This window comes from Acinonyx jubatus, chromosome A1, assembly GCF_027475565.1.
Source record: "Acinonyx jubatus isolate Ajub_Pintada_27869175 chromosome A1, VMU_Ajub_asm_v1.0, whole genome shotgun sequence".
Taxonomy (NCBI): domain Eukaryota; kingdom Metazoa; phylum Chordata; class Mammalia; order Carnivora; family Felidae; genus Acinonyx; species Acinonyx jubatus.
The window spans coordinates 95,425,858-95,497,946 of record NC_069380.1 but is presented as its reverse complement, the minus strand read 5'-3'; the positions used below and the strand labels follow the sequence as shown (position 1 = coordinate 95,497,946).

The window sequence follows — 72,089 nt, the reverse complement described above, 5'->3', positions numbered from 1 at the left end:
ATTTTACAAAGTCATATCTCAGGTTTCTATTTCATTCATCTTATTTATTTGTTTGACTTGGGAGATCTGTCGGACCTTCCTCCTATTTTCACTGCTTCTTAACTCATGGTGATCACCTGAGTTCACGGCCATTGTTTTCTACCAGGAGAGAGATTTGGGGAGCCACCTTGGTGCACTTTGCACTGTTACTTACTTTACCCCCATAGATTATTTAGATTGACAGGGTCTCCTTCACTCTATTGCCAAAGGTCTAAAAATACCAATTACCAATACCAAAGATTTAAAAGTATCAATTTCTTCATTAGAACTGTAGAATGTCAGGTCTGGGAGAAAAAATGGAAAATTAATCAAGTCTATCTCCTTATGTTCTAAAGATGAAGAAATGGTGATTTACGCCCAGATGGAATTAGTAAGCCTCAAAAGTGAGTCCAAGTTTTGGGTCTCTGGATTGGGTCCTCTTTGTCCAATACCCTGCACCCCTGATGCAATTTTCCTGCAGTGTTTAGTGTCTGACTTATCTTCTCTCTTTCCAAGTGGAGTTGCCAACAGTACCCCCTTGGGGTATGATGCTTTCCTTGTGTGTCCACACTCATTCCTGGGCCTTACTGACCCTTTGTGGCTCCCGTCCGCTATTAGTGTGACAGCTCATTCCCTTCTGTGAGCCTCTGTGACATCTATTTTCCCAGCCATCATTTTCCTTCCTCTGTCTCTGTGCCTGGGAGTTTATCTGAAATCTGTTCTCAGGATAAACTAGTCAGGCTATAAATTCCCCTTATAGGAATTTTGGACAGGAACAGCCTGACTTATCTTAGAACTTTGTCACATCAGAGAATTAGAAAATGTGCTTCATCTTCTCACAGGAGGTATCCCTCAGCATTTTTAGCAGGAAAAATAAATAAGTTTTTAGTGTTTCTCAGGCACGTTTTCTGCTTTCCCTTTTAATGTTTTAGTAAGCAATCCACTTCCTGGATGACCATGAACATATGGCATTAGTAATAATAAGTCATCATGAGGATGAGGACTTGGAATGATAATACATCAGAGTTCCTGAATAGAATGAGGAGCCCAATTAGGACCCGGATCTAAAAGTGTCATAGTTATTGCTGGTAAAGATGGATTGGGTGATGCTCCTTGAAGCAGTTTCCATCTTGAATTGATCTTACTTTCTCAGCAACTTCCTGGCTGCAAGCAGGAGTGGGAAAGCAGAGAGGTGTCCTGTCTGTGATCCATGCAGTGAAGAGTAGGAGAGCAGACCCAAACACAAGGGAAGGTTCTCCTCCAGAAAGTTACCCTGCCCGAACCACAGCCATGCACTAATGTAAGTGGGGCTCCTTCTAGTTGTCCTGGTCAGACAAGTCCCTCGTCTCAGGAGGAATGAGTCCCGCCCAGGAAGCGATGTCAGAAGATTCATTTGGGGCATTCCAGAGAGGTAGAAAATAATGGTGTCAATGTGTAGAATCAGGAATATGGAAAGTAAATTTTTCTTAAAAGAATGCTTCTTTCTAAATACTAATTGGTCAAAACTGAAGTTGAGGAAAAGAGAAGTTTCCCTTTCAGTGGCATCTCTCATGTAAGAGCCAAAGTCTTTCTTTCTGAGAGGTTGTAAACGAGGGAAGCGTGAGTGGATGAAGCACATGGACAGAATCTCTTAGTGTGCAATTTCAACTTCAGACCACGTGCCACTTACCTAAATCCAGGAAATTACAGGTCATGTGTTTTTAAATTTTTTTTGGAATGTTTATTTGTTTTGGGGATACAGAGAGAGACAGAGCATGAGCAGGGGAGGGGCAGAGAGAGAGGGAGACACAGAATCCAGAGCTCGAACTCACAAGCTGCGAGATCATGACCTGAGTGGAAGTCGGATGCTTAAATAACTGAGCCACCCAGGTGCCCCAAGGGTCATGTCTTTTTTAAATTGTGAATCTATGCTTATGCTGGAAGAGTTGAAGTAAGAGCTTTTTTCCTTCTCTTCCCCCCAAAATCATTATTTATTTATTTTTTCTGGAAGAATGGACTTGGAAGAGCTGACCTATCCAACTGTGTCACTACATCAGTCTTGTGTCAGCACACTAAAACAGGCGGAAACCTTCTTTTAAACAATGCTTGTGTGGGCTCGCATTTGAGTTTGTCCTCCATGCTTATTTATCCGCTAATTTGAAGTGAGGTAGCCTGCATGCTTATCAAACATTAAAGTGCATACAAATAGCTGGGTGTCAACTATAGACAGTGTGAGATTTTTACCTTACTTCAGGCAAAGATGTTAGTTAGCCTCCCACAGTTTCGTTTCTGGGACAGAAGACATGAGATTCGTGGTCCAGAGACAAAAGAATTTATTACTCATGATATAGTGGGCAGCATGAGGTTTATGTTCACATGAGTTTCCCTTGCTCTTCAAGTCCCAAGTCCCATGGGGCAATGCAGAGTGGTCTAGGGGGTGGCTGTGCATGCTGTGAATTTGCCTCACCACTGAGTAACCTGGAATGTAAGAAATCTTAATCTTGGGAAGAGATGCAAACAAATCTGCTCTACCCTTGATCCAGAGGGAGACATTATCTTTGTTATTAACCTCAACAGCAAACATATTTACCTCTCTTCTGGAGAGAGATACTATCTCTCTCTTCTAAGACTATTTGCTATACAAATATTCTTGAAAACAAAAGCTCTCAACATTTTTTTTTTTTTGCCCAGAAGACTTGATAGTATGAGCTATTCATGGAGAAGATACCCCAACACTGGGAATTTGTCTGAATTAATATTTTGGTTCAGTTGGTCTGCGGTGGTATCTGAAATTCCTCATTGGTAACAAGCTCTTGGGTGATGCCAATAGCCATGAAGTAGTGATTACATTTATTCCCCTCTGTAGCCTATCATTCTGTCTTGACTTGAACATGTAGCAAAGCAAGGGGCACCTGGGAGGCTGCGTCGGTTAAGCGTCCCACTTCAGCTCAGGTCACGATCTCGCGGTTTGCGAGTTCGAGTCCCACATCGGGCTCTGTACTGTCAGCACGGAGCCTGCGTGGGATCCTCTGTCTCCCTCTGTCTCCTCCTGTCTCTCTGCTCCTCTCCCTCTTGTTCTGTCTCTCTCAAAACTACACACTAAAAAAAATGCGGTAAAAAAAAAAAGAAAGAAAACAAACATAAAAAAACACACATCTGTGACAAGCAGGCCTTGGAATAAAACTAACGGATAGCTCTCTGTTCCTAAAGGAAAATAACTTAGCTATTCCCACTCCTTCTTCTTCCCTTTGTCTAATCTCTGCCCTGTTCTCTCTATCTCATGCATACTGTGTAGATATAGAGAAATCCTAACCACACACACACACACACACACATAAATATATACATATACGTGAAATGACACAATTAGTGTGGTGAACTTACAACATTGTATAATGCCCACATGTTCCTGCCATCATAAGAACTCTTCGTTATTTGGGTTTTCAAAGAGAAAATTTTGTCCCGTGGTTAAAAGCAGAGTCTCTGGGGCCAAACTTCCAGGATTCAAATTTGGAAGTTACTGTTTACCACATCTGTGAACTTTGCCTGGTTACTAACCCTTGTTATAACTCAGGTTCCGCATTTGAAAAATGGAAATGGTATAATCAGGTGTCAGGTGTGTGGAAAAAAATATGACCCCTAATAATAGCTACATAACTGTTTGTTATTCATATCGCTAGTTCCACTAACACACTTTTCAGTTTGCTGTATTCCTTGAAAGCAAATTATGAAATGAATTGGCAAAAGAACTTGGTCTTCTGCAGAGCAATATTAAAATGGATGTTTATGATATTAAGAATTTGTCATCAAATAAATTACAGTTCTCACCAATATCACGTTATGTTATTGAAGACCCAGCAGCTATAAACTTCTGGTCATTATGAAAGTAGAATAATGCTCTAAATTACATAAATTTGGGATATATTTATTATATGAAATATCACAGACTAAATATGAAATTAATGTCCTTCATTACCTTAGTATAATGCTTTAAAGGCCCATAAATACACATACACACAATGCATATGACTGCTCTGTATCATAGCATTGATCTGAAGTTATACTATTGATTTAAGAAAACAGTTAATTAACATTTTTGCTGTCCGTTAATTGTCTGTACAATTCATTTCAACTTAGCAAATATAAATGAATGTGTGTTATTTGGAACTTGCATTACTAGGCACTAAGGATATAAAAACAACTAAGATCTAGCCTTTAATGACCTCACCCCCTCATGGAGGAAAGATTGTGCATTATAACATGATTATTTAATATATCTATAATATAATAACTCTCAGAACACTGGGCAAGCGTCAGGAACTTTTGGCTTCCTGAGACATGAAGTACATCGGAGTTTGAGATAACCATGGCTCTTTTCCCTCATAAGAACATTTCCTAAAGAAGTTTCCTTTTTGCTGTTTGCCCTCTGCAGTGTGTAAATGCAGGGCATTCATTCGTTGATTCACAGTAACATATGAAGTTTTCTGCTGTGTGCCAGGTATCTAGAGGAGGTACCCCCAAAATAAAAAACATAAAAATAAATAATGGTTTACAGCCTCCAAGAAGCGCAGTGTGTATAGAAAAGGCAGACAAATAAACGGTAGGTTGGCAATGATGTCTGAAGCCTCAGTGACGGGGATAATTAATGCACAGGTGTCAAGGAAGGTCTATGCCTTTTAGAACACAGTGAAGCTGGCTCTGTTGTTCTTTTCTTTCATTTTACTTTTGAGGTATGAGAGTGATGGAACACCTGTCTGCCTTTATTACCCATTCTTACTTTATTGTCAGTAACTGTTGACTTCTGACGATTGCTCCCTTTAGTTTCTTCTGCATTGTTCATCTTTTGTAACCGATTTCCAAGGTTTTTATCTTGATGGTACTGTACCGTCATTGAAGGACTTAATAAAAGAGATTGGGATAGCGTTTTATGGGTGGACATGACTTTCTGGTAATTTATCATTCTTTTATCATGTTTTCGTATGCTCCAAATGAATGCCTGTCTCAAAAAACATTAAAATAAGCAATACAGGGGTATACAGCAGGAAACAAAGTCCGCTCCTGTGTGACCCCATGCAGTCCTACTTTCCAGATTTAAGCACTCTTGCATTTGTGTGTGTGTGTGTGTGTGTGTGTGTGTGTTTGTTTCAGCAATTTTTATAAACATAATCAAGAATATAGAGAGAAAGATGTAAGTATGTAAAGCGGAATACTAACTTTGTAGTACCAATAGATTGCATTTCTGTTTAATGAAATGTCTTAGGTTTCCTGTATCACCTTACATAAATTTGGCTCACTCGTTCCATTTTTTTCTTTAATGTATAGTACTTACAATCATCGATGATTTGTACATAAAACATGGCACGTGTTTGTCTGTATTTTAAAGGGTGCATTTTTGGAAGTGATATTGGTGGATCAAAGGATATGTACTTTTAAATTTTTATTAGGTTCCACCAAAATATCTTCCTAAAAGATAGTTTCAGTTTATACTGCCAATAAAAAAAATGTATGAAAGTTTCCCTTTCCACTCAAGCTCACAGCATTGCCCACATTAAACTTTCTAACTTTGACTAAACTAAAAGATAAAAATTGATACCACAGTTGTTGATGTGCAAAGATTTGTGTGTGTGGATGTGTGTTGGTGGGGGGTGGGGATATGTCGCCTAATCACATTCTTAACACATTTTTTCAAGTTGGATTATTTGTCTTTTTAAAAATTGTATAGTTACCTCACATTCATGATCATCCATTTCAAAAACCAGCCTGTGGTCCTTCAAAAAACAATAGCTTGGATCATGATCCCAGGGTCCTGGGATCAAGCTCTGCATCATCTCTGCGCTGAGCATGGAGATTCTCTGTCTCTGTCTGTCTGTCTGTCTCTCTCTCTCAAAATCTCCCTCTTTCCCTCCCCTGCTCATTCACTCTTTCTCTGAAAAAAAAATTCCATAGATGCTTTAGGGGATGGAAGGAAGTTTGTGAGCAATGTTTTTCAGATCAGGAGATTTAGAGTAGAGAACTCTGGTAAGAAATAGAGGTGAGGCCACAAAAGTTAACCGCTACAGGCAGTGGAAACATTCTTTCACTTTTGCCAGGCAGTTAATGCCCCGCTCATTCAGTCAAGAACACCTTTTTAAGAAAAGTAATAAAGTTGAAGGTCATTTTCCTTTTAAAGCTTGATGGGATACTCTATTTCACCTTTTGAGTACTTTATACTTAGGTATTTAGACTTCTTTCTTCTATCCTTATGTGTAGCCTCCCTGCTGTAATATACAAAATCAGAAAAAACACATTGAAGATATTTAAAGATATTGCCCAGGCTTGTGACCTGGGGACATACGAATAGATCATTTTTATGTAGCCTGGTTTTGGATAATTCTCTCTTCTAAACTAATGTTCTGCAATTTCAGATTTGTTAAAGTAGTTAATTCAAGGCTATTATCAAGTTTCAGCAAAAATATTATTCTTGTTTATATTTGTTCATTAGACATATTTCCTCTGGAATATATTGAACAGTGTAAACTGTCTTTGAGACAATGAAATAATGATGTAAACATAAAAATTACATACAGTGATTATCATATAAAGACCGATATAAATAGATACATTAGAGCTCTGGATACTTTTATTCCAGAGTATTTGGCAGAGATGAATTGAAACTGAGAATTTTAGTGTACATTAACTAATTAGAAAATAACCTCTATAGCATAGGTTTAGAAGTTAATTGTTATCTTTTAAGAAATTTAGTTTGACTTAGTATTTTGCATAGCAGCTATTTTAGACATAGCCTTCATTGATTGATATCCTCCTCACTTTAAAGGCATCAAATAAGCATACTGATTTTAAGTTCTCAGAAGAGATTTAATAAAATCTAGTATATGAATCTCCTTGCCTATACAGATATTTCTGGTCTACCACTGGTAAGCTTAGCTTTACTTGCTACTCAGAAAATTGTTGTTAGTTTAAAATGTAAGCCCCTTAGAACACCTGGGTGGTTCAGTCGGTTGAGCATCTGACTCTTGATTTTGGTTTAGGTCATGATCCCTGGGTCATGGGATCAAGCCGCTCATCAGATTCTGTGCTGAGCATGCAGTCTGCTTAAGATTCTCTCTCTCTTTCCCCCTCTGTCCCTCTCCTCTGCTCGCACTCTCTCTCTCTAAAATAAAGGAAAAAAATAGAGAAATAAAATGTAAGCCCCTTGAGGACAAAGACTGTGTCTATTTTCTTTTATTTCCCCAGCACCTATACCTGGCATTTCAGAGCTCAATAAATCTGTTGGATGGAAAGAGAGAGAGAGAGAGAGAGAGAGAGAGAGAGAGAGAGAGAGAGAAGATGATGATGATCATAGGTTTAAAGAAACAGAATCACATGATTACAATATTCTTTTAAGGAAATAAACCACCAGATTTTTGCACAGACACCAGTATTTTTAAAGAAATGAGATCATATTCTAAATATAGTTTTTACTAGTTGTTTAATAGCAACAGACTTGATGTGTACATTTTATTTTCAATGTTTCTTTGAAAACAGACAGAAATGATTTTTTAATGCAAATGCAGAAAAGTGACAGGAAAACCTTTTTTCCCCCTTATTCCTGGTTTAAAATGCATTCTATCTTCTGAAAAACAATATGTGTCTTCTTTGAGCTGATTGATACTGAAAATATTATGGTTTATATCAATAAATGGAGAGAATTCATTGGAATCTCAATTTTTAATTTGTGTAACAGAGGATAGCTAGAATCAAAACTGAGAAATACCACTCTGTCACTGAGTAGAGTCAGAAAATTTCTTTCATCATCATTTTTCTTCATTAGTTAATGTAGTACAAAAGAGTTATCTTGAGTTCTGAAAAACATGTGACTTCAAGGTAACTATAAAACAGCAAATATTATTTCTGATGCATCTTCTTTAACTGTTACTTAGAAGGCAGTGTAGCATTGAGATGCAGGGTGACAGAGTACGGTGCTTTAGAAGACTACTTCTCAAACTTTAATATATTTATAAATCACACCTAGGAGTAGGTTTCGAGCAGCAGAGCTGAAATTCTTTAATTCGGACAAGTTTCCAGGAGATGCTGAGATGGTCAGGTTGTGAACTATACTTTGAAAAGCCAACTTTGGAGCACTTTTTAAGCTGGAGCCCAAGTGTATTCTAACACTTGCCCAAATGGGAACCTGGATAAATTAGATGGTGCCATGCCTCTCTTTCTGATCTGTAAAATGGAATAAAGGATGAATTTCCCTCGTAGGGTTATTGTAAGGATTGTATGAATGAATACACACACAAAAATCTTGTAAGAGTCCCTGACAGGGTGTTTAAAAACAAAATACAGCCAATTAAATTTGAAGATCTAATTAGTTTATTAAGCAATTTGTGAATTGGGCAACATCACATCTAGCAAGTAGAAGGGAGCTGGGAAGAATTGTACAAAATGGAAGATTTTTATAGGAAGGAAGGTGTGGCAAGAAGTTTCTAGCAAAATAAAAGAAAGGATTGTTTCAGGCAAGATCACCTTCCGGTAGGGGGGAGGACAGGAAGTCCTATTAGGTGAGTTGCCTCATCTTCCTTTGAGGGGTGGGGAGGGCCCATGTGACACATTACCTCATTGGGGATGACCAGAAAATTCTAGATTGATGGTTTAAAATTCCACTCCTGGAGAGGTTGGAACTGCAATTAAATCTTGGTTTGCTGTCCTGGGGGTAAAGTCTCCACCTTGGCCCTGTGACTTTCTTTTTAATGCAGGTAGTAGAAATTCTTGACGCTATCATTTTAACTTTTGTTTATTCATAAGTAAGCAAAAATATGTTATCAAATACAGAAATCATCATCAGAGACTTCAGACATGACATACGGAAACTTTCACAGAGTAAGCATTCATATTGGTCCCATAACAGAGGAAACAGCATTTATGTTTCCCAGTATGCATGCTGGTGCTTTTTGCCACCATGCCTTTGTGCCCTATAATTCATCTTTTGACTTTACAAGTGTCTCAACGTTTTTGAGAAATGCACAAAGTCAAGATGTATAAAAACACACATTTAAAAAAAAAAGTCAAATAATACTTTGTCAGCTTGAAGCCCCTAATTTCCTTCAGAATGACATCATGGCAATTTGCTATCATGCTATTATTTGCTACAATAGCGATGCATCACTACCCTTAAAAGAATAAGCAACATCTGTTCCAATGAATTTTCTTTGCATAAGATGGAGAAATGGAAAAAAAAGAAAAAAAAAGGAGAAGAAAGAAAGAAAGGAAAGGAAAGGAAAGGAAAGGAAAGGAAAGAAAAGAAAAGAAAAGAAAAGAAAAGGAAGGAATGGGATTCAACTTCAACCTCCCGTAGCCCATGCACTGATGGTCTTTGCTGGCAGGAATGCTGTTGAACGTGAATGAAGCATGCATGGGAAGATAGAAAAATTGGCTTAGGAAAAGCATAACTTCTTTGCAGCCAGATGTTACCCTTGCTCAGGTATCTATCGTGTCACTGTTGGAAAAAGCATTTATGTTCAAGTGCCTGACTAAATCTAAAGACAAGAATAAAAGCTGCTTAAAAAAAAAAAAAAAAAAAAAAAAAAAACCCTTGTAATAGCAACTGGTGTTTGCTTTCCAGGCAAGAATATTTTAGCTGTTCCCATTGTAGGGATTTTTTTTTTTTTTTTGGCATGGATAATGATTTAACAGTTATGAAACAATTACCATGAGTGAGGTACTATGTTTGGCATTGAGGGAGCTGCGCATGTAGAAAAACCAAGTTCAGCTTGCCAGGAACTCACGATCTATGGCTGATCACATACAGCCAAATCCAAGGGATCTACAGTGAGATCTGTATTACAAATGACACATCACTGGTATTCTGGGAAGGGAGACATTCCTGTCAGTGGATTTTCTTTGAAGGAAATGAGACTTAAACTCTGCCCAGAAGATTAGAAAGGATTTTAATAAACAAGCAGAGGCGGGACCTTATCCGATAGGAGTGGAAAAAGAGCAGCAAATCCTGGGGAAGCTTTGGTCACTCACTCACATTGGACCTAAGTGTAAGTTGCATAATTGCTAATGATGGAAGAAGAGGGACTTTTAGGGCCAGGTCATAAGAGACTCAACTTACTGTGCTAAAGAATTTTGACTGTTTGGGGCACCTGAGTGACTCAGTTGGTTAAGCTTCTGACTTTAGCTCAGGTCATGATCTCACACCTTGTGAGTTCCAGCCCTGCATCCGGCTCTGCACTGACAGCTCAGAGCCTGGAGCTTGCTTCAGATTTTGTGTCTCCCTCTGTCTCTGCCCCTCCCCCGTTTGCACTCTGTCTCTCTTTCAAAAAGAAACATTAAAAAAAAAAGATTTAGGACTGTTTTTCCTCTTGAGGAAATGGGGAGACCCTAAAGGTTTTTACACAGAAAAGTGACCTATCAGAATTGTGCTTCCTGGACATGCCATGATGAACAGGTGGATGTGGGACAAAGATAAGTGAAAATACAAGAGAGAAAAGCAGGGTAATCTGTGGCTAGAGGCCTCTTCCTGTTTGATGATGTGTCAGAAGACTGAGATAGAATGACCCCCAGTTACTACATAAATCTACTCTCCATGTAACCCAGGTGCCGTATCTATTCACCTCTATGATTAAAATCTCTTTTCCCCACTTGTCAGCACCATAGAGTAAATACGTAGCCATGAAAGCTCTGGTGTGAGAAATGGTGCTGCTGCATTCTCAATGCAGACAGAAGCTTGACTCTGGGCCAAATCTAAAGAATGAAGAATGTGGACTTCGACACAACACATTGTGTTTCTAATGATAACAACTGGAAGGGAAATTATTTCAACTGACCAAAATTGGTGGAAACCAGAGGGGAGATTGAAAACCAATAAAACAGTGAACAGATAAGAAAATTTCAGGAAAACTTAGGACATTAAAATCCTATTTTTTGTGTGTACCGTGATCCTCATATTAACCTAGAGCATAGAGATATTTGTTTATGTTCTACAACAACAACAAAGATGGTTTGAAAGTTGGGATCAGAGAAACTATCAATGAAATATTTATGATTCCCCAAATCCACTCAGAGATGTCTTCCCTGTCTCTTAGTTAGTCCTCCAAACAGTTCTATTTCATAGTTGTAATGGTCTTCCTATTTACAGATGAGGAAACAGTCCCAGAGATAGAAAATTATTTTTCCATGTTCCTGCCATTAGAAAACAGCAGAGCCAAAGCTAGAACCAAGATCTATGGGACCTTTGGGATCCTTAGATTCTTCCTTCATGTTGCTTCAAGTCCCATTAGCCTCTTTTACAAAAGAGTAACAAAGCAGGGTTCTTTCACCGACTTTGAACTCAGAATACCCAAGTTTATGTTTAGTATCTGCTCCTGAACTAACTTGGTATGAGCATCTACGAACTGTGGATTATTTTTGGAATTGGTTGTAAGAGCACATTATTTGTGGGTGCCTGGATGGCTTAGTTGGGTAAGCATCTGACTCTTGGTATCAGCTCAGGTCGTGATTTCATGGTTCATGGGTTTGAGCCCCATATCGAGCTCTGTGCTGACAGAGCCTGCTTGGGTTTCATTCTCTCTCTACCCCTCCCTGTCTCTCTTTCTCTCCCATCAATCAATCAATCAATCAATCAATCCCCCCAAAACCCGCATTATTTATTAACTGCCTTGTGGCTGTTGTTAGAGTAACAGAAAATCTCAATGTGATGTAAACTCACCTGGCAGTCTCGAAACAATGTGTAAGGTAAGCTTAATATTACAGTAATTAATTAAACAGTTTTTAATAATTTATTAAACATTAATGATGATGGTAATAATATTTGTTGGGCTTTGCAAAGCTTATGTTTTGCTCTTAGTGTGTTCCTCTTAATTCTGGCGTTTAAATGAACATGATTATTTTCATCTGTCCAGTGTCAATTTTGAAGTAGAAGGCCAACTGTAAATGAAAAGGTAAATGCTGGGGCACCTGGGTGACTCAGTCGGTTAAGCGTCTGACTCTTGGTTTCGGCTCAGGTCGTGATCTCACAGTTCATGAGTTCAAGCCCCATGTCGGGCTCTCTGCTGACAGCTCAGAGTCTCAAGCCTGCTTTGGATTCTGTGTCTCCATCTCTCTCTCTCTCTCTGCCCCTCCCCTGCTCTCACACTCTCTCTCTCTCTCAAAAATAAATAAAAATTAAAAAAAATAAAAAAAATAATGGGGTGCCTGGATGTCAGTTAAGCCTCCAACTTCACCTTGGGTCGTGATCTCATGGTTTGTGGGTTTGAGCCCCACATCGGGCTCTGTGCTGACAGCTCAGAGCCTGGACCCTGCTTCGGGTTCTGTGTCTCCCTCTCTCTCTGCCCTCGCCTGTCACACTCTGTCTCTCTCTTAAAAATAAATAAACATTAAAAAAATTAAAATAAAATAAAATAAAATAAAATTTTAAAAAGGAAATTTAAATGGTACCTAAGAAGAAGTTTAGAATAATGGCAGATGTTTGAGGTTTTAAGTCCCACAGACCTGGCATGATTTTTTTAGCCCAGAAACCCCTCCAGGTGTATATTTTGGTATAAATTACTTAACTTGAAATATTTCTATATTTACAAAATGAGGATATTAAAAAAATTTATTTAACACTATTATGAGGATCTGAGATCCTGCACTTAGAGCCCCTGGCAAATAGTGAGTGCCCAGGGAAAGACAGATTCTCTTATGGTTACTAAAGTCATTTTCCATTTGATTCCTTCATGTAGATAGAAATGTCCCAGTCACATGAGAAAGGAGATAGTTTTGGCCAAGAATATTTTCTTTTCCTTCTGAAAATTCAGTCACAACAAGAAAGTTGATCACCAGGGCCAAACAAACCCCAAAGTCCACACTCTCGGGTCATTTTCCTCACTCTTCTGTGAGTGCTGGGGGAACGTGAAATGATATCCTTTACAAAATGGGCAGTGAGCTCATGGGATTGAAGTCCTTTACACCAATATTCAGGCACACAAGATGATGCCTTTGCTCTTTATTCACATGTACATAGAAAGTTTGTGTAATTAGTTACTTTGCAATCTATAATAGGATTCATACCCATTCCAAAATCATGTGAAAGGCAGCCATTAATAAGAAAACTATACCGAAAGATAATCTTCTGATACAGGGTCTCAGAACACTAAACTGAATAGTATGAGGTCAGACTGCTTAGTTTTATTCTGGCTTTTTCTGTGCTAGCTGTGGGAGGTAGGCTCATTTGACTTCAAACTCCAGCTCCTTCATCTGGGTAAAAAAAAAAATCACAAAAATTGCTAACAGCTGCCTCTTAAGTTTGTAAAGCGCATAGAACAATGGTCAGCACATAGTAAGCACCTCACAGGACCACTTGTGCCTACTGTGATCAGGGAGATCATCCATCACTGGGGGGGTCTGTTGTCCTACACAAGACCCTGAGCCCTGGCTGACCCTGCCCTGACTTGCATATTCCTTCGTGTACAACTCACAGCTTCACTTCGTTACAATCTTTCTTTCCAAAATAGACTAGAATTCATTCTGGCTATTTGAAATTTCTGGTCCTTTGACTACAAAGTGATGTTAGTTTTCTCCTTCTGCCTGGAAATGCCTCGGCCTGTTTTCAGTAACAGATTTAGTGTATTTAATCAAGTGAAATCAGTTTACGAATGCAAAATCAACTTTGCGTTTGAGATGGACCTGTAATTTTTCACCTCTGGTTTCTCTGCATGCCAGACTGCACACTTCTACGGGCAAATCTCATTTCCCTTTGAAAATCTGAAGGCATAAATTTGCAAGCCACTTTCAAAATTTTGCTTCATTACACTTAATCCTTTTTGGCATCATAATAAACTTATTGGCTTTAATAATTTCCTCTGGGACCTAGTTCCATAGGCTAACTCAGCTTTATGCAGAGAAGTATTTCTTTATATCTATTCTTTATTTGTTGTTTTTTAACGCTATTGTATCTTCCTAAAATGGAGCATCTAATTTATGTTCTGTTTATGTTATGTTCTCATCTCATTCATCTTATAATGAAACCTGGGTGTGGCAGAAGGGACATATGCATGCAGTGATATCTGCATTACTTTTTAATATTGATACCCTATCAAAATATTAAGAAAACATGTGAAAATAATATATTCTACAATTTATTCACAAATTGGACACCAAAGATGCATTTGTAAGTTTGTTACTTGAAATATGCAATGGAATTTCCATAATAATGATGTAAGAAATAGTTACTAAATATAGTTTAGTTCAATTAAATACATATTTATGGAGCACATACCATGTTTGGATCATGCGATGTGTCCTGCTCGCTATCAAGGACATAATCTCTGACCTCGTAAACTGTACAGTATACCTGTTAATCATAATGCAAATAATCATAATGGCTACCATTGACTGAGAACTTATATTAAATACTCTTTGAAATGTTATATGTAAATTACCTCATTTATCCTTCATGAGCGCCCAGTGAGGTAGATAAAATTGTTATACTTACTTTACAAAGAAACACCCAAGGTTTACAGATATTTTGAGTCTTGCCTGAGCTCAGAAAGCCAGAACGTGGCAGAGTCCTTATTTGAAACCAGGCCCGCCATATGTTCCCATGCATAAATAACATTATTGGCTAGATGGATATATGTTGGCTAAGCTAAGCAGCTACTTACCATGGCAGTATTGCTTTCTTCAACTGTGTCCTTCAGAACGTTGATAACATATCTGCTCTGCATCCTAGAAGTCAGCAAGTGCTCCTTCTAACCTCAAACCTAAAAGTAAGCCTGCTGGCCTCAGTAACAACAGTGATGGCGAGAACAGACATGCCAGTTTAAGACAGTGAGAAGGTAGGCACCTTGGCTCTGAAAGAAGGCTTGCCCTCTGGATACAAATAGATGAAAGAAGTCGGGGCCCCCAGAGGTGGATTGGCTCACCATTTTACTCTATATTGAGATTAAGTTGAAATTTTAGGAAGGAGATTATAAACGGGAAAGATTTTTTTGATGATTTTTTTTTTTTAGTTTTCTAAATTTATTTTGAGACAGAACACAAGTGGGGGAGGGTCAGAGAGAGTGGGATAGAGACAGAATCTCAAGCAGGCTCCGCACTGTCAGCACAGAGCCCGATGCAGGGCTCAAACTCACAAACCATGAGATTATGACCTGAGCCAAAGTCAGAGGCCCAACTGACTAAGCCACCCAGGTGCCCCAATGGGAAAGGATTTTAAAGAAAAAAAAAAGGTAACCAAAGAAAGATTACATCGGATAGAAATTATGAAACTATAATAGGGATTTCTGAAAAGAACAGTGAATGTTAAAGCAAAACAAAACACTTTCCCAAAAATATTGTCCAGTCAAATGGATTTATGTTTTTTTTTTTTTTTTTTTATTGAGAAGACATTGATTGCCACAGCAAGTGAAAATCTTGTGGCTTTCTGATTTGGATTCTGATTCAGTGTGCTTAAAGACAAGAGGACAGGCATGATGGGACAGAGTCTCAGAGATTAAGTTATTCTTCACATACATAAGGTTGCATGATGAATAGATTTTTGAGGCTGAGGAGGGCTTTACACCTCTGTTCGGGAAGCTTCATGAGTTGCACAGGGTGGAAGCATTTTTTAAGCAAATCTTGATAACTGCATACATTTCATTTATTTATTTGAGTTTATTTGTTTTGAGAGACACGCGCGCGCGCGCGCGCGCACACACACACACACACACACACACACACACACGAGCGGGGGAGGGGCATTCAGACGGGGAGAGAGACAATCCCAAGCAGGCAGAGCTCCGTGTGGGGCTTCAACTGACAAACGGTGATATCATGACCTGAGCTGAAATCAAGAGGCAGGTGCTTAACTGACTGAGACACCCAGGAGCCCCATAACTGCGTAAATTTTAAAGCAGCAACACAAATTTGGATATTTTCCTGATGAGGGTGTGAATCGGCTAATCTGTGGAACCTTTTATTTATGTCTACATTATACAAACCTATGATTCTGTCATTAGAAATTGTCTCCATAATTACTAAAACATAAAAGCTGCATCATGATTAAAACATGAAATATAGAGGATGTTTATCAGAAAATTATCCAGGTCTCTTTGAACTTATAATTCCACAAGAATAGATTTCTTCTGAGATTACCTCCTGGGGAAAGCGTGACTGTCTAATCATAATAAAAGTCTGCCTTCCTGTGTTTACAAAATTGACTGATGCGGTTTTTAGAAAATCAGACAATTCACAAGCTGTGAAAAGACAAAAACAAATGGTAAGTTTGTAATGTGTCCTAAGCTATTTTAACTTCACTATTTTTTTTAAAGACCACGGTCTGAATTTGAAGTAGTTATAAGTAGTTATACACATTCTTTTTTTTCTTTTCTTTTTTTTTTTTTTTTACAATGCTTTGTGTTAATCTAACATGAGTAAACTTGATGAAAGAAAAGACAATAATAACATTTTTTAATGAATGAGCCATTTGGTGAAAGTATTTAAACATTAAAAACCCTGAGTCCTGGCTAGTTAGTTAGCTGTGTCTCTGAGAAATTGTTTCAGATAATTGAAGTCTCACGGGATTACAAAACTGGAAAATCTTGGAGAGTATTCTAAAATGCTTATTTCTCCAAATAAGAAAACTGAAAGGAGAAATTAGGATTTATTTACCCCAGTGATAAAAATGGACCAAACTGTTACTAGAAGCTGGTGTTTACAAACTCAGTTTAGGGTTCTCCTTTCTTTGTAGAGAATATGATATAATCGTCCTTCAAATGAAGAAAAAAAAATCCTGCCATTTCTCATGGTTCACAGGAGATACTAAATAGCCAATCTATAGAGCAAATGCTTTTTAAAAAAGTATTTATTTATAAGGTGATGATATAGAGTTTTGACTTTTCATTGTGTTTGAGGGCATCTGGTTTTACTAAATAAGGAAAGTGACTAGCTTTTCATGGTCCATATATTCTATGTACATTCTCTTCTCTGTGCAGCGGTGATAACAAAGATAATCAGGTCGAATTATGATGTTTCCAGAAACTCTTTGGTGGGTACCTGGTTGCCGGAGCTACCTCCTCAAAGCCAGCAAGTTTAACCTATGAACTTGTAATAAAGGAAAACGTTCATGGTGATGCTCATTCAACAGAAAAATTGAAAGAGAGACTAGGTTATCTAAATGGGGATAAAAGACGTTGGTCCTCGTTGCTCTGCAGATGTGTCTAAGGCAAGCGCGTTTCAGAGCCAGCCAGTTTGATGCAAGTCTCTCTGGGACTCACTGTATATGAGTTGGACCTGAATAAAACTGGAAACACAAATGTAACTACCTCTGAAAAATACCTTTTCTTTAGGCGTGGGTCTGGGAACCACAGTCTGGCAAACACCAGGCTGTTCTAAGCAGTACAGTTGAGTTGACAATGATGGTCCAAGGTAAAATAATGAAATGGAAATTGTCTTCTTAGAAAAGAAATCAAAGTGAAGTTAAGCACCCTCAAGATGAACGTGTCACTCTTTGCAGATGGAGGACTTGACTGGACTCTTTGGACTAAAGCAGTCACACAAGTTAACTGATAGTCCAGGCCTAATTATGATTTAAGATTGTTTAGGATGTGCCTCTTAAAAAAAAAAAAAATCCTGTACCCGTTGTTGCCCTTGAAAACTTCATCCCAGAGGGCCTTAATCCCCCTCTATTGGATTAGGGTTTTCTCAGCTCTCTAGCACTAAATTCATGTGAATATTGACTAGGTCTCAAAGTCTTGGTTGTTCCCTTATGAGTTCAAAGTATGATTTGTGTCTAATGTTCTATCATTGCATTCTGAGCATTGCGTTGATACATTAAAAAAAATTTTTTTTGAATGTTTATTCATTTTTGAGAGACAGAGAGAGAGAGAGAGCATGAGCGGGGAAGGGGCAGAAAGAGAGGGAGACACAGAATCCGAAGCAGGCTCCAGGCTCTGAGCTGTCAGCACAGAGCCTCACGCGGGGCTGGAACTCATGAAGAACTGAGAGATCCTGACCTGAGCCAAAGTCGGACGCTCAACCGACTGAGCCACCCAGGCGCCCCGATACATTTTTTTAATGTATCACCCACACCTTTATCCTTGTGTGTCTTTAATTATTGAACAATTAGGTAATTAATGTCTTGAATGTTGAATTCTCAGTGAGTTATTATGAAAGTGTCTAGGATGCTTAAGTGGTATTTGGAGAAAATTGGTTGGGATTTTGGAATAGGCTGGGAATGTGTTATTTTTCACATTTAAAATAATAGAACAAAGGCTACCCTGTTATTAAACAACATGATATTCTACCCGTTTAAAAACTCAATCTCAGTGATTATTGAACACATATAAATTAAAGTAAAAAATAGATATATTTTAACCCATCAGATTGGCAATTATTTAAAGATTTTGATGGTAATTCAGTTTTGGCATATTTATGGTGAAACAGGGATTCTTATATTTCACAGAAGAAGCCAAGATATATGTGTAGTATATACTTTACAACATTATTTTTGACAGCAAAAAGCTAGAATATACTAAATGTCCATTAGTTGGAAAGTGCTTAAAAATTATAAATGTACACTTCAGCTGTTAAATAAAATGAGGTAAATTTCACATGTTTTGATAATGGAAATATGGGGTCCTTTTGGTAAAAATAAACCAGTATTTATATTATATTTCACAAGTATTATATTTCACAAATGTACAATTTGTGAAATATGGTTACCTTTGAGGAAATGTACAGAGGTGACTGGATGTGGAAATAGAAAAATATATTTGCATTTCGTATCAAAGCCTTTTGATGTATTTTCCTACCATTTACATGCAATATACATTTTAATGTCAGCAGGGTTTTTGCCAGTGATGGGATTAAGATTTTTGTTTGTTTATTTATCTCTATATAATGTTCTTTCACAGCAGAATAAAAGTATGAAGATTAAAGTAAAAGTTAGCCACCTCAAGTATTTTTTAATGAATAGATATTCTTACAAGCATTTCCCCCTAAACGGTGCTCTAGGGTGATTTTTCCAGATATTTTAAATATCACAATTGTAAATTAAGCCATCTAGCAAACAACCTGAGCTTGAAGTGATGTTAAATTTGAAATAGAATTTTTTTTCTGCCATCTCTCTTGGAAATAACATGTATTTATGCATATCCAATCATCCTTCCCCAATCCCTGAACCATTACACCATTTCCAGTCGCTTCCGCGGAACTAGAAACATGAGTAGGTTCACTTTAAACCTCTAATCTCATCATCCCCCCTTGCTTTGACCTTGGTCAGGGAGACCTGGGTGGAGATAACCCTTTTAATTCTCTCCTTGTCTTTTCCGGTATTAGAGAAAAGAAACAAAAATCTTTTCCTTGAACGGGCATGTGGGTGTCCTCTTTGAGGTGGCTGCTTCGAAAGATTCCGTGGAGCACATGTGTAAATGCTTCGAAAGCTTCCCCATTGCCCTGTTTCCTAGCATGTGAGCTCTAACTCCATGTTCCTGCACCTTTTCCGTCCAATGTGCTTTCCTAGTGGGATGGGGAGGAGTCAGCATGTGAACCCCAGCTAGCCAAACCACGCTCAGCTCAGTCTCATTCTCCCCTTTTGTTTGCTGCCTTTTTCCACTGATGAGGTCAAAGCACGTGGGTTGTGTAAAGAGGTAGTTAGCCAATTAACTGACTTCTGCTGAAGTGTAGGAAGGGGACAGGGTGCCTGATTTTGTTGGGTCCAATAGCAGGACATTAGGAAGAACTCCATCCCTGTTCTTTGCCCACTAAATCCTCTCTAAATATGTGAAATAGACCCCAGAAGCTAGCTATCGTTACAAACTTTAGTCTCTGATGCTAGGAATCTGCCAGTTTATCGTAAATCTTGTTTGATTGAAGATTTCCTGAGGCTATTACTAAGCTAATATTTATTCTGTGCCTAAAAGAGGGGAAATGGTAAGACATAAGGCTGAAGAGATCAACCAGAATAAGATCCTGAAAAAGTATTTTATTCCCCCCAAAATGAGTTTGGATTTTGTCCTTTCAGTAATGAGAAACCTCTGAAAATTTTATCCGGGGTAATGATAACTAGCTTTGTCATTTAGAATGCACCTTGGCTGCTATAGAATGGTTGGGGAGAGGCTGGCTCCTTTGGTGGAGTGGACTCACAACTGAATGAGTTTGTTTGTAAACTCAATAGGTAAGTCCAGAAGCATTGAAGGTTGTCAGATATGCCTTGAAATCAACTGGGGAAGTACCAAGTTCGAGACCAACATACCATCTTTAAATAGATGTACAAGATAGGTAATTTTTCCTCCCCTTGCGATATGTCTGCCATATGTTTGGCTAAATGGCTGGTTAGCTTGCATTCAGGGGTTATATTGTAGTTTTCTGAAACTGTCTATTGCCAAGTCAATGAGAAGTTTACACAGGAAAGGAACACACAGGAACTCAGACCTATAGAGGAACCCAGCAAGTGCATCTGGCACGTCTCTAGTTGATTCTGGGGCAACCCTTCATGAAATTAAAATAGTTGGTGGAATTGCCTGTACTATCCAAGTAATTTTACCCTCTTTATTTTTTGCAGAACATGTTAATTATGCAAAAGTTAACATTAGTATAATACAGCACCGTCACGATCTAGACAGAGATAAAGAACCTTGATAGAGAGGAAGAAAGGTCAAAGTTTACATCAAGTTTTAGGGGAGGGAAAGTAAATGGCATTTGGTCAATGATAGAGTTTGAAGGAGATGCAAATAATATCCAAGACATCAGGGTGGGAAACCAGAAAAATGCTGTGGTCATTTCTTTTACTAGCGACAACATTAGGAAATGTAAATTTGGGGAGAAGATTATTATTTCAATTTTAGTTTAGTTTAGATTTGAACAGTTAGTAGGATACACCAGTGTGTAGCTCTGGGTAAAGAGCTAAGTCGGAAGGGGGAGTTTGGAAGTCATCAACCTATATGATCAGAGTTTCTCAGCCTCGGCGCTACTGACATTCTGTACAAGGTAATTCTTTGTTGTGGGGAATTGCCCTGGGTGCCGTAGGGTGGTCAGTAGCATCACTGGCCTTTTCCCTCTGGATGCCTAGTGCGTCCACCAGTCATGGCAACCATGGCATTGTCATTTGTGCCTGGAGGGCCGAATTGCCCCTGATTGAGGGCGACTGGCATAAAAGATACAACAAGGCAGAGTTAGGTGGAAAATTCGTTGGGATAGAATTACATCGACATTTTTTTGGACAGGCAAAAGAAGAACCATCTTCAAAGTGCACTGAGGGGGTCTGCTCTACATAAAGGAGGGAAACCAGAGGAACATGAAATCTTAGAATCCTGAGGAGATAGTAATTCAAGAAAGGAGTGGTAAATTCTCTCAAAAGCTATAAACATAAAATAAGGTGAACACATTAGTTTTCTCTTGCTGCTGTAATAAATGACTGCAAACCTGGCGACTTAAAACAGCAAAAATGTGTTTTCTTATAGTTCTAAAGATCAGAAGTCCGACAAAGTTCTCAGTAAGCTAGTCAGCAGGAGTATGTTCCTTCCTGAAGTTTCTAGGGGAGAACCTGTCTCTTTGCTCTTTCAAGCTTTGGGGGGCTACCCACATTCCTCGGTTTGTGGCCCCCCTCTGTGAATCTCCAAGCTCAGCAATATCATACCTCTGTGACCCTTCATCCTTTATCAAATCTTGTACCTCTGTTTCTGACTGCAGCTGGGGATGCTTTTTTCATTTTAAGGATTCCTGTTGATTAGAATGAGCTCATCTGGATAATCCAGGCTATTCTCCATTTTACCATGTTTAACTTAATTACATGTGCAAAGTCTCCTTTGACATGTGCTATAGTAGAGTCTCAGGTTCCAGGATCAGGACGTGGACATTTTGGTAGGGGGATTACTTTAACTCTCACAGTGGATCTATGGAAGACCTTTAGGTCAAACAACAAGAGAATCATGTTTGGCTTTGTTGAGGGCATTTCAGAAGAACGGTAGAAGAAGGCGGATTGCAGTGGGTTGGAGTATGGAGCAACTGAGGCAGAAAAACCAGATTGTTGATTTTACTTGTCTTGTTCTAGGACAGTTTTAAAGGGAATTATGTTGCTTTTTGCCATTATTTGTAAAGTTTCCTGTGCTCTGTCTTCCAAATAACTTTTATGTTAGTGGCTATTTCTTACAATCTTGATTTTACTAAGAACTTTTAAACTACTGAGTAACTTCTATTCAGATTTCTTTTTAAAACTATTAATGTGATCAGTTACATTAATAGCCTTTCTAATGACAAACTATCCTTCTATTACTAATACAAACCCAATCTGGTGTAAGTATCTTTTGAATATAATGCTGGATTCCATATACTTATGTTTTATTTAGAGATTTCCTATCGATGTTCATGAGAAAAGTAAACTTTAGCATTATGTTGTTAGGCATTTCAAGTTTTATATAAAGGACAAAATAAGCTCAAAAGCCGGAAAATACAAAAATGATGCATTCTTCTTGTGTTTTTTGGAAGTTTAAATAAGATTAGCTTTTAGAATGTCTGATAGAATTCACCTTGAAAATTGCATGTGCCTAATGCATTAGGCACTAGATTCAATAGATATTCAATAGATTTTGTCTACTGATTCACTGTATTCATTTATTCTAGGTTAAATTGCAGAAACGGTTCAGCATTGGGAAATTGTATCTTGATAGTTATTTTCAACCAGATTTTTTTAAATGTTTATTTATTTTTGAGAGACAGAGACAGAGTGCAAGTGGGGGAGGGGCAGAGTGCAAGGGAGACACAGAATCCCAAGCAGGTTCCAGGCTCTGAGCTGTCAGCACAGAGCCCGACGTGGGGCTCGAACTCGCAAGCTGTGACATCATGACTTGGGCTGAAGTCAGCCGCTTAACCAACTAAACCATCCAGGTGCCCCTCAACCAGATTTTCAAATTAATTGGTATGAAATTGTTGAGGGTATCAACCTTAGTAACTTTTGTGTCTTTTGGTGAATTATGTAAGCATGCTCACCTTTGAATTCTTCCCTTTAATTGTACCTCCTTTTTTTTTTTTTATTTTATTTATCAGTTTTATCACCATTATTTTGTATTTTATAGATTTTTCTAAAGAATCAGTTTCTGTTTTCCTCATCTATTTTCATATATTCTTTTTACTTTAGTCCATTTTTGCCCTTATCTTTATTTTTCTCATAGTCCCTTTTTCTTTTTTAAAGAATTTTTAAATTTTTAATTCTTTTTGAATTACTTCAAATCTACTCTTTGCTCCCTGTTCTAGGCCAGTATTTTGTTCAAAATATCTATCAGACTATAAATATCCCCCAAAGAAAAGCTTTATCTGCATCTTACAAGTTTTTACCTATACTAGTTTATTTTGTCTCAAAACATGTTCAATTTTCATTAAAATTTGTTTGTTTGTTTATTTATTTATTTACACATACATGTGTGACCATGGCTGTTTAGAAGTATGCTGCTGGGGTGCCTGGGTGACTCAGTCAGTTAATTGTCCTACTTTGGCTCAGGTCATGATCTCAAGGTCCGTGAGTTTGGGGCCGCGTTGGATTCTTTGAGGACAGCTCAGAGCCTGGAGCCTGTTTCAGATTCTGTGTCTCCCTCTCTCTCTGCCCCTCCCCCGCTCATGCCCTGTCTCTCTGTCTCTGCAAAATGAATAAACCTTAAAAAAAATTTAGAAGTATGCTTCCAAATCTTCAAATGGATTTTTGTTTTTGTTTTTGTTTTTTTGTTACTGTTACTGTTTTGTTTTCTTTTTGTTACTGATTTCTAACTTAACAGATACAGAAAGCATAGTCTAGTATCTAAATCTTTCATATTTATATGGGCTCCCCCCTTTTTAAGTCATTTGCTTTGTAGAAGCAAAATGAATGGTAGGCTTGGATCATTATTGGAACATCTTTGAAATTAAAGTTTTGTTGTTGTTGTTGTTGGTTTGCTTTTGTTTTTTATAAGTGAGGTTAACCGGAAAGATGTAAAATGCTAATGGCCAGAGAGAGTAGAGTATGAGAGGGAAAAACGAGTAGTGTGCATTCCCTGGGGGCTGGGAGGTGACAACTCTCCCAAATATTGCTGAGCAGTGTGTCTTAGAAATAAGTAGACTTTATTGTCACAAGAGAGAATGAGCAAGGGTGTGTATGTAGAAAGCTTTGTTAACTGAGTGGTTGAAAAGTTACAGAATGCATCTGCACTGCCTGTGAAAAACACAGCAAAATTATTCTGTAATGGCGGGGATTGGTAGGAAGTTTGACAAAATTGAGAAATATGTAAAATACTCAGACATAGGAGCGCAAACTAGGGAAACATTAGAAGGGTTGATGGGCAATGTTAAGTAGCTAGAATAGTTCTTCATTAATTGATATCTATGTTAGTTTGAAGTAGCTCATGAGTAACTTTCCATAGACATTCACCCAAAATGCTTATTAAATATGGGGCATAACCTTCTTTCAAATCCTATTGAAACTGAAACATATTCCATCACTTCCAGTTACAGGCTCTTTGGGGGCATATCCTTAACACCCCACTCTGTGCTTATGTGAAGGAGGAAAACTTATTTTTCCTCTACCGTTTTTGGTATAACTGACCTAACATGAGTTTGCTCCTTGGTGAGTTCCAGTGAGAGACTACACTAGGTAGAGTTGTTCACAAAGTCACATTTATTTGCAGCAAATAAGGAGATCACAGGAATAACTCCAAAGCGTGACTCCCAAGCAAGGTGGATGGTTCCTTTTATTAGGGTTAGCATGACTATTTCAGAAGATCCTTTTCTTCGTATATAGAGGCGGGCATAAAGTCCTGTATGTGCCTTATGGAAACATGCCTACACACACATAGTATGTTATGTAAATGAGCCTTGTGCTCCTCCTTGGGTGGAGATTCTAGTATTATAATGAGGTAAAGGTAGCTGTCCATCATTCTAAAGGTTACTCCATGGTTCTTCTGCACAGGCATGAGTTGGGCTTTTGTTCAAACTGATTTGGGCGGTCTCAGCCGGCCGGAGGTCTTGTGGAGCAGCCGTTATTGCTAGATGGGAGGTTTTGCTTTCCATTTGCCTGAGGTAAGAGAGAAGCTGAAAAGAAGAGATTAAGGAAAAATAGGGGACAAAGATCAGTGAGTACACACAGGTGGATAGTAAAGGTCAGGTCTTGGTGTCTAGCTCATGACCTAGGTTTTTGGCTGAGACCTCCCTGTAATGAAAAGCAGATTAACAGGAGAAAAAACAGAAGTTTAATATGTATAATTCCTTTATACTTGGGAGATACCCAGGAAGACTCTCAGAAATGGTCTGAGCCACCAACTTAAAAAACATCTATAGTTAAAAAAGAAAAGATGTTGGGGGGCGAGGGAGGCAGGGAAGAAGGCCACTTATAGAAGATTATCAGAAAACCGCAGGAAACCAAGGTAAGGTTGTTATGCCAATTTTAGTCCAAATGTATCCCAGTGATGAGTTTCTAGAGATTTGGAGACATCCTTCTCTGCCTGGTACAGAGAGGGAGACTCCCTTACAAATAGAGATTTTCCTTATCAATGTCAGTGTCTCTAAGGCAAGTAACTTTTCTTTTTTAATGTTTGTTTATTTTTGAGAGAGAGAGAGCAGGCAAGCAAGTGGGGGAGGGGCAGAGAGAGGAGGACAGAGGATCAGAAGCGGGCTCAGTGCTGATGGCAGGAAGCCTGGTGCCAGGCTTGAACCCACGAACCATGAGATAATGACCTGAGCTGAAGACGGGTCCTTAACTGACTGAGCCACCCAGGCACCCCTGGAAACGTAACTCCTACTGAGTTTTCAGAGCTTCACCTGTGTCTGCTGTTTCTTAAAAATAACCAGCTTAAAATAATCAATATGCTAAAGAGGTATGTGGAGGGGTGGTACATTTTCCTTCTTCACTTGGCACCATAAACATGTCACATCCTTTCTTCAAAGAGAATTCCATTCTGGAAATTGTTGAGCAGACCTTAGCTAATAGGCTATAGTTGCATTATATTCAGAAATGTTTAAGGCATTTCATTTCCAAGATTGAATTTAGGATTAAAATTTTTCATTTAGCCTGCATGTTACACAGGTCTCATTTTTGAAACTAAATGCTGACTGTTCCTAATTTAAAATCAGGGTTAGTCTCAGAGCTGTCCCAAATGGCAAATTCACTTTGTGTTCACGTAACTGTTTAGAGCTATAACTGCTTCAATTTGTGAATTTTTAAATTCTTTCTTTTTGCCTTTTTCCTGGCATGCTCTCTTGTTGGCTCACTTGCTCTCTGTCTCTCCTTCTCTCTGTATATTTATACTGATTAAACAGTATCCACTTATAAGCATATGTTACAACATCAATGATTTCCAACTAGAGGGCTGCTATCTTGGATTCTATAAGTATTTCTGAATAACCACACTGCAGGGGAGAAAATTCTTTTCTTTCTTATCTTCTAGCGTCTTTGACTGATCTAACAATTAAATTGGCATTAGACACATTAACAGGAGTAACACAATTTAACTTCATTTGTATGGGAATCCCAAAGATACAAGACCCAAAGACAGGAAGTTGAGGTGTCTATGCCATCTTGAGCTAAGAAGGTGCTCAGGGTTTGGGACTTCAGAGTGAAGGAAGACAGTTCACCACAAAATGGAAAGAGCAAATGTTTGGCAAACACATGTTTGCCATGCATGCAGATAAGTGTTTCTGATACAAAAATTTATCTCTGGTAACAGCTGTCTTCCCGGTACGGGACCCTATCCCAATTCTTTTAGGCAGGTAAGGGGGAGGTAGAAAGCTCTCCTTTCTTGAGTCTGTTAGACTGACTTCAGCTCAGTTAATGCACATACCAAAGTGGCACATTCTGGGGCAGCCTGCCCTGAACCCCATCAGAACTATACAACGTATTTTATTACACTAGGTCTCAAATTGTTTGTCTGTTTTGTCCATATTGACGATTTTCTTCTGTTGCGCTCACGATAGGTGGTTAAGAACCCATGCTATAAATTGTTGGTGGTGTCTGTAAGCTCATCTCGAAATAAAGTGATCAGTGGTCTAGGACTGAGGTTTTCCTAGAACTGACGGGTTCCCAGGATGTGGGATTTTCAGCTTTAAAATAGGAACGATCCCAGGAAAACTGGAACAATGCATCATCCTACTATGAGAATCAAACTTGATCCATAGTTTGGGTTATCTCTGTTTCTACCCAGAATTCAGTGTCTCACAGTTTGTTATTAATTTTTTACTTGTTTATAGTAATAAATGTGATAGTTCCCGTTCATGTATTCTATCTTAAAGTTTGACCTCAAAACTCTTTCAAAATAGGCATTTTATATGAGGTACACACAAAAAACTTGAAGAATCATGCTTGGACAAGTAATGCTTGCTCTGGAAAACTCTGTTTGCCCTTAATGTGCATTTGGAAATAACAGTAACTCACAAAGTCTGGAAATAATTTAAGGTTGCAGACCACAAAACCTCATGCATTAGTTCTGCAATCAAATGTCAGGATACTTCACTGGGTTGGCCTGATCCAAAAGAAAAGTGAATAAATACATGGTTTGGGAGAATGGGTGTAGGGGTGGGGTGTTTATCTAAGTAACGCAAGTAGAGATCAAAAGTGAGACTTTTTCTCCTGCAAGTTTTTTTTCACACAATTATGTTCATTTGCTAGCTTTGGACTTTAATAATACACTAAACTAAAATAGAGCACAGGTGTTTGTGGAGATAAGTATTTTCGTGCAAGGTGTTGAGGACTTAGCTCTAATGCATTAACATGGTCTGAATTTCTGTGTCTGATATCCCACATATGATACGGCAGGAGGGCCGAGCATACAAACCTGAAAGACTAAAAAGGAGCAAATGAGAAAAAGAGACATTTTTCATAAAGGGAATGTTGGCCAAATTCCTTAACCCTGAAAGTAAATTTTGACATAGTCAAAGGCTGAGGAAAGAGGGCATATTTGCAGATGAAAAGTCAGTGATTTTGGTCTAAGGAGAATGGAATTGAACAGTTGTGCGCAGTAACAGCACCTCCGTTATACAACAGGTATTTCTGGACCCGGTAGCGTAGACAGGAAAAGCTTTGCAAACATAGGTAAACACGTATGTCCCTCACAACTAGGATAACTTGTTAGAAATAAAGCCAGCAGTGATACCTTGGAGCATCTTTCTTTCCTTCCATGGTCATTAAAGCAAAGAGTTTAATTACGTCCTTGGAAAGAATGTGGGGATGGTAACACCATGTTTCTGTGAGAGAACAATCTGTGTAGATGTGGTGTAAAGAGTTCCCGAGGGGGATGCATGACTTTTGGGGAGAATGTCTCAAACACAATTACCCTCCTTTGATAGAGGAGAAGGCAGGAATGTAAGGCCAATAACGGCGTATGTGCAAAGACAGTGAAATCAGAGGGGAAGGGTATTGATAATGACAGGCACCTGTGACAGGGTCTCGGGAACCCATCAAAGGGCCGATTGAGTTTCAAGAGTAGGCAGGCACGCAGAGTGATGGTCAGAGCCCTTTGTAAAGGACACAGTTGAAACCTGCATCAGCAGGTGACTTCTCTAATTTCACCTGTTTTCCCAGAGGTGGTGAAAGAATGGGGAGAATTAGTGTCAGCTGCCCCTGCTTTCCTGTCCCCACCCCCTCTCCCACCTTTTCACCCTTTCCAGCGGAGCTGGAGCAAGGCCGCTGAAATAGCTAGACGGGCTCATGTTTTGTGATATACCTTCCCTGGCTGGTGGATCCGTCAGCAAAAGGGAGTTGGCTTTATGCTGGATGGTAAGTGTTATTCATTCTTTGAATTATGGTTGCGGACCTAGTAGATTCTTTCCCTTAATGCACATTTATGGAGCACCTCATAAGTGCCTGGTACTGTGCAGGGTGGATTTATGCAAACACTGAAGACAGTAGGAGTTCAGATTACCCTTAATTCTATTTTCTTCGTTTGGAATTAACCAGCAGCTTGTAAGTCTCATAATAAAGGCATTGAAAACTGAACAGTGCTCTTCTCCCCTTGCCCGCTCCCCATCCCTTGTGATTTACACATTTGTGCAAGTAACAGTTTGAAGAATAGTGTTTGGGGTTTTATGCTAATTCCTAGTAAGCGTCAAATTAAGAAATGATAAGGGAAGGGCACTGTGTGTGGAGGGGGGAGGCCCTCCATTATTTAAAATGGGCTAATTCTATCCCTAATGTTGGAGCCCTCAGAATATTGAGGTTATTTTACCTCTGAAACTTTCTTAAAAGCCCAATTGTTCTTCCTTTTTTGTATTGATTTGTTTATGGCACTGCCAAATGAATTGATTTATCCCATATTCTACTGTCATTGCAGCCCAGCTCTAATATTGAACGTGGGCCATTTCAGGTAATCTATCAAGAGATGGCTTAACAGTGCCCAAGTTCCTTTAAACTCCTTGTTGACTGTGTTTTCTTCTGAAAAGCCACCGTTTTGCAGGCTGACCCTTATACCTGGTGTGTCAAGATGCAGTAACTTACTGAACACACAGTGATTTCAGTTTTCCACCAAAGGCAGCCTGATAATCAGAGAACTATCTTACACAGCAGGACCTATAAATTAGCTTGGTGGCCCATCAATCCACGCTCTGTCAAAAAGAAAAAAAAAAGAAGAAGAAGAAAGAACTGTTAGTAAAATTAGACCCTTCCCCGTTTGTACTCAACAAATAATCAGTACACTGAATCTGTGTTAGGATGTGAAATAAATATAGCCTTCTATTAAAATCCTTAGCATGTAGAAGGAAAAGAGAGCCCTCATCTGGGTTGAACGCATTTTATTGAACAATGAAGGTCTAACTCCCAATTTCATCTTCCCTGTCGTGAGCACTACCTATTTTTATATATAATAGGTATTCTTGTAGAAAATGTTTTTTCTTTTTCTTGTACATTATAAGAACAAGGTGATCTAACAGATTTGAGGCTTCAGGTCACTTCCCAGAGACTCTGAAGTACAGATTCATTTGCAGAAAGTTTATGAGGGAATGTCCCTGTGGGGGTAGAAAACTGGATTATGCAGAGCAAGAAGTTGAGCTAGCAGGAAGTAATACCAAAACCTCAGCGTACCCCGGGAGGGGTTTGATGCTTGGATTGCCCATCTGACGTGTCCACATTTGGGGTCTGGCCCTTGTACCCTTGCTCCGTCATTGTATGCTGGATGCTTAGGATAACCTTTGCCAAGGTGACTCTCTTCATGTCCCAGGGAGAGCTTGGGCATTGAAGGAAGCTTAGCAGAGAGCATTCCCAACAGCTTAGGGAACAAACCTGTAAATCCTAAAGCAATTTGCTCACTCAGCACATCCAAGCGTTCATGCCATCACCTCTACATCAGCTGTTAACAATCCAGTGTAAGCATGCAGACAGATCCAGGAATTAAAAAAACAGAAACAAAAACAAACTAAGAAACAAAAACAGTTTGGGAAAAATCCAAGCGGTTAATTGTTGTCTTTCTTGCCAAAATAAATGTTGGTTGAACTCCTTGGACATGAAGGCCTCAATGTTAGATTCTTGATGATATCAGTTCTTGAGGCATACTTTGTGATGAGGGTGGCTTGACCCCTGCCCCCCATAGATATATCACCAGTTTTGACTAGTGGTTTAGCTAACAGGCTGAGAGATTTTCAATAGCGACTTAGGAGCCTAAAGGGCCTATTAAGGTTCAGAGAATGGGCAGCCACAGATGCCATGCCTGGGATTTTGTTGTTTTTCAAAGAATATTCCAGAAAGAACCAGGCGGAGGGCTATAGGCCACAAAGGCTGGTTGTATGGTTAGGAAGTAGAGAGCCGGTCAGTGCTTTTGCGCTGTCATAAACTGGTGATAATAAGTCAAGAAATCCAGCTTGTGACTATAAGAACAGGCTGTAGGAGTTAGAATAGTTGACATAAATTAGTTGAATCATAAGCAAGAGGTGCTTTAGAAGAAAAGGTCTATCACGGGAATCACAAATCTGCTCAAGGGAAAGACCTAGAGAATAAAAAGTTTGGAATGCTGTTGGGGCGATATGTTAATCTAAGGTTGGTCTTCACCACCTCAGCATTGTTGGTGTTCTGGGCTGGATGATTCTTTGTTTGGGGGCTGTCCTGAGCATTGTGGGATGTTTAGCAACTTCCCAAGACTCTACCCACTCGACGCCAGTAGGAACCTCTCCTTCAAATCGTAACAGTCAAAAATGTCTAAGGACCCATGCCAAATTGCCCCGTCCTCACATTCTGTGCTGAGAACAGCTAGGCACGTTAGTGCTTGTGGTGTTAAGGTGAGCCTAGAGAGGAATTTTACTTGCATTCTAAAAACAAACTTTTCAAAAAGATCGTGTTTTTTTCGTGTTGCTGTTGTTCACTGGTGTCCCCCGTTCCTCTCATGAATGTGTTCCTCGCTTTATATTTATCATTTTCTAAGTCAAGATAGCTGTGTTTGCCATGGAAACAGTGTAATTGGAAAAGATGGAAATGGGGTGTAGAAAGAATGAAAAGTGTAATGGAAGGACTAGTTGGCTGTTGAGTGTAATCCTCAGGAGATTTTAAAAGTATTTCAGAGGTGGTTTATCACTGAAAATCTCTAAAGCTGTATTTTCAAAGGCGTCTGTAATAATCAAGTCTTTCTAGGACTATGTTGATAACAACCCCATCGTTTTATTCTTCATCTGAATTTTTAATAGAAGTTTTGAACGTGATGCATATATTTGGAGTCCTTTCACATTTTCCAAATATATGAATTAAAGAAAATGCAATTCAGTGTTACGTGATTCTAAGCAGCTATAGATCATGTTGTGTGAGACACTCACACGACATAACGTTAGATTATATAAGGGACACTTCAGGTGATACGATCACTTTTTTTTTTTTTTCTCTCTCAGGGACAGTTTCATTGTACTGTTTACATTTATAGAGCTATATGAGCTTTATTAAATAGGAACATTCCATTTCCTTTCACACACTTAGAAAATAAACACTGAGCCAGATTTATCTGTTACCACAGCTGTGTGTTTGTAAATGTCACAGCAAGACATGTTGTATTAGACTGGGATCTCTTCATTCATGAAAGTCCATTGCATTTGTATAGTTAGGAGAAAGGGACAGAAAGCTAAGGGAAATTCACAATTAAATTCTCCTAGTACAAAGGCACCGGGGTGACTCAGCCAGTTAAGCATCTGACTGCAGCTCAGGTCATGATCTTGCACTCCATGAGTTCAAACCCCATATCAGGCTCTGTGCTGACAGCTCAGACCTTCAGATTCTGTGTCTCCCTCACTCTCTGCCCCTCACCCACTCACACTCTGTCTCTCTCAAAAATGAATAAATGTTAAAAAAAATTTTAAATAAATAATTTGTTCTAGTATCAAAGCTGTAATAAAGAGAATCGATACTTTGCCTAGTTATGAAAGGTTGCTTTTAAATTCCTGAACTTTGTTGGTCTTGTGTCTGTGTTTGAAACTCCAGGTAGACTTTATTAAAGACTTTTTCTGTTAGCCAGTGGAGATATTAGGTGTCTTTGGAGTACGGATTGTATTCAGTTCTTTGCATATCTCCTCTGTCACCTATGAAATGCCCACCATTTCTCTCAGTTGAAGACAGCGTTGCTGCGCATTTGCAAATTACTCTATCACCAGAGAGAGGAACAAGGAGGTAGTACTTTGAGAACTGAACACTAAAATGTTCACCAACATAAGTTGTTTTCTTCGTGTGTGCTGAATCATACCTTTGATTTAGTTCCAAGGTTCGACTCTATATTTCCTTCCAACTGAATACCTTCAATCCCATATCTGATTGGTTAAGTCATTATCAATTTTTTTTTTAATTTAAGTTTATTAACTTACTGTTTCTAAGAGATAGAACACAAATGGCAGGGGTGGGAGGGGCAGAGAGAGAGGGAAACATAGAATATGAAGCAGTCCAGAGCCTGACCCGGGCCTGGAACTCAGGAACTGCGAGATCATGACCTGAGCTGAAGTTGGGGGCATAACCGACTGAGCCACTTAGGCACCCAAGTCAGTATCAATTTAAATGCTGTCTATTTCCTGGTGTCCTCAGAGATCATCAGCAAGTTGTAATTCTCCTTTGCTGTGTCTGGTAGGCTGAAACTCCTATGAACAAGATTGTGCCTTCCCTTTTGCTAATGGCTTCTTTTTTTTTTTAATTTTTTTTTCAACGTTTATTTATTTTTGGGACAGAGAGAGACAGAGCATGAATGGGAGAGGGGCAGAGAGAGAGGGAGACACAGAATCGGAAACAGGCTCCAGGCTCCGAGCCATCAGCCCAGAGCCTGACGCGGGGCTCGAACTCACGGACCGCGAGATCGTGACCTGGCTGAAGTCGGACGCTTAACCGATTGCGCCACCCAGGTGCCCCTTGCTAATGGCTTCTATCCTCAGCTCCTGATAGTCCAGGATTGACTACCCGCCCATTCCATGTCATTGTCTTTCTTATGGATATAAAAGACCTCAAGGGTAGCTGTCTCAGGAGTTGATACTTGTGTATGGAGAAAAATCTCCATGGGTGTTTTGAGTTTGTGCATGTCTTATGAGTGGAGACACTGCCTGCCTTTGTTCTCTAATATCTTTTTAGATACGTTTATGTAAGGTGCAGTTGTAGAAGATAGTTTCTAACTCGAGAGCAAAGGGCCATTTGTTTTCTATTGACTATAATAAAAATAATATCTTCCTCTGGGGCAAAGATTATACAGGTAACTGTCCATTATAAAAAGTATGCATTCTAGGAGTGCCTGGGTAGCTCAGTTGGTTGAGTGTCCGACTCCTGATTTTAGCTCAGGTCATGATCACATGGTCTTGAGATCAAGCCCCACATCAGGTTCACGCTGAGCATGAAGCCTGTTTGGGATTCTCTCTCTCCGCCCTTCCTCCACTCGTGCTCGCTCGCTCGCCCTCTCTCTCTCTCTCTCTCTCTCTCTCCCCCCACCTTCCCCCGCTTTAAAATAAATAAAATGTTAAAAAGTATGAATTTATAAGGTCAGGGATCTTCTCCTGTGATATACCCTGTGGAGGAGGAAAAGTAATAATCCTTCAACCCTTCTAGGTCCTTGGCTGAGACCCTCCCTGTTATTAAAAGCAAATTACAGGAGAAATGCAACAGTTTAATAACATGTATACCTCTTGTACACATGGGAAATACCCAGGAAAACCAAGTAATTCCCTGAAATAGTCCAAGCCACCACCTTAAATACCATCTCCAGCTATAGACAAAGTGTTGGGGGATGAAGGGAAGGCCAGTTAAGGGAGATTACCAGGAAAACCACAGTACAGGGTAAGGGTGCTAGGCAAATTTAAGTCATTGCCTTCTCCACTGATGAGAATCCCTAGAGATTAAGAGGCATCCTTCCTGGTACAGAGAGGGAGACACCCTTACCAATGGAAATTTCCCTTAAAAATGTCAATACAAAAGGGTAACTTCTACTCAGTTTTGAGAGTTGCACCTATGTCTGCTGTCTCTCAAAAATAACCAACTTAAATACTATAAGGTATAGAGATGCTGAATCACTAATTGCACACCTGAAACTAACATTGTGTGTCAACTATACTCAAAAGAAGTCGACAGTAATAAGTGCTGAAGAGGCTTATTTTGGAGTAGTATCACATTCCCCCTTTAACCCCAGTGCTTTTGAAGGTGTTCCTCTTTTTTTCATTCTGTTGGAAATAGGGCTTGAGGAACTAGTGCAAAGGCTGATTCTCTGGCTACTGCTGTTTCAGTGACAAGTAAACCATCTTGTGTCTCTGACCCAGGAATCTTGTGTTTCCTTTCAGTGTCCATGAAATTAGGGCAACATTACTTGTTAGCTTGCAAGTTGGGTAAAGTCTCCTAGACCTTTCAGTTCATGGCATTCTGATCCCTGGAAAATGTTTCTCCAAACTTCTTCAGCTGTCACTGGGCCTGTGATTCCTTCTGAAACACTGCCCTCTTCTCTGTCCTAGATCCTTTAGGTCTTCTCTTAAAGATTGTCTTTTTCTTGATGAGTCTGGCTAAAAGTTTTAAAATTTTGTTTATCTTTTCAGAGAACCAGCTCTTATTTTCATTGATATTTACTACTTTTTAAAATCTTTATTTCATTCATTTCTGCTCTGATCTTATCTTCTTCCTACTAATTTTATACTTTGTTTCTTCATCTTTTTCTAGTTTCCTTAGTTGTGGGGTTAGATTGTTTGAGGTTTTTCTTGATTCTTGAGTGAGGCCTGTATAGAACTGCTTTTGTGGCATCCCAAAGATTGTGATCGGATGTTATTTCCCCTTTGATTTGTCTGAAGGTATTGTATGATTTTTCTCTTTCATTTCTGTGTTAACACATTTGTTGTTTTAGTAGCATGTTGCTTAGCCTACATGTATTTCTGTTTTGTCCAGTTTGCTTTTTGTAATTAATACTAGTTTCATATCATAGGAAAGATGCTTGATACAATTTAAGTCTTCTTAGAGTTATTGAGAATTGTTTTGTGTCCCAACATGTGATCTATCCTGGAGAATGTTCCATTTGAATCTGAGAGAAGGTGTATTTGACTGTTCTTGGATTTAATATTCTGTCTGTATCTGTTAAGTCTAGCCCTAGCAGGCCAGGTAGAACCTCCTGGATCCTGCTCCTGTCTGTGCTGTCAAGGTGGAGGGCAGATGTAAATAGTGTGCTTGACAGCACCTTTGATTCTGGAAAGTTTCTGCAGTTCTGTTGTTATTTGGCAGCTGCTCTAGGGTTACTGAGTAGATTTCCTTACCTTAACTCTAGTTGCCTTTAAACTGTTCTGCCGTGCCCAAAGGCAGGTGAATCTGTATGTGGGCACCTCAATGATGGCAGTGGCTCCCTACTGCAGGTAGGGGGTGGGGGTTCCAATCATTCCCTTGGCTCCATGTCTCCTACCCCTGTCTCTGTGGTCTCTCCATCCTTTGTTGTGCAGAAGCTGTTGAGTCAGCTGGTTTTTCAAGAGGAATTCCTTTATTTGTAGTGGATATTTTGTGTGTCTCAGGAAGGAAGTGAGTGCAGGGTCTTCCTATGCTGCTATCTTGGACCCTGAAAGTGCTATAGGTCCTATTTGTTTCTTAAATACTTTAATGACATTCTGATTATATAAGTTCATAAAATTCACTTTGTTTCTCAGAGTACCAAACTGATTGCTTTACTATCATTTTTTAAACATCTTTCTTTCTTTATTTTGATGGGAGGAAGGGAAGAGAGAGAGGAAGAGAGAGACTTCTAACCAGGCTCTGTGCTCTCACCACAGAGTCCAATGTGGGGCTCAATCCCATGATTGTGAGATCATGACCTGGGCCGAAATCAAGAGCCAGACCCTTAACTGACTGATCCACCCAGGCTCCATGCCTTACTATCTTTTAAAATTAAATGTTGCCATGGCTTAAATCGCCTCTTGAATTTTGTTTCTGACTTTATACCTACAAGATTCTTCTCAGATGCTTTCTTTGCTATCACTGTCATTATCAGAATCACCTAATATAATAAAAACAGCCAATATATTTACCATCTTTTTACCTATTGGGGATGGGTCTAAACAAAGAACTTACTCTAAATTGTTTAATTCTCATAACTCTATGAGGTTGAGCCATTATTATCGACCTTTGATTGTGGATAAACAGGCACAAAAATACATTATCCAAGGTTATACAGCTAGATATAACATGGATTTGAGCACTGGAAATATGACTCCAGAGCCTCTAGTCTTAACCATGATGCTATGCTGGCTTTTAAATCATATAAAAATTGATCAAATAAAATCATAAAAATTGATCAAATAGATGCTCAATTTCTAAGCATTAAAAGAATATATACTGTTAGGGAGGAAGAATTTTTCCTCTACCCTTCTAGATCCCTCACCTGGTAAAGTGGTATAAGACAGATTAACAAGAGGACAACAAACTTAATTATGCATGTCCTGGAACCCTCTAAGAATCTGAGATCCCACAGGCCATCAGGCACTGAGGCTTACATGCCATCCTGAGCTAAGGAGAAAGGGGTAGATGCCTGAGACTACAAAGGGGAGGGATACAACTTAAAGGAAGATAGGAAGAACAATTATACGGTAAACAAATGTTGGCCATGCCATGCACAGAGAATAGGACACAGGGAAGAATTTTGTCTCCAGGCTCCACTGAGCTGAGCTTTGTCCCAGACACCGTCCCCCATACATAGTCCATACTCGTTATAGATATCTTTGGTAGCCATTCTCTTCCTGGACCAGGGCCTCTGTCTCAATTCTTTCAGGTAGTTAAGGGGGCATACAAGCTCTCCCTGAGTCCTTTGGACCTCACTTGACTTTAGTTCAGAGTGGTCCATATGCCAGGGTGGCACGTTGTGGGAAGGCTCATTCTGAAAACTTTGAATATGGAGGAAAATAAAACCTGAAACTCTCCCTTGGCTTCTCAATCCTATTTTTCTCTATAGTGGCAAGTAATGTTTACACTTGAATCTTTATCTGTAAATTTTAATTTCTCATAGAAGCATACACTTGTATTTAGCATAGGTGTTTCCTTCAGTAAATTAGAACGTGGCATAATGATGTTCTACGGTTTACAATATAAAATAGATCTTGTCCATGAGCTTCGATATGTCTAATGTTTTTAAATATTTCAGAGTATTCCAAATGTCAGTAAACCATAACTTATTAACTATTTATCTCTGGATAGACATTCTGCTGAAACTTAAAGGCACACATAAAATAATTATAGTATTTATTTATTTATCTTTATATTATATATTTGTAATGGGCCTCTGGCTAGACTCTGGGTTTTGTTGGGGTCAAGGCTAGTTTGTTCTTAAGTTAAAGTCATTCTGATGTTTGACACTTGCCCCATCCGGCCTTCTTGTCCATTGAAGCCCTACTTCTAAAGGTCAGTATGCCCTCTATTTGACATCCCAACAAACAATTTTGAGTAGGCTCTAAGGGCATATTGTCAATATTTAGTGTGGCAAGAAATGCCAGTCATTTTGTCTTTGCACTTTGGTGGCTGGAATTTTCCTGTGGAACATAGCTGCCTCTAGATCATGATGAACTTTTTCTTCTATTATTCATATATCTAATGTCTATTTAAAAATATTCAAGTCAGTGAAACTTTCTCACTTCGGGATCCATAAATGATGCTGCAATGTACTTTCCATTTTTAACAGGAAGTCCTTAATGCAAATGTGTGAATCTCCCTGGATGCATTGATGTGACTTTGAATTATACAAGTTTTTATGTTTAGTCAAAGGAAATTGTAGAGGTGTACTATATTGTGCTTTCATGTACTCCTTTTGTTGTTGTTGTTGTTGTTGTTGTTGTCAGAGACATACCTGGCACACTATAACAAGAAACATGACAGGTCCATGGATTTGGCAAACTTAGACTGCTCTAGCTTTTTCCTAATTTCTTATATACCAAGACTGGAGAGATCGTACTGTTCGCTCTCAGGACTCTCAGCCTTCTGTGATCAGTGCCAACAAGTATCCTAAAAATACACACTTATGAGGCCCATTCATTAACTGTACTTAAGAGAGAGTCAATTTTATGTACTTGCGAAATTGCCTTTGTCAGAAACTCTTTTCTGTAAGACTATTTGTTCTGCTTCAAAGTTTAGCCTTGCAAGGAATTTGTCTGAATAGTGTCACTTGACCATTTGGGTCCTTCATTTCCAAAGAGTTAACCTCTTGGATATCGGGTAGACACTGACTATTTCCTTTCTGATTGACCTTGAGCAGGGGTATTTAACCTCGACATTGTTTTTTCTTTGTCTGACCCACCTGTCGTTCTATCTCAGCTTTATGCCAACTGGTTTTTTAAGGGAGATTTAATTCATGCTTGTCAAAGCCTTTTAATATCCTTAGCTGAAGGTGTTCTAATAAATAGAACAATGTTAACATAATAATTTGAATGAGAATAAAGAGATAGGAAAAATGAATTCAGAGAACCTCTAGCTAGCTCATTTTAAAATGAAAATATTAGATCAGAGATGAAGATCCCATATAAGCATGTCATTTGCATATAGAGTTATCCGGGTTTGATAGTGGGGCTTCACATAGCAAAGCCTGACAATCTTATCCGTAGACTTTCCATATTTAAGAAAAGCCATAATACCGAGTTCTCTTTTTTCCTGTGGCAGTGAAACAGATGATTTAAATGAATCCTGCAATACGCCCTTTGTGCTAATTTCAGAAATAGATAGCATGTCTTAAGCATTTCATTCAAACAGCATTTTTATTGAAGCTGATGGCAGAGGGCTGGGAGGGAGGTTTGTCTCAAAACAAAATTGAACATTCCCTCAATATTTGCACTTACCATTCCAATAATAATAGGAAATCAAGTTTCCATAATGATACCAGCTTCTCCAGCTGGAATCAAGAGGAGAGTTTTCTCCACTGCATTAAAGATCATCACAAGCCAAAAAAAAAAAAAAAAAAAAAAAAGGCAAAATAAGAATATACAGGCACTAAGACCTTATGTTTAAAAAGCCTTGCACAAAAATTTTTATGATGCTTTCTTATCTGAATATACAAACTAGAGATGTATTCAAAACAATTAAGATTATATTTCGTACTGTCTTCCAATGTGATACTGCCTTTGTCAGTTTATTATTTGGTTGTAAAGGTATATAGTAAAATACTATTTTGAAACCATAGCTGATCAGGTAATGAAAAATATACTTGTAGACTTTTTCATAATGGATTTTGGAATCTTTTTTGATCACAAGGGCTCACTACATACAGTGTAATTATCAGTATTGTTTTAGAGATAACTTAATCTAATGGTACCACATGATAGTTCAACCATGCTTGGTTTTATTAGCAACTCTGTGTGATTATAAAATGAAAATAACTGTGGCTCTGCTTCTACATCAATGAAATGACCATTGCAAAATTTTCTGTGTTGTGTGTGTGTGCGTGCGCGTGTGTGTGTTTTGGTGGTTTGCACTCCAATGTAGATGCTGATCAAGGGAAAGTGATTATCTTGAACTGTTGTTGTTGATATTTGTTTCCAATCTGCTAGCCTTGTGCCAATATTTTCCCCCTTAATAAACAACCAGCATAGGTCATTTATCAGACAAACATGGCTGTGGAAGTTTTGGGGTACTATCTTGTTCCCTCCTGCAGGATTTTTCAGGCTCTCCAGAGAAAGCATACACGGTACCTTTGTCCTTCTCCTACAGTATTCTTGGCATCTAGTGAGAGTGCCAAACCTCAGGTTTCTGGATTCTCATCATTTTCCTACCTCCTACCAGAAATTTCCACTTTGCCAAATTTCCACTTTCCTGAGTCTTTTTGGGTAAAGCACTTCAGCTGCTCATCTTCTCTGCCTCTGTGTTGTAAAATGGGCTCGGTGTTTTTCTACACACAAGCACAGGGTCCATAGAATGGTTTTGTTTGCTTTTCTTATTCTATGAACAAGATATAGAGGCCCAACAAATGGGAATTTAATTCTCTATCTTCAGTAAGAAGAAACAATTGGCAGCATTAAAACAGCAATCAGTAGACACCCAAAAATAGACTAATGAACACATGTGTCTTCCAGCTTCTAAACATCTAATTTTGATGTGTCATTACCTCTACCCATTTACAGAGAAAATAGATGGTTTTTAAATTGGTTCACATGAACCATCTAAAGGGTCCTCACCCTATTCTATTTATTATCCGTGTACCCCAGGATCCTAATGCTGCTGTGGGATCCCAGAAGGCTGTCCTACCAGTGGCAGAGGTTAAGTATGGATGTGGAAGAAGGTCAAACCCAAGCCAGATTTCACATGTGTGGTGTGTACGGGCGGGGGTGGGGTGCTCTTTTAAGAACACACAAACACAGCCTATATCAGGATGATGTGAGATGTCATCTATATATCTGTCACAGAAAGAAAATCCCTCCTAAAAAAGCAGCCAAGAGCAGAGAGGGTGTTCAAAACAGTCCTGGTACATCACACAGGGAAGCTCTTTCTCCCCTATTGCTCCCAACCTCAACACCAGGTGGAAGAAAACCTTTCCTTTCTCTCTCTCTTTTTTAGGCCCTTGAGGACCTGCCCACTCTTTACTTGGGAGTGGATGGGATGGAGGAAGGTTGGTGGAGAAAGAAAGAGATATGGGAAAGTTTTATTTTCAAAAAAAATATTGTTTACTTAAAAGCAAGATTATAACATTAAGATGCACAGAACTGAGTCTTAGTAATAATAGACTGAAATTATGAATGGTCACAAAATGAGACCATTTTGGGCATGGAAAGCCCAAAATTTACTTAACAAGGTCACTACCTTGTAGGAAAAGGGCTTCATATGGCGGATTAAGGACCAATTTTTGAAAAACTTAAAACAGCTATCGATTTTCATTCAACGGTGGAATTTCATGAATACACTTGGCTCTATAAGCAAAGAAGGTGATTGAGAGAGGAAAGACTGAAAATAAATACATCGATCATTATTTTTTTCTCTTTATCCCTAACAGAGCTATAAAATCATGAGTTCAGACAACTGAGAATCTTGGTGCAGGTTTAACTGTCTTGATGTAGTTTTTATTTCTACTATCCTATCACATTTCTTGATGTTTCTTTTATCTTGACCTTGAGAAACCTTTCTTCATTCTCTAGATCTCTAGGGAATCTGTTTTATTTATTTATTTATTTATTTATTTACTTACTTACTTACTTACTTACTTACTTATTTATTTATTTATTTTTTTTCATTTTAGATCTGGTTCCATTGAACCCAGCTTTAGATTTCTTTAATTAGTGCTGCTCTTAACCAGCCATGAACATTGTAAACTTATGAGAATCGTGTTCTTTATGATGTTTGTGCCCCCAGATAACGAGTGACATTAGGAGTGAATTGGCAGATCTTTCCCCAATGAGTATAGTGGCAATGGGAAGAGTCCTGCAGAAGTTCAGTCACTTGGATTAAGGAAGACAGGGGTCAAGGATTGTGCTCAGGGCAACCACCTTAGGAAGTCAAAAGGAAGGCAAATTCAAGTAATGGTGACCCATAGGATACAAAGAATGCCAGAGAAAAATGCCTGGAGCCTCTGTTATCTGTGCTCAGATGAAGAATTTACAGTCAAACTCTAGCTGTCAGAGCCTCAGGAGTAAGCTTGATCTGAAATGCAGAGATGTCATAAGGTTCTTCCAAGCATTGGTACTAGACAAAGAATGGTCTTAGGTTAAATGGTGTAATCATTAACATAGCTGTGCTGGTTGATAAACAAGAATGACCTTAGTTGGAAAACGTACGTTGCAGTTGGGAATTGAGAGAGTTAAAGTGCGAGCATTATGTACAGAGCTATTTTAATGAAACCGTTTAATCTGTAAGGAAGAGAAATTTAGGTTTCAGAGAAGAATTGTGATCTTCTCGAGATATATCCTTTATATCTTTACATAAAACTTATTATATAGGTCTTTGTGGTGGGGACTTTCTAGCTATTGAAATCCATTGCTCTTCTCTCTTGGCTCCTGACTGTGAAGGGTAGAATCAATCATAATTTTATGTAGAGAAATGCCTTTTTAGCATTTATGGGGAGGTCCATGTGTGACTCCCAAACAGGCTCATCAAATGGTAAAGCAGTGCAAAGATACTTTTTAAAATGTTCTCCCCACCAAGATAGCTCCATTATCTGACACACTACACATTCAAGGGACTTTCCCTGGCTATGTCTCTTCATTGCTTTAGTAAGTAATGGCAGTAACCCAGGACTAATTTCTGAGAGTTATATTTCTTGCACAGGGAGAACTTTTCATATTAAAGAACAATATTTTTAAAGAAAGATCAAATATCTTTAGGAATTCTAAAAAGAGAAATTGCCATTGGTGAGGATGTGGTTAGAAAAGGGGTGTGTTCGTTCCTTCGTTGCCCCAAACCCAACTAATAATAACAGTTGTCTCACACCAAGACATAATTAGCTGAAATGGTTTAACAGGTCAGTTTTTCAATAGCCTTCATCCATTAAAGTTATTTTGGTCTCCGGATGTGTACATAGGTCCGCAAGAGGTTATCCTAAAATAACCTTAAAGAGAGCACAATGTTTGAGGAGTTGAATTCAATAAACTTTGGATTGAACAAGGAAAAAGTCCAAAAAAATACATGAATATGAATTTTAGACTGATTTAGGTAGCCTGCCATTAGAAAAACTACCAGCTTTACAGCCATTGAAGAGCTTCATCCATAGCTGAGCGGGGTCTCTTGTTTGAGGGAAGGAGTGGGAGTAAATGGGAGAGAGGTATGCAAAATATGAAAAACTTTCCTGTCTCTTAGGCATTTTTATGATCCAGGCCATTCTTTGACACTGATAGCTGGATTCTGCTCATTACATTGGATGAAGCTAAACACCTTTCTTTGGGGTACGATGAAATCTCAATTTCTGGACTCTAATATAAGAATCAAATTTGTCTTCACTCTCAAGGTCTACTTCCGGGCCACCTTGCACACTCAGGCATTTACCCTGAAATAATCCTGGTGCGAGTGTTTTCTGCTCTCAGTGTTTAGACTGGATTTGGCTTACTTCCACTTACTCTGAGTGTTGAACAGACTTGTGATTGCCTTCAATCAGAATAAATAAGGAGATTACTGTGGCACAACAAATAAATTATGGGCTAAATCTTGTCATAATAATAGTTTTCATTTTTGTAACAGATTGGCTTGGGAGATCTTGAAGAATTTGCAAATATGGTTTCCTCTGTTTTGCTGATAGGAAAACAGTCTCTGGCTCCAGTTTAGGATTACAAATCTCAGGGACTCCAGCCTAAAACAGAGAACACACATTTTAGAAATTTGGACTCGGTTCATTAGAGCAGGATAATAAAAACATGACCAGGATCTGCATCCTTCTGCCATTTGGAGGAGGTGGATTTGCTGATTCTGCTAAAGAAATACTTGGCAAAGAATTTATTGTTTCCTGCTTTGAGACTTCGAAAGGATTTAGAAAACGCAGGATGTGAATCCTAAAAAAAATAATATCAGGGGGTCATATGCTAACCGCCATCTCTAAGGATTATCTGGAAACAAATTTGCCATTTTGGACAGACACTTTTATTTAGGAAGTACAATCTATAAATAGGCTCTGCTTGGTTAAATATTCTCATACAATTAATCGAGTAATGTAATTGGCTGGCCTTAATAGGCATCAGCTCTATGGGCAGCATTGCTAAAGTTAACAGTCACGCTGGAGTTGGGACCAAGAGGCTGCAAATGAAGCCAGATGTACACACAGAGGGGCTGTAGACCCATCAGGGTTTCCTGGGGGAAATATTCATTAGACTGTGCATCTGGTAGAGTTCTTCAGAAATCACCTCCTAAGTGATCCTTTGGTATATCTGGTTTAAAACAGTCCTTCCCTCCCCACCTCAACCTCCACCCATTTGAAAAGCAAACAAACATATGATTGTCTTAAATTAATATATTATCACTAAACATATTGCTCAGACGAAATGAAAGCTTCCAAAAGTTAGTGATGGAAAGTAATGGAAACTTCCTTCTCCCTTATTGTTACAATAATATATAGATAATTGTGGATTAAAGATGATTGTATTTCTTCGATACTCTTTTTCATTAATACTTAAAATATTTCTTTAACCTCAATGGCACTGCCATTTTCTTGTCTCTTTCCGCTCTCTGTGACTTTTCCTTCTTAAGCCCCTCTTTCTTTACATCAGAGTTTTTTTTCTTCTTAGATGATCCCCTTCATATCCATTGCAGAACTTGCTCTTGGGCCAGACCTCTCTGTTGAGGTCCATACGTTTATATCTAACCATCTATTGGCTATCTCGTACGGCTTTCAATACACCTTTCCCGTATTGAAACTGTCATTTTCCTCTTGTCTACATGTGACCAGCCTGTCTCACACTTGATGTTTCATTCTCAGTGAGTGACCACATCCCCAAATATCCAAGAAAAACAACATTCCAGCTTGGTTCTTCTCTTTATTTGTCACATCTTCCAAGTTCAATCAGCCACCAGAGGTGGCTTTTGTGACTTCATGAAACTCACCCCCATCTGTCCACTTCTTTCTGATTGCTCTCTTCCAACCTTAGGGTAGGCAATCATCCCCTGACCACTCCTCCCCTGTCCCCTCTGCCTCCCATATTGACCAATCCATTTTCAACATACCAGTTGAGCTAATCTTTATAAAATGCAAACCGGAACATGCCATTCCCTTTTATAAAAAAGTCTTCAATGACACCTCTGCCCCTTAGACATCGGGTCTTTTATTTACATTTTCTGCTTCTCTGAGCTCTTCTCCCCCTGCCCACCTTTCAGTGGCTATGAACTTCCTATAGGAGCCATTTAGATTTCTTTTCTAAACTATCATGGGAAGCACCTGCTCACTCTTAAAGTTCCTATGATAAATGGCAGAGGGCTTAATCACCTTTCTTCACCCACTCCTTTTCTGTAACATACTGGGCCAACCTCAAGCTGTCCCACATTTAAAATGAGCTCAAAATCATTTGAACTTGGACCAAACATCTCTTAAGAGTGCTGCTTGGTAACTTTACGGTGCCATTTATTTTGACTAAATACCTCTTTTGAACCTACAACCTTCTGTTATTCTCTATGAGACAGCTCCTGACTATTTTTTTGCTGAATAATAGTGGCATGTGTCACATTAAATTTTCCTTTGCCTTGTGTCTCTTTCTGAACTAAACCCAGTCTGTTCCTGGAGTTTGCCTGTCTGTTGACATACTAGGATATACTGGGCCTCTATGATGATCTGAATCCATTCTATTTGTCTTCATTAACATGAGGTAGGAATGAGAGGATTCTTATTTGCAGTAAGAATTACCAAATACTAATTATTTGGGGGGGGGGTGACATCTGATCTTTAAAAGACAAATCTGTATGTTTTTTTTCTCTCAGATTGGTATAGTTCCAGTTCGGAATGTGAGGTGGCAAGCTAAAATAAATCTGTAAGACTGATTTTTTGTTTACTCTTAAAACTCAGGGTCTTAAATCAATGTTTTTAAACAATCCTAGTTATACTCCAGTGCAATAGCAAAGCCCAAGGAAAAGCTCAAAACAACTCAGCTTACACTTATTGATTTACAAATTGAGGAGCTGATCTTATAAACAATGCACAGAGCAATAGTCTGACTCCGATATCTCTAGGCTTTAACTTTGGCTTTTAATAGCTACATATATTAATATGTTGCTAGTTGGAAAGGTTAAAAAGAAAGAGTTTTAGAAGTTATGCCTTCTTACTATTGAAAGTAGAAAATTTAAAAAAGGAGGAAATTAAAATTTTACATATTCCTTATATATTAAGAATAAGGTCTGTTAACTTTCTATAGCGCCTTCCTTTAATATTTACTATTTTAGTATTTATGTATTTAGTATGATACATATTTTTTTGCTATGTAATATATACTCCGTTAGCATAATAAATAGTTGAATGAATGGAGAAATGTATATAAATGAAAGTAATTATACTTCCACATGTCTTGAAGTAAATATGATATTAACAAAAGCATACTGTTATATAAATCATCATCTCCTTGGATGCAACAATTTCCCTCTTATTAAGCATCCACATAATTTCTTATTGTAAATAAATGCAAATATGATAGACCTTAGGTATATATCTTGCCTGCATTTTTTTAAAATGACCGTTTCCTTAGGGTAATACATATTTTTTTTAAAATATGCTTGATAGATACTACCAAACTGCTTTTCAGAAAAATGGTGTTTAATTCATGTGTTCGGTAAAACTGGCTGAGAGTATCTGTTGCATAGTGCCTTGGTTGCACTACACATCTTTATTTCAAAACATAACTTTTATGGTAAAGTCATTTTATATTATTGGAATTTAAATTTCTTTTTATTTTCTTTCTGTATTTTTTAGTAGTATGGCTAAACAGTTTCACTTAACATCTCTTGTACTTTTGTGGGTTTTCTCTGTGAATCTATTGACAAGGTATTTTTTTCCTAACATTTAGTGAACACCAAGCACCATTCTGAGGGTTTTACTTTTATTGATTTGCTTGATCCTCATAAGACCCCTATAAACAATAGAATACTCCTATAATCCCCTATTTTATAGAAATGAAATACATAGCTGGGATGATTTCTGATGTTATCAAATCATTTTTTTTCTTATTAATTAATTTTTATAAACTCTTTACATATTAAAACTGTTAGCCAGGTAGACAAATGTGTAGCACATAGTCCCATATTATACAAATTCCTTTTCTCAGGTTTATCAATAAATTTTATTTTGTGAAGCTCAATGATTGTACTATTAAACTCATCAAAACCTTAAGTTCATAGGGCTATTATTTATATATTATCCCTGTCTTTTGTGTTTTTGTTTGTTTATTTGCCTCTTTTGTTCATTGATACCTCCTGTTGATTTGGAAATAATGTGTTATGTGAAATGAGAATGTCCCTTACTTTTCCTTCCATAATCGATAAAGTTTCTACTGATTTGTAGTACTCACTGAAGTATACTGAGTACACGTACCTGAGTATGCATGTATATGTACATATACCCAAGTCTATTTTGAAACATTACTTAACATTTTTTGTCACATGATATTTATTTCTAAATCATATTGTTTTCCTTATTGTGGTTTGGAAATCATTTTATTACATGAGATGACAAATAATCCCTTGTTATATTTCCCTGGAAATGTTTTTGTCTGCTTCACTTACCACAAAACAAAAACAAGTCCTGTTGGATTTGAATAAAATGAAACACACATATTACAATAAAATAGAATGCATTTTTGTTTTACTTTATCTTCATGTAATTTGTGATTAAATGTTACAGTATGAAATTAGTTTTCAGGAATGAAAAGGAAATATAAACATATCAGTAAGGATAAAATAGGTTCTACTGTTGATGTCTTCACTGTTAGCTTTCATCCAGGAACTAGATGATTTGAGGGGACTGACATTAGTGATTTGAAAGAACTGGAGGAACACCCAGGCAGTGCTGAGCTTCTGGGTCAGTGCTTACCAATTCTGCATGTAGATACTCTGGGAGGGCAAAGGAACATCCTGTTTCCTGTCAACTGACAGGTTTTCTTTCTTCTCAATCCATACAATATGGCTGAACTAGTGGTTAAGTTTGCCAGCCCCACGAGGTTCTTTAAATTTTCATCTTTTTCGTTGTCTTCTTAGGTTTTAAGTAACCAAGTAGAGTCTCTGTTTGAAAATGAATGTCTTCTTTACTTCTCTTAGGATAATGAGAGATTTTAAAGCAGTACTCAGAACCAAGTCTCGCTAAACTCTGCAGGTATTTCCATTTAGGGGAAACGTACACACCATTTCAAAGTAAAAAGTTAATCTTGTATGCTTCTACCCCTTATTTTTTTTCTTCTTAATTTGAGAGGGGGTGGGGGCGAGAGAGAATCTTAAGCAGGCTCCACGTTCAGCATAGAGCCCAAATGGAGCTAGATCCCATGACCCGAGCTGAAATTAAGAGTCAGACACTCAACTGACTGAGCCACCCAGGTGTCCCATTTCTACATCTTTTTAATTATGTCTGTAAAAGTGGATATAAAATATTTCCCTAAAGTGAGTCTGGACAAGACACTTAGTCTCCACGTTCATTCTCAGGAAAAGAGTAAAGGAGCAGTCAGAAGATGATTTTTTTTCCTTGGTGGTTTGTAAACATGCTATGGCATATGGGCAAAGTGTATTTCACAAAATTTCACTGAGCCTCCTAGATCAATTTATTTCCCTATCATCTCCATCTTCAATTTAGTAAGAAAATCCATTTTTTTCTCTCCTATATCCCCACCATTATATAGTTTCCAGATATATTCTGCTTTCTTACATAATAGCATCAACTTATATCTAATGTTTGACATGTTTATTCTGTTTCAAACTTCTATAGCTGGTGATACTTATAAGTAATTTTGAAATAAAATGGTAATATAGGATCTATGTCTTTTATTTACCTCATATATCCTTTAATTAGTTGGAGCTTTTCCATACTTCCATGATGACTTAGATGAGCTAAGTCAACATTTATACTATGGGTGACATCTAAGGGTATGTGAGGATGCACATGAAAGTTTCATATGGCAAATATGATGTTGATAATTTTTTTCAGATACCGTGCTTTAGCTATTGTCTGAATAATTCAGTTTTTAAAATGTCTTCCTAAGTTATGTAACAGGATTTACGTATTTGATTAGTGTCTATCGGAAAGTTGTTCTGAATTGTATGTGTACTGTAATTGCTCCAAGAGTATGTCTCAGTGACAGTGTTTAAATGTTATAGCTCAGTCAGGATAGATTATGATCCTATGTAATGGATTTTGGTTTTATTTTCATTTTTTAAACGTGTATTTATTTGGAGAGAGAGAGAGAGAGAGCGAGAGACATTGCAAGTGAGGGTGGGGCAGAGAGAGGGAGAGAGAATCCCAAGTAGGCTGTACACAGTCATCACAGAGCCTGATGGGAGCTCAGTCTCCTGAACCCTGAGATCATGACCTGAGCCAAAATTGAGAGTGGAACACTTAACCCACTGAGCTACCCAGGCATCCCCTGTGCAATGTCTTTTATGCAAAAATGTTTCATTTATTGTTTGTCTGACCTTTGCTAGGTATCACACCAGATTTTTCAACACACACACACACACACACACACACACACACACACACTTTACACCACTTTTCTCTACTTCATTTTTCATAGACATGATCATGTGAAACATAGATGTGATTAGAGATATAAAAACTAAAACTTGCAAGGTTATCACTACTTGAAGGTCATACAGGTCATAAGTGGTAGAGCCCGCATTAGAACATACACATATTTGAATCTTTTCTTATGCTTAATCGAATATGTAAATAAAATGCCTGTAAATAGACTCCCTGAATAGTTTGATTAGTACATATGTGTCACTAAATCACCTTCTAAGGAATTGGGTTAAAATTACATGAAGCCAGGAGACATTTCCACATGTATTTTTACCTATTTGACCTAGTTTTCTACATGTATTTTTGCCTACTGAATCTAATAGGACTTTATTTGTTTGTTTGTTTATTTATTTATTTTTCATTTTCTAATATATCTAATAAAACATAGACATCTTGAATGCAATGGGAGTTATACATGTTAACTTTGATCAATGTCACTGAAATACCCTCCAGTTTACAGCCCTGCTTCATTCTCTCCTGGTGATAAAGACTAAATTTCCAGAATGCAGCAGAGCAGCCATCTTTTTGGCATTGGCCATATGGTGTGGTTGTTGCAGAACTAGGTTGTTCTGGCCTGAATCTATGAGTGAAAGAAGATCTTTGGTCGCAACACTTTTGCGAGAGAATCTAAACTCATGCAGTCTGTATCATCGAGATGGGTTGTGTTTTTAATACAATTAACCTAACCCAATAGCAATTAAACACTTGTGGTGAGTTATGACTAATTATTTGAGGTGTCACCAGTTATAAGGTTAAGGAATACATACTTGGAATGGTTTACTAAGTTTTTTTTTTTTTTTAATTTTACAAATGGCAGTAGAATCTAGGATGGTCTGATACATTCTAACTTTCATTTGATAAACTGCCTTGAATGACAGAGAAGGTATAGGTGCAATGCAAAAAATATACCTACTGTGAATATACATATTGTGTGTGGTTGTATATATATGTACATGTGGGTGTTTGGCAGTGGTGATGAAAGTTACAGGTAGCTAAACTGCTTGTACTCTTTGGCATTACAGATACTGATTTCAGGTTGGTTAAGTCACAAATACATGTTCACAATTTAAAGTTAGCCACAAAAATGATATAAAACATAACTTCTAAACCAGTAGAGGGGAAAAAACTAATAAAGAAATTTCGATCAATACAAGAGTGTACAGGAAATTAGAAAAGAGAATCAAAGAACAAGCAGAGTAAGAAGGAAGCACACAAAAGTTGGTAGAAATAAATCCAAATATATTAGTAATCACCATCATCCATCATGAGTGCTAGGATAGAGGGCAAGTCGAAAATTGCTGATCTAGATGATACTGTGCAACCAAGGATCTTGGTAGAAATCCTGAAATATTGGAAACACACAAAAGCATTCTGATCACAGCATAATGGCTAATCTAGTGTTTGACCTGAGATAACTCTGGGTAAAATTTCACATATGTTGAGCATCAGTAAGATTTCCATATTACCTATGCTAAAATGACTTGTACCTCAATTTAATGAGTTTTTCCAAATCATTTCCTCTCGCAGTACCCTGTTATTTTCCTACTATCATTTGTAACTGTATAGCACAATTTTCTATATTAGTTTAATAGCTGTCTTTGTAAGCAGTCAGTATTCCTGCCAAAGCAGAGACTACTTCTCTTTTGTTCTGTAGAATTTTTCCAATGTCTGGCATTAGTAGAACATTGATACATATCGAATGAGTAAATAAATGCCATTGACTGATTGAGATAATTTTTGCCCTACAGGATAAAAAAAAGCAAGCCATCCAGATACGTTGTCATAGTAGCATGCCTGAAGAATGCCATTATAAGAGCTATATGGCCCTTTGTAACTGAAGTACGTATGTTCTGCAACTATATCTGGACAATTATAATCAGAGATTTTTAGCAGAATTATACTCATTCTGGTTTTTCAAGTATCATGTGGCACATTTAACAATTGTATTAATTAATTCATTTTAAATTTATTATAAAGAATAATTGATCTACAGTGTTATATTAGTTTCGGATGTACTGATCTGAAAATTCTGTACATTACTTAGTGCTCACCATGGTAAGTCATCATTTGTCATCATACAGTGTTATTACAATATTATTAACTGTATTTCCTATGCTGCAGTTTGCATCTCTCCAACTTACTTGTTTTGTAACTGGAAGTCTTCATCCCATTAATCTAATTTCCCATCCCCACAACCACCTCCCCAATGGTAAGCATCAGTTCACTGAATTTAGAGGACTATTTTTATTTGGTTTGTTTCTTAGATTCCACCTATAAGTGAAACAATATAGTGTTTGTCTTGGTCTCTTTTTACTTAGGATAATAAGCTCCAGGTCCATCTATATTGTTGCAAATGGCAAGATTTCATTGGCTAACTAATGTTCCACTCTATCTATCTATCTATCTAAATAAATAAATAAATAAATAAATAAATAAATAAATAAATAAATAAATATATATCTCCAACATCTTCTTTATTCATTCATCTATAAATGGATGCTTCCATATCTTGGCTATTGTAAATAATGTTGCAATAAACAGGGTGCATGTATTTTTTTTTTTTTTTTGACTCAGTGAGGTTTTTTTTTTCCTCCTTTGGGTAAATACCAGTAGTGGAATTACTGGAGCATATGGTATTTCTATTTGTAATTTAAACAAAAATTTAATGTCTGTTTATTTTTGAGAGAGAGAGAGAGAGAGAGAATGAGCTGGGGAGGAGCACAGAGGGAGACAGAATCTGAAGCAGGCTCCAGGCTCTGAGCTGTCAGCACAGAGCCTGATGTGGGCTCAAACCGACGAACTGTGAGATCCTGACCTGAGCTGAAGCCAGATGCTTAACTGACTGAGCCACGCAGGCACCCCCTCTTTTTAATATTTGAGGTGCCACCATACTACTTGTCAGTGTGGTTGCACCAATGTACATTCCACCAACAGTGCACAAGGGTCCCTTTTCTCCACATTATCAGCAACACTTGTTATTCCTTTTCTTTTTGTTACTTGCCATGAGAACTGGTATAAGGTAACATCTCGTTGTGGTTTTGATTTGCATTTTCCCTGATGAGTGGAAATGAATATTTTTTTATGTATATGTTGAACATTTGAGTCTTTCAAAGCCACATCATGTGTCATTCAAAGTTTCTGTTTCCTTGTTGGTCTGGATGATCCATCCGTTGATGTAAGTGGGGGTGTTAAATTCCCCTACTGTTACTGTAATACTGTCAATTTCTCCATTTCAGTATTTTGGTACCTCTGTGCTGGGTACATAAATATTTACAACTGTTGTATCCTCTTGTTGGAATGATTCCTTTATCATTATGTAATGGCCTTCTTTGTCTCTTGTTACAGTATTTATTTTAATGTCTATTTTGTCTGATAATAGTATGGCTTTCCCAGCTTTTATTACATTCTATTTGCATGGAATATCGTTTTCCGTTTCTTCACTTTTAGCCTATGTGTCTTTAGTCTGAAGTGAATCTCTTATTGACAGCATACAGATGGATCTTGTTTTTTGATTCATGCGGTCACACTGTGTCTTTATATTGAAGCATTTATTCCATTTATATTTAAAGTAATTATTTATAGGTATGTATATATTATCATTTTGTTTGTTTTCTGGTTGTTTTAGTAGTTCTCCGATCCTTTCTTTTTCTCATACTCGCTTTCGTTGAGATTTATTGACTTTCTTTTGAGTGAAGCCTGAATTCCTTTCTGTTTTTTGTGTAGTTTTTCTATAGTTGTATGGTTTGTGGTTCCTGTGAGGTTCATATGTAGCATCCTATGTATGCATTAAGCAGTCTGTATTAAGTTTATGGTTGCTTAAGTTTGAACACATTCTGAAAGTACTACATTTTTACTTTCCACTATACATTTTATTTATATGATGTCATACTTTATGTCTTTTTGTGTCTGCCTTAACTAATTTTTACAGACATAATTGATATTACTACTTGTGTCTTTTAATCTTCATAGCTTATTTATAACTAATTGATCTAGTACATTTAGTATATGTTTGCTTTTACCAGTGAAAATTTTTCTTTTATAATTTTCTTAATTCTAGTTATGGCCTTTTCTGCTATAAAAGTCCCTTTAATGTTTCTCGTAAGGCTGGTTTACTGGTAATGAACTCCTTTAACTTTTGTTTGTCTTGAAAATTCTTTCTCTCTCTTCTTCAATTCCGAATGATAGCCTCATGGGTAGAGGACTTTTGGTTGCAGGTTATTTTTAGCACTTTGAACATACCTTACTACTTCTTTCAGGCCTGCAAAGTTTCTGCTGAAAATTTGTTGATAGCTTTATGTGGTTTCCCTTGTTGGTAACTATTTGCTTTTCCCCTGCTGTTTTTAATATTTTCTCTCTCCCTCTCTCCCTCTCCCTCTCCCTCTCCCTCTCCCTCTCCCTCTCCCTCTCCCTCTCCCTCTCCCTCTCCCTCTCCCTTCCTCCCTCCCTCCCTCCCTCCCTCCCTCCCTCCCTCCCTTCCTCCCTCCCTCCCTCCCTCCCTCCCTCTCTCCCTCTCTCCCTCTCCCTCTCCCTCTCCCTCTCCCTCTCCCTCTCCCTCTCCCTTCCTCCCTCTCTCTCTCCCTCCCTCCCTTCCTCCCTCCCTCTCTCCCTCCCTCTCTCCCTCTCTCCCTCTCCCTCTCCCTCTCCCTCTCTCTCTCTCCCTTTTGCCATTTTAATTATTATGTGTCTTAATATGGACCTTCTTGGGTTCATCTTTACAGGTTCTCGGTGCTTCTTGGAACTGGATATCTGCTTCTTTCACCTGATGAGGGAAGTTTTCAGCTATCATTTCTTCATAGAAGTTTTCTGTCCCTTTTTCATTCTGTTCTCCTGTTGGACTCCTATAATGCAAATGTTAGTACGCTTGATTTTCCTTGGATGTTTCAGCCTATCCTCATTTTTTAAATTCTTTGTTTGGCTGTTCACCTTGGCTGTTTTCCATTACCCTATTTTCAGATTGCTGACTCATTCTTCTGCCTCCTTTAGTCTAGTGTTTTTTCCTTGTAGTGTGTGTGTGTGTGTGTGTGTGTGTGTGTGTGTGTTGGGGGGGGGGCGGGGGCGGTGAGCAGGCAGAAGTTTATTAGAATATAAGACCAGAAAGGAAAAATAGTATGAAAACTCTTTTTCCAGAGAGGGGGCATTTAAAACTGAATACCCCCTTGTAGTGTGTTTTTTTTTTTAATTTCAATTATTGTATTCTTAAACTTTCATTCTTGTTTATGTATTTTCTTCTATCTCTATGTTAAAGTTTTCATTGAGTTAATTCACTCCCAAATGATGTGAGCATTTTTAGGACCATTACTTTGATCTCTTTATCAGGTAGATTGCTTATCCTTGTTTTTTTTTTTTAGTTAATTTTTTAAAGGGTGTGTGTGTGTGTGTGTGTGTGTGTGTGTGTGTGTGTGTGTATTTTGAGCATATTCCTTTTTCTCCTCATTTTGTTTGACTTTCTGTGATTGTTAGATATTAGGTAGGTCACCTACGTCTCCTGGTGGTGAAAGTAGTGGGTTTGTTGGAAGGCATTCTGTGGCGCCCAGTAGCACAATCCCCCCTGGTCTCCAGAAACTGGTGCTCCAGGGGTGTCCCCTGTGTGGGGTGCATGTGCCCTCCTGTTGTGGCTGGGCCACAACTGCTAAGGATGCACTAGCTAGCAGGCCTGGCCCTAAGGCAGCTGGCTGAAAAGCCTGGCTATAGCAGTTGCTGTCCTCTGGTGGGTGATGTCAGCCTTTAGCATAGCTGGCTGAGGGGCCTGGCAGTAACTGTTGTAGGTTTGCCAGTGGGTGGGGCCGCCTACCCTCCCTGGGACAGGAGTTGTTTTGGAGGGATGCTGGTCTCAGCCAAGGTTGTCTCCTGGGTTAGGTAGGGTGGGAGTCCATTTGGAAAGGCACCCTGTTGGGGTAGCTCCACAGGAGAACACCAGGGTGAGTGAACAGTGCTGTCAGGTAGATTGGGGAATGTTAGAACTGGTTCCTCCCAGCATCTGACCAACTAGGCTGAAGGAAGGCATGAAAAATGGGACCCACCCTGGTAAAAGTTTCTACCATCCCTACCCATCTGGTGCTCACTCTAAAATTAATGAGTAAATCTTTTCATGTACTAGTGGTGCTTTCAAACTGCTGTCCCTGTGTTGAGTCTTGGACCTAGTGAGTGTAGTGTATCGGCCCTTGAAGAGTGGAATCTTGGTTTCCTGTAGCTAACTGGGTCTTCTGAAGTTAAGCTCAGCTGGTTTTGAAGGCTCCCAGAGTTAAGCCTCACCGATTTTGAAAGCCAGACATTAAGGGTGCTCACATTTCTGGTTCAGATCCCCAGGACTGTGGGGTTGAGGGTTGTCCATTCTGAGGCTTGATCCCCTTGCTCCTCTGGTAGGACCTCTTCACCTCTGATATCTCTCCCACTTGTGGGTTTCCCTGCAGGAGTTTGGTTCCCCTCCTACACCTCTTGATGTGAGTCTCTGTATATCGTTGGCTGTGGGAACACGATTCTACTAGTCTTTAGGTTGTTTTCAAAAAGTTGCAGTATATATAGTTGTAGCCCTGGTATATCTGTGGAAGGAGGTGAGCTCAGAACCTCCTACTCTCCTATCGTCCCTGAGTCTCCTTCGTGTGTGGCATTTTTAACATATTTTGTCAAATCACATAGACTTTGTCTATGTTTTGAGAGCCATGAGCAACAAGGACGTGTTTTGCTGATGTGCAATTCTCAGTTTATGTATGACACTATTGGAAGTTGAAATTCCTGGCTGTTCTCCGTTACCTGTGAGTTAGCCTCATAGCAATTAACACAATTTGTAATTACTTATTTATTGTGTTTACATGTGATTAACATCTGTACTTCCTTGAGGCAAGGATGATTATCCTCACAAATACATATATTTTCTTGTACCCTATCAGGATGGTTATTTGTCCCAGCATTATATAATCTTTTAAAAAGGGAGTCATAGAGTCTGTCCATTTGTAATGATCTTACCATTATTTCAAAATGTTCTTGGGTAGCATTAAATTTTACTCTACATTCCAGGAGTATTTTTATTCTCCTCGAGGGTGTTGGTATGGGTTTACATAAAAAATTCTTTTCAGTTCAGAGTGGAAAAATTCTAGAAAAAACTAACGTACCTATGAACCCCTTTGAAAGGAAATATTCCAGAGTAAGCACTATCATAAATTAGTATCCGAATTCACAGCTATAGTTTTGTTCCACATTTTCTTCATTGATCGTATAGTGCCTTTATACAGTAATAAATATGCTAAATAGGAAAATGACTAAATAAAATTTTACATATGTGTAAAATCTATTCTAAAATACACATTTTACCAAAATTAAATAGGGTAAGATTGAATCATGAATATTTGAAACCTGGAACACAGTGTGTCACACATAAATCAAATGTTACATCTTCCTTCATTTTTTAAATTAATTTCAATTCAGATGTAGTTACTATATAGTTTTATATTCATTTTGGATGTACAACATAGCACTTCAACGATTGCATATATTATTCTGGGCTCATCAAGGTAAGCGTACTTTTAATCCCCTTCACTTATTTCACCAATTCCTCCACCCACCCCCCTCTGGTGGCCATCGGTTTGTTCTCTATGGTTAAGAGTCTGTTTCTTGATTTGGCTCTCTCTGTCTCTTCCCTTTGCTCATTTGTTTTGCTTCTTAAATTACCTATGAATGAAATCATTTGTATTTGTCTTTCTCTGACAGACTTATTTCAGTGGGCGTTATACTTTCTAGATGCATCCACCTTGTTGCAAATGGCAAGATCTCATTCTTTGTTTATGGCTGAATAACGTTCCGTTATAGATATATATCACATGTTCTTCATGCATTTGTCAGTTGGTGGACCCTTAGGCTGCTTCCATACTTTGTCTATTATAAATAATGCTTCAGTTAGCATAGGGATGCATCTACCTCTTTGAATTAGTGTGGATACATACACAGTGGTGGGATTACTGGGCACAGTGTAGTTATATTTTTAATTTTTTGAGGAACCTCTATACTGTATTCCAGAGTGACCACACCAGTTTGCATTTTCATCAGTTTGTGAAGGTTCCTTTTTCTCCATATCTTCACCAATAGTTGTTTCTTGAGCTTTTGATTTTAGCTCTTCTGACCAGTGTGAGGTGATATCTCATTGTGGTTTTGATGGACATTTCCCTGATGATTAGTGATGTCGAGTATATTTTCATGTATCTGTTCACCATAGGTAGGCCATCTTTGGAGAAATGTCTGTTCATGTCTTTCATCAACCTTTTAAAATTTATCAACAGGTAAATGGACACATAAATTATGATATATGCATACAATAAGCAAAATAAATAAACTACTAATGCACACTACAACATGAATGAATCTCAAAAATAAAAATACAGTATGACTGTATTGATATGAAATGTTAAAAGTGTAAATCTATAGTTAGAGTAAGGAGGGGATAGGAGGGGCTCAGGTTATATTTACAAGTGTATAAAATGAGTTTCTCAGAGATGATGGCTCATTATCTTGATTGTAGTGATAGTTTCAAAGTCATATTCAAGGTCCAAACTTATTAATTTCTATCCTTTTAAATATGTGCAGTTTATTACATTTCAGTTTTATCTAAATAAAACAGTATTAAACAATAAAATAATTTTCTTGACCTTCTCTAATTCAAGATTTAATCAGGAAGCTTTATTTTAACTTTCAAAGTTGACATAATCTAGGATTTTAGATACAGTTTGTTATTATTGAATAGTTAGTTGCCTTTGATTTTTAACGCTATTTCAATACCTAGGCTTAATATTTTAACTTCTTACAATGCTTATAATTAAATCTTTATTCCATAACTTCTCAATTTTTGAGAATATTATTATTCATTGGTTGCTTTCCTGGATTATAACTTGAGGAATTCATATGCACAGTGGTGTATTTTCTGAGACATTCCAGAATCATACATTTGTGTTCTTAGATGAGACATGCTTGTGTAAAACATTTGAGGAACTCGTTTCTGCTTTCAGAGGTCTATAAAATATCCCCAGTGTTTCCTGGTATGGAACCCTTCATTGTAGGTAACATTTTCTTCCTATACATTCTTGGAATAACTTTAGTGTCCAACTCTTGATTTTGGCTCAGGTCATGATCTCATGGTTGTGAGATGGAGCCTCACCTCAGACTCCCTGTTGGGCATGGATCCTGCTTAGGATTCTCTCTCTCCCTTCCTTCTGCCCCTCCCCCACTCAAGGACACATCAAAAAATATATTAATCATGCAATGTCTAGATACGGGGTTCCTTTCTGTTAATTGTGGTATTAAGTGGCCCCTTTTGATTTTAAGACATGCCATAGTTTGAGTTCTCTTATTTTTTGTTTGCTTTATTGTTGATGTCTACTCTACTTGTTATTTTCTTTTCTCCAGGAACTACAGTTCTCTACTAATTAAATGTCTATTTTTTGTCCTTGACTCTGTTACCTTTTCAACTAATACCTTCTTTTATTAATCCTCGTTTGATTTCCTACAGTATCAGTTCTTTTTACTACTTTTAAAGCAAAATTATAATCTGTATCACAATAGGACATACTTCCTTTTCTTATCCATTTTTTCATCTCTTCCTCCACTTTAATTAGCTCCTTTTTACCTCATATTTAAGTTTTTATTCAAATGCCAGTTAAAATACAGTGTATTAATAGTTTTAGATGTACAGTTTAGTGATTCAATACTTATATACAACACCCAGTGCATATCACAAGTGCACCTAATCCTTATCACCTATTTAATCCATCTCCCCATTTACCTCCATCTGGTAACCCTCACTTTATTCTTTATAGTTAAGAGTCTCTTTCTTAGTTTGCCTCTCTCTCTCTCTCTCTCTCTCTCTTTTTCCCTTTGCTTGTTTGTTTTGTTTCTCCAGTTCCCCATAGGAGTGAAGTAATACGGTATTTGTCTTTCTTTGACTGACTCATTTCACTTAGCATAATACTCTCTAGCTCCATCCATGTCATTGCAAATGGCAAGATTTCATTATTTTTATGGCTGAGTTATGTTCCATTGTGTATATATATCGCATCTTCTTTATCCATTTATCAGTTCATGGACACTTCAGCTGTTTCCATAATTGGGCTGTTGTAGATTATGCTGCAGTAAACATTAGGTGTATGTATCCCTTTGAATTAGTAATTTTGTATTCTTTGGGTAAATAACTAGTAGTGTGATTTCTGGATCATGGGGTAGTTCTATTTTTAACTTTTTGAGGAATCGCCATACTCTTTTCCAGAGTGGCTGTACCAGTTTAAATTCCCATCAGTAGTGCAAGAGGTTTCTCCTTTATTCTCAGCAATACCTGTTGTTTCTTGTATTGAGGATTTTTAGCCATTTTGACAGGTTTTGAGATGATATCTCATTGTAGTTTTGATTTGTATTTCCCTGGTGATTAGTGATGTTGACCATCTTTTCATGTATCTTTTGGCCATCTGGATGTCTTCTTTGGAAAAGTATCTATCCGTGTCTTCTTCCCATTTTTAATTGGCTTATTAGTTTTTGGAGTGTCGAGTTTTATAAGTTCTTTATATATTTTGGATACTAACCCTTTATAAGATACATCGTTTATAAATATTTTCTCTGATTCAGTAGGTTGTCTTAGTTTTGCTTGTTGTTTCCTTTGTTGTGCAGAACCTACCTCTTCCTTATTGAGAAGGAAATAAAAACCCTCAGAAAGCCTTCAGGGACTGTGTCTCATAAACATAGATCTCAACTCACAGTTGTTTGCGTTTAAATATATAACAGTTAATTAGACTCAGTGACATCCCAAGAATGGCAAAGTAGAAAGCCCCAGGCCATCCTTACTCCCACAAACGCACTAATTGAACAACAATTTACAGATAAAATCCTTTTGAGAAATTCAGAAACTAAATGAAAGGCTCTTGCCCTCTGGAAAAACAGAAAACCAGACTCACTGAAGCTGGTAAGGAGATATGGCACACTCTCTCACCATTCCCTTACCTGAGTTAATGCCATAGGATCAGAAAGAGACCTCGAAGCTCCTAGCTTCTCCCAGAGGAGGGACAGTGTTGCTTTGCATGTCTAACTCCCCAACTTTCCAAAGGGGTTCCCCAGAGGATTTATCTCAGTTCTGCAAGTCTTGGAGCTCAGATGGGTCCACTGCAATCTAGCATCTTGTGGGAGAACACAGACAATAGCTTGGGCTGGAAGATGCCATAACTTTCCCTCATGGCTCCCCATTGGGTGAGATAACAAAAAGGAAACTAAAGGCATATAAAGAACTTTTCAACCTGAAACAGCAGAATATACATTTTTCTCAAGTGTACCTGATTCCTTCTCTGGGGAAAATCACATGTTACTTCACAGAACAAATCTCAATGAATTTAAGGTTAAAGTTATATTTTCTATCTTTTTGCACCACAGTGGGATAAAATAACAAATCAAGAGCAGAAGGAAATCTTGAAGATTCACAAAAATGTGGAAGTGAAACAACATACTTTTGAGCAATTATTTGGTAAAAGAAAACAATTTATAGAAATTTCAGAATACCTCAAGACAAATGAAAATGAATAAAAATACTATCACTTAAAGGATGCAGCATAATCAATACACAGAAAGACATTCACAGTGATGAACAAGTACACCAAAGGAGAAGAAAGGTTTCAAATAAAATACCTAACTTTACACTTACTTGAATGAGCTGGAAAAAGAATAACAAACCAAGGCCAAACTTAGTGGAAGGAAGAAAATAACAAAAGTAAAAGCAAAAATAAATGAAATAGAAAATAGGAAAACAATGGGAAAAAATCAATAAAACTGAGTTTTTTTTTAAAAAGATAAACAAAATTGATCAACCCTTAGCCAAACTAAGTGAGAGCAAGAGAAGACTAAAATCAGAAATGAAGGAACATTACAAATGATAACACAAAAATGAGAAGGATTTTAAGAGACTATAGGCTAACTGGATAGTCCAGAACAAGTGGATAAATTCCTAGAAGTACACAATGTTTCCAAAGTAAATCATAAGGAAAGGGAATACGTGAACAGATCCATAGTTGGTATGGTATAGAGATTGAATCACTATTCAAAAACTTTCCATCGAAGAAAAACCCAGGATCAGATGGCTTCACTGTTGATTTCTACCAAATACTTAAAAAAAAAAAAATCCTGTGAATCAAGTCAATCCTTCTCAGGTGCTTGCAATAAATTCAAACTAATCTAAGCAATTAAGAATTAAATATGTATAAAATAATAGGGTCTAAACCAGCTGGTTACCAAGATCACTTGGGAGTCCTTTAAAAGGTAGAGATTACAGAGTCTCTTCCCCAGAGGGTAGGATTCATCAGTTGGCAGGTGGAGGTCTTGCAATCAGAATCTTAAAAATCTGTTTCTGATAGAGTTTGGTTTTCACTTAGATGGCAGCCCCTTAGGAGAGGTGGTCTATTCCCAGGAGAATGGTGGGCAGGTTCCAGCTCCTTGTGACACTTCCCGTGTTCTTCCCCGCCCCCGCCTTTCTTCTTGTGATCTCACAACTGCTCCCCCTTTTAAAGCTGTATTGAGATACGTCTGGATTTACAAAGAGGGGTTGTCCTGAAAACAGCCCTCCAGAATAACTTAGGGGTTTAGGGGTGGCTTCCTGGTATACTTCGTAGTTCTCCTTGTTGTCTACTTACAAACCATGAACAAGAATTGCTCCTTCTGTAGAAAACTCCTGCTCTTTTTTTTTTTTTTTTTTTTTTTTGGTCATAGCTATCTTTCTTTTGCAGGGTCTAAAATCAAATGATCTACGATCTACTTCTCAAATAGTAACTGAATAAGAATGAACATGGTTTTGAGTTTTTCGTTTGTTTTCTTTGTCAATGTCTAGTAACCAGTAGACAACAAAAGGAATGAAAAAAGTTCACCAAGGCTTTAAGGTCTAAAACTAGCTGTGTCTTCTTTGAAGTGTAGCTGTTAAAGCCATCTTCTTTTCTCCTCTCTTTTAACTTTCCTTGAGAGTTAGAGACAGCTAGGCAAGCCTTCTAGCTACATTTTTATTCCTTGAATTAATGTATCAACAATTTCTCACCTTTTAAATCCTCTTTTTCACGCTCCCTTGTCTTTGATTTTACCCCAGTTCACATACATAGGGTCAGGCAAACCAGGCACTGTGGGCGCCTGGCTGAGCCAAGGAGGCAAGATGGTTTCTCTTAGCAGAAAATACAGAAATGGAAAATGTAATATCATGGTTCTTATATGGTGCCGTAACTTGGATGGCCTCAGATTAAATGGGCAATCACTTCCAAACTATCACAGTTCTTGTACAGTGGAGGCATCTGGCTCAATGCTTTTGGAGTCTATTAACCCTGTGCAGGGTTTGTTGGAGGTGATTCCTAGATGCTAGCTTTTCTCTTTCCTACCTGTTCCGGTGATCACTGTCAAACCTCACGTTCTCTATGAATGTTCAGTTTTTGTGAAGGATATGTAAGAGGCTTGCTGAAGAAATGCTAAAAACTACTCACACAGGTATAGTATTTTACACCCACTTAACGTGCAGTAAGCTGGTTGCTGATTTTTGCAACGTCTCAAAACATACTAATTTCTGTGTTTAAAAAAAGCAAGCAGGTTGATACACTTAGCCTCAAGGACCGTCTTTCTTTAACTTCCTTTGTTTAAGACCTTGTGAGGCTCCTTAGTTTGGGGAGGAATTAAAAGAGAGTGATAGGAAGGTGGTGCAGAGAAAATGTCTACACAACAATGTGGCTACCAGTTTTGAAACTGAGGCATCTCCCAAAGGGATGTTTCCAGCGAGTAGGTAGAAAATGAAAGTATTTGCAAAGAAGCGAGTGCTTTATCAACACAAGAATTTGCTGTGTTTTACAATTAAAAACAAAAAGCATTTAGCCTGGAAACATTTTAAGTCTCTTTTTTTTCTTTTAGTACTTCTCAAATAGTGTGGTTTACAATATACAATATATTCCTACAAGAAAAGTGATGTTCACACAATACTTACATGAGCTCCTGTTTTAATTGTCTGGCACGCAATCCATGCATGTGCTCGGTAATTTTTTGTGGTGTGAAACATTTTAATTTTCTCTGTGTTCATTTATTTTTGAGAGAGAGAGTGAGAGAAAGCAAGCAGGGGAGGGGCAGAGAGTGAGGGAGACACGGAATCCAAAGCAGGCTCCAGGCTTTGAGCTGTCAGCACAGAGCCTGATGTGGGATTTGAACTCACAAACCATGAGGTCATGGCCTGAGTCAGTTGACGCTCAACTGACTGAGACACCCAGGAGCCCCTGAGCTATGAAGCATTTTAGAAGTATCATCCTTGGAAAGCTGATGTGCTTGCTGGAGCCTCTCCCTTTTGTGCTTTCATATGCAACCTCTTAACACCAGCAGAGCAATTACAACTCCCTTTTAGTTTTTTTTTTTTTTTTCCCTCTGTTTTGTTTTAAATTTTAGAGTGAGGAATCTTTTGTTGCTTCCAGCCATGTCACATCACCTCGTCATTGACTCACCAACACTGTGCCACATGGGTCACTGTGGCACTTTTATCTTTATTCTGCTTACACGTTGAGATAGAAGATGATTTTCTCGGGGTGCGTGGGTGGCTCAGTCAGTTAAGCGTCCGACTTCAGCTCAGGTCATGATCTCACAGTCCGTGAGTTCAAGCCCCGCATCGGGCTCTGAGCTGACAGCTCAGAGCCTGGAGCCTGCTTCGGATTCTGGGTCTCCCTCTCTCTCTGACCCTCCCCCGTTCATGCTCTGTCTCTCTTTGTCTCAAAAATAAATAAACGTTAAAAAAAAAAAGATGATTTTCTTGGAGACAGACTGCATTATTCCAGGTCAGGCTCTCAAATGCCTTTGAAAGGCTACCCTTGTTGACACTTGGGAGAAGTAACGGGACAACCATGAGGAACGTTCCCTGGGAGAACCTCTTGTTGCCTTGCATGCTATGCTTGAAGGTAGAATGCATTTATGACTTTGCTTTAAGAGTAGACGTCAGGAAGATAATCAGTTGTCTAACACCTTAGGATTGGAAGTAAGTTCAAATCATCAGATTGTGAGACTTAAGCAGATGAGGTACTGATTGAGGAAGCATGAGATCCGTCGGTAGAACTGGGCCACAGAACCATAAAGAAGATTGAATGGCTCACTTGTTTGGTACATTTTAATTTCGTTCTTGGAGTGGATGCTTTTGCTGGCTCTCTTGGTTTTCAGTTTATTAAAGTGGGCATTGGCTTTTTAAATTCAACTTGGTTTCTCTACATTTATTACTGTCTTGTTTGACTAAGGTGGCACAATCTCATTACAATTTTTAACGGTCTCATCGGTAAAAAGCACTTGAGGATATAAATTCACTTCGGCGGGATGTTGACTCATCAGTAAAAACTGTTTTTGGACATAAACACAGTTTGGCTGTAATTTGGCTGAAGTATGAATTTTGCTTTATTTTTAAAAATTGTTCTACCATGAAGTGCTAAAACTTTAAAACTCTCAATAGAACATTCAGTTCTATCCAACTAAGTTGACCATCTGATTGGCAGTTAATATGTGCCCAACATGTGGGAAAGTACACATTAAGCATAGGGGTAAAAGGCATGGCTTACGTTGGAAAAGTCAAATACATTGTTTCTATATCTAAGCTTATATGTGCTTAATGATAAGAGGACTAAACACTGGAAATAGCATACCATATTTACCAGGACACCTGGGTGGCTCATTCGGCTAAGCGTTCAACCCTTGATTTTGGCGCAGGTCATGATCTCAAGGTTTGTGCAACTGAGCTCCATGTCAGGCTCTGGGCTGACAGTGCAGAACCTGCTTGGGATTCTCTCTCCCCGCCTCCTTCTCTTTCTCTCCCCCACTTTTGCACATGCTACTTCTCTTTCAAAACAAACATTTTTTCAAATACCATATTTATTGATTCTAATATTTTTCAATTTTCTAACATTGGGTTGTGATGTTTATTCATTGTATATGGGTAACATACTGTCTTTCTCTCCTTGCCTGTTCTTATCCACTGACCACTGACAAGTTGTTCGAAGATGTATGGTTTCTTTGTTTCCTGACTAGCAGTGTCTTATAGTTCGCTACCTGAAAATGACAGTGCATTGAAGGAACCCTGAGCATAAGGTATAAAAATGACTGTGGTAAAGACACAGAAGGAGAGAAGCTAGTTCAGGAAAGGGTGGATGTAGGAACAAATGCCTTCAGTTTGGAATGAGCATGTTGTGATCAGAAGGTTAAAGATGGATTGCCAGCAGTAGAAGGAGACACCCTCAGAGTCATGGAGCTCAACTCATAGGCAAAGTGGGTCCTGATAATGGAGTGTAAACTTGGACTTAAAGGATTGGTTTTGAATACCTTTGAGAAGTGAAGCCTCTTTACAGACTTTTGAACAGGGAAGTAGCAAAAGGAAGCAGGGTTTCCATATTTATGGGTCACTTGTAGATCAGGAGGAAGATGCTGGGAGAGGTAGCTATATATACAGGAAACAGATAAAAGGATGCTTTTGGGTTCTTACACACATTTGAAAGAATGATGAAGAGTGAGTAAGACAGAAAAGCTGAAAGGTCTGTTTTAGACCAGATAGCTCATGAGCAGTCTGCATATGTGGATAAATCCTTTGTAAGGGACGCTGTAAATGTTGAAATAAATGGACGAGTACTTAAAAATATGATACACTGGCTGAATATTCAAATAGATTCAGCTGCTACATGTGAAGAAAAAGGGAATAAGAAAAGAGAAAGAGTGAGCAGTTATTTTAATTCAGGCATGGGGATAAAGATAGAGGAAGACAAACAAGAATATCAAATTGAATAAGCAGATTTTTAGCGTATTTCATGGTAGTCAATGATAAATAGAGTAGTATCTACATATACTTTATGCATTCATGACCTCTCTCTCATTTTTTTTTTTTTTTGATTCTTTTGGGCTGCATGGTTTGTCTGCCAGTGTTTTTCAAATAGTCACAAATCTCCAAAAATGTTTCCAGTATATTTACTGGGGGTGGGGGTGGGGGGGTGGGGGTGGGGGAGGGGAACATGAATAAACGAACCTACGTAGTTCAAACCTGTGATGTTTAAGGGTCAAGTTTACTTTGTTAAGGCAGAAATAGGAAACTAACACAAGTTGGTTTTGGGTAAAGGCGTGTCAGCATTTAGTAGTGGGAAGGCATAAGTTTTGACATTTGGAACATTGATTCTGCAAATATTTAGCTGAAGTATCTTGGGGGAACTGCTTATATTCTTTTGGTGTCACTTTCTTTATTATTTCCTGGGCATCCAGAAAGACTTGTACTTGGTTCTATATGTTCTGTCTCTGACTGGCCTTTATTTTCTGACTCTTAAAGTGCTCATGGTCTCCGGTATTCTCACTTTCTCCTTTCTGATTTCCTTTCTAATGATTTGACTCTTGTACAAATTGCATACATATATTTTTTTAAATGATTCCCTTAGAGGTCACTAGCAGGGTACATCAAGCTCAACTTGTTTCTAAGCAAACTGACCATGTTCTTTTATTTATTTATTTATTTATTTATTTATTTATTTATTTATTTATTTATTTTTAATGTTTACTTATTTTTGAGACAGAGAGAGAGAGCATGAACAGGGGAGGGGCAGAGAGAGAGGGAGGGCACAGAGCCTGACGCGGGGCTCGAACTCACGGACTGTGAGATCATGACCTGAGCCGAAGTCGGACGCTTAACTGACCAAGCCACCCAGGCGCCCCTGACCATGTTCTTTTAAACAGTTCAGTTCCATTTATACCATTAAGTATACTCTAAGCTTGTAAAACATAAGCGCTTTAATCTCTTTGCTTAGTTAAATCACAAACATTCCCTCCTGATCACCTTCATTGAGGATAAGAGGGCTGGAAATGAAATAAGCATTTACTGAACACTCAATATATGTAAGATATTGAAATAGATCTTATGCAAGAAATGGGGATTTTTTTTTTAAGAGAAAAAGTTAAATGGCTTTAGTTAAATTGAAGTACCAAGCTTCGTTGTGTCTCCCTAAGCATTTGAGCAAAGGCATTCATCACTTCTGGAGGAGAGAAGATGCCATACAGAGCAAGAGTTGGCAAACATTTTTCAGTAAAACACCATAATAGATATTTTAAGCTTTGTGAGTCAGGTAACTGTCTCAGATTCATCTTTGTTGGTTTTTGTTTGCGAGGGTGTTTGTTTCTTCGATCATTTGTTTGTGTGTATTCTCTAACAGTATTCTTAAAATATAAAATCTATTCTTAGCTCCTGGACCATTCAAAAACTGATTCAATTCGGTGCACACACGGGATTTGGCTTGCACACTGTAGTTTGCCAACTAGAACAAATAGGGCATTAGTGAAGCGTATCATAGTGAGACAATATTCTTGAAACCCAGACTTTGTTGAGAAAGATTTTTTCCCCTTCTAAATTATAAATATTTCCTTTCATCTAGAGAGTACTAGTTGTGGTGAAACTGGATTGCTTTTACTATTAGTAATAGCAGAAAGGACGGGACTTAGGGGCTATTCTTTTAAGACAAGAGGGAAGTAGAAAGACCTTCTGGAACTGAGTGGTAAAGCCAAAGAAAAACAGAAATGCAAATGATTGGACAGGAGTCCCCTTGGATTTGCCCAAATCCTCAGGTCAAATTAGAAGGGTAGGTGTAACAGAAATATCAGGTAAGATTTGGAGGGTAAGAGTCCAGCAGAGTGGGAATTTTTCTGTTTTTCCCAATGTATTGCCCCCCACAATTATAGCTCGTTAAAGAAAGAACGTTATCGCACAAGGTCTAAAATGTGTCAACTAATATATCAGTATATTAAGTTACTTAGATTTCGGGTGTAAATGTAATCAAACAATTTGGGGAGGGGCTCATGGACTGAAATGCCCCTTCTGGCATAGTCATATCCTAATATCCTGGAAGCAGGAAGATAAGGTGCTGAAAGAACAGGTCATGAAGAAGAGGCCTGCGTTTTAGACAAGGAAGTTTCTAAGGTTCATGATAGTGGAATATGCCAGGGACCATTAACTTCAAAAACAGATGTAATTTGGATGCTCTGATAGACAAGTTTAGCAGTAGGGTAATCAGCAACAATGCCAAAGCGACTATATTCAAGTGAGTATCCACAGGACAGTGTGGTGGACATTACTTTTACTCAGGATTCATTCAAGCAGTAATAGGTTAAAGAGGGCCACAAATATCCTGATTATATCCCTTACCCCTTGACTCAGGTCAGATTCAAGCAACTGCTTTGACCAACATACTATGGTGGAAATAATGTAATATCGGTCTTTATATCCAGTCTTCAAGGGGCAGGCAAATTTTTCTTACTTTCTCTTAAAACATTTATTCCTGGGACACCCCTCTGGGGATCTCCAAACTCAATGTTGTGAGAAGCTTACCCAGAAAAGAAAGCTACTTGGAAGTCCTCAGGTCAGCAGCCCCCAGCTGAGCTCCCAAAAGCCTTCATTCAGTGATATGAGTGAGCCATGTTGGATGTCTAGTTCTGTTGATTGCTTAGAGATAACTTCAACTCAAGCCAGGTTCTGACTGCTTCTGTATGGGAGACGTTAACTGAGAACCCTCCAACAGAGCCCAGCTAGTCCACAAAGATATGAGACAGTACAGCAATACAATAGATAATTGAAAGACAGTTCAAGAAGACATCATTATTACATGGAGAAGAGCTCTCCAGGTGAATCACCCAAACCAGGAGTGGACTTTTATCAGTGATAAATAGCCTTTAATATAGTAAATTATTTAGATTTCAGGGTTAATTTTCACCACAGCCAAACATATGGTTTCTCAAAACAAACCAACAAACAAAACAACAACAACAACAACAACAAAAAACAAATGGTTTTTTTTTTTTTTTTTTTTTTTTTTTTTTTTTTTGGAGTTTAGTGGTTATCAAAGTACATTTTGCAGACCTGGGAGTTCCTGAGATCCTTTTAGGCCATCTGGAAGGTCAAAGCCATTTTTATATAATTTTAAGATATTTTTTGATGTTTGTATAAATGGTGCACAAGCAATATTGGCCAAGACTGCTGATTCATTAGCATGAATTAAAGCATTGACACCATCAATGGGAGTCATGGTATGCTTTGTTGGCATGCACTTGGATTTAAAAACTGCCAATGTCATTTAAGAATGTCCTTGATGAAGTAACAAAAACTGGTATTTTATATATTAAAATCCTTGTGTGTGCATCTATTTATTATTTGTGACAAAATGGAAAGTATGCATAAAGTACTATATAATACATTATGATATTTATGTTAAGGAAAACCATCTGGGTGTTTTTTGAGTTGTGAGCTAAACTACCTGTTTTTTGCCCCCCTCCATGGATCACTGTTTTTACTTAAAAGTACAACCGACAGGGACACAATGATGATTTCAACTTGGATATCAGATAGATACTTTCTTGAATATGGACAAAGTGAGCCTGTCATTTCAAGAAAAAAAAAAAAAAAAAAAAACACCAGTGATTGTCTTTGTTTCTGGGAGCAAAGTAAGAGTATTCAAGGAAAAATTAGAAATTTGGTGTGGTAGGCCAAATAATACCCCTTGGCTCCTCAAGGCCCATGCCTTAAACTCCACGGACATTTCAGGTTAAAGGACAAAAGGAACTTTGCAAAATATAATTAAGGCTGCCAACCTTAAAATAGGGAGATTATCCTGGATTTTCCTGAAGGGCTAGTCTAATCACATAAGCTTCTGAAGCAGGGAACTTTCGATACCTGAAGGCAAAAGAGCTGAAGCATAAGAGGGGATCAGAGAGCTTTAAAGTGTGAGTATGCAACATGCTATCGCATGTTTGAGGATGGAGAGAGTACCATGGCCAGCACTGAGGGTGTCCTTAGGGAGCTGAGAGCCTTCCTGGCTGACAGCGTATAAAGAACCAGGGACCACAGACTGCCACATAGAACCAAATTTTGCCAACATCCTGAATGATCCTACAAGCAGATTCTCCCCATAGCCTTATTAATCTCAATTAATGTTTCCCATATGGAAGCAGTCAAAAACTGGCTTAAGCCACAGATATCTCTAAGTGATCAACTGAGCTAAACATCCAGTGTGGTTCCCTCACATTATTGGATGAAGGCTCTTGGGAGCTCAGCTGGCGCTGTTGACCTAAGAGAGCAGGCTGGCCAGTACCTTGACTGTACCCTTGCAAGACTCAGAGTAGAAAAACTAGCTGGGTCTCTCTGGATTTCTGAAAACACACTGTGAGTTCAGAAGCTAGTAGTAAATGATAATAGTAGAAAACTGAAACGTGAATAACTTGTATTTGCTACCTTCCCTGGTATTTCTCATAAGATCAGTGGTGATACGAATGAATAATTTTTGATGTTGCATAGTGAAATGTGTCACCATATGGAATATCTGCATAACTTATTCAATATTTTCCAAAAGATGTTACAAAATCATGCATGAGGGGAAGACCTATCCATATTGCAAGGTAAACTTGAGTATAAAAAGAGTACAAATTCATTGATAGGCTTTCACATTACTACTTACTTTTAAGAAGTTCTCATTGAGTTGGATTTAGTTGTAGAATTAAAAAAGAATATCCACAATTAGGTGAAAAGACTATTAGAATACTCCTTTGCCAATACAGGATGTGTTCAAGGCTGGGTTTTCTTCAAATATTTAAACTAAACATATCACCAGATTGAATATAGCAGTACTGATGAGAATCCAACTATCTTCCATTAATCCAGGTGTCTGTACATCAAAGAGCTTTGCACAGTGCAAACAAGTGCCACTCTTATCATTAACACTTTTTTTTGGAAACCAAAACTTATTTTTTCATGAGAAAATTATTTGTGTTAATATGCAGTGAATTTTCAGTTTAAAATTAATTTGCAGTTAACATTTTTTTTCTGTTTTGATTTCTAATATGGTAGATATCGAGAGATGACCCACATCAACATATAAACAATATAACCTGTATAAACAATATGACTCACATACACAAAAACTTTTGGGTTTCTTAATAGTTTCTTGAATATGAAAAGGGTCTTGAGGTCCTAATGTTCCAGAATCAATGACTTCATCAATCCTCACAAATACAGACTGCAGATAAATTGGAGAGCCCTCTGAGCAGTTCTGTAAGAACTCTCCCTTTTCTCTGTATCTGAAACATCTTCAGAAAGAGAAAAGGGAGGGAGGATGCTTTGAGAGGGGGAGCCATTCCTGGTTTTGACTTTGAGCTTTGAACCGAGTGAAAAAATCAACCTGAGAAAGTCTGTCTTAAACAGGAAGAAATCAAGGGCACCTGGGTGGCTCAGTCGGTTAAGCACCTGACCCTTGATCTCTGCTCAGGTCATGATCTCAGGTCCTGAAATCAAGCCCTGAGTCGGACTCCATGCTAACAGCACGGAGCTTACGTGGGATTCTCTCATTCCCTCTAACTCTGCCCTTCCCCCCACACTCACTCACTCTCTCTCTCAAAATAAATAAACTTAAAGAAAAAAACAAAACACAGGAAGAAACCAGGTTTCCTTTCATTGGTCAGGTCAGATTTACCTGTCTTGGATCCTTACTGCTTTGTTCATCAGCAAAAACAGGGAATTCAGAATATAATACCAGTTTACAGAAGCTGCATTTCGCCCCTGTTTTATAAATGAGAAAAATGAAGTTCAGAGAG

General features: G+C 38.2%; 1 long non-coding RNA gene across 3 annotated transcripts; it reads right to left on the bottom strand.

Moving 5' to 3' along the window:
- Positions 1 to 24,660: 24,660 nt before the first annotated feature.
- Positions 24,661 to 61,973, bottom strand: LOC128314962 (uncharacterized). Of its 3 annotated transcripts, none has more exons than XR_008297321.1 (3): positions 61,501 to 61,973; positions 60,462 to 60,634; positions 24,661 to 24,996 (listed from the first exon to the last, which is right to left on the bottom strand). It is a non-coding gene; the product is annotated as an uncharacterized LOC128314962 (long non-coding RNA). The 3 variants fall into 3 exon arrangements; XR_008297320.1 differs by having other exon boundaries at positions 61,737 to 61,973; XR_008297322.1 differs by lacking the exon at positions 24,661 to 24,996 and adding an exon at positions 50,738 to 50,832 and having other exon boundaries at positions 61,737 to 61,973.
- Between the last annotated feature and the right edge of the window lie 10,116 nt (positions 61,974 to 72,089).